Below are 72,089 nucleotides of genomic sequence, written 5' to 3'. Positions count from 1 at the left end.
AACATTTTTGTGACTACAGGCTCTTTGGATGATTATTTTGTCTTCGGTTAAATTCTAAAATTAAAAAAAAATGCAACTTGGACCTCTTTTGATAGAATTCTCATTGATTTTATTGGGGAAGAATTTTCAGAAGCCCCTGCTCTTTTCAGTTAGAGCACCTGACTGTTCAATTCACTGGCACAACCACAAACGGTTTTGAAGACAGCACCATCTCAACTTTTCATGCAGCATGAGCTGAGCTTGGACTTCTAGACATTATACTGCCTAAATGTGATATTTGTCTGCAGAAAAACTTCCATTTATGTAATATAGATCAGTCCGTGAAACTCTAATTATAAACATTAGTCTCCAATTAAAATGTGCCACAACCAAAATGATTATCTTTAGAAATAGGTTCATAAGACGTGCAGGCAATATAGTAGAAATTTACATAGTATATATATAACAACTTTTGCTATTTAAATCTTCTGAGTGCAATTTAAGATCACAATTGTTCTCTGGTAATTTTACATAGTGATAGCTCATGCTGCGGTATCAGCATGATTAATTAAATAGTGACACTGTGATATTTAAAAACGACTTTTAGGACTTGTAATAAAACAGAAATGTAATAAGTGTAATAATTGTTTAAATAATGATAACATTTAATATTTAACCCAAAAGATGTTTGTCATAAAGTTGAGGGGAGGATATTCAGATGTAGAATTACAAGCCTGTGATCTCAGCATTCAGGAACAAGAGGCAGGAAGTCTTTGATGCTAAGGCCAGCCTGTGCTGTTTAACAAGACCTTGTCTACAAAACAACAGAAATGTTTGTAAGGCTCTCACCTCTGTGATGACCGATCTGGACAAGAAAAGAACAACATAAGAATTATCACCTCCCTACCATTCTGTTCCACTCATGACATTCCTTCTCCCACCTAATATTCTTGTTTTCCTTTGTGAGTTTATTTTCTGATTCTGATTTATATAGTTCAAACTGCCACACTTGTAACGTGTTGTATACCTTTCATTGTAACTACGTTCTTTCCTACCATAGTATTGAGGCACTTCTCTGTGCTGTTGTAGAAGTCTGTGACTGGTTCATTTTTATTGTTGTACAGTATTCTATTATATAATGTAGCACAATTTGTCTTAACTGTGATGGACATTCTGGGTGTTTCTAGCGTGTGACACTTGTAGAGCAGCACTGCTGTGGATGTGCTTACACTTACCTCCTAGGGTCCAGAGCACTTGAATTCTGTATGACTTATTTAAGAAACTGTACATCAATAGTTTCCTACAGCAATGTAACTATGGATTTGGCTTGTATTCATACAATAGAAAAGAGAATTTTCCATTGGACTCCTGGCATGATGAGACTACAGGTCAGAGGATGAGAGGTAGAGAAGGCTCTTCTCTTCCCTCTACTCTGTCCACATCATAACTATACCATAGTTAACTATACCATGAGAACTAGGATTAGCCACCTCAAGTTATGAGATAACTTGTGTGTGTATGTGTGTGTACATGTGGGTGAGCACACACACGTGTGTATGTGTGTGTATGCATTCATGTGTGTGTGTGTCTGTGTGTGTGTGTGTGTGTTAGATGGTTTTTGTCTCTGTGAAAAAACAAAATAATAGAGCACGGATCTGAGCTCCTTGCTTCAGAGATTTAAATGTGTGTTCGAGTGCCCCGTCTGCTTTTAAGTCTTTGTGGTAGGCAGAAGCATTGTCACAGAAAGGCAAGGAAGACAGAACAGCTTGCCTTATAGGTAAGGAGCACAGAGTGGCAGGAAGACGCCAGAGACAAGATAATGTTCTTCAAATACATGGTCTCAGTGGCCTACTTTGTGCATTTAACTCATAGCTGGACTAATGGATTGCATCACAATGTTCTCCACTGCAAAATGAAAATGACATTATTTGTGTAAAGACAGTCGTTGAAGGGTTAGCTGAGTTGAATTTTTCATTGATGTAACAGAGTAACATACTGTTGTTAGAAGTCCTAATGAGGAGTAAACATAATTCACTGAACTGAGCATTTCAAAGAGTATTTTGAGATCTTTGATTTTGAAGTACAAGTTTTTGATTAGTTGGGAAAAGCATAGAGTGGGCTGGAGAGATGACTCAGCAGTTAAGAACGAGCTCTTCTTTCTCTCCGGAAGACAAGGGTTCAGTTCCTAACACCTGCGTGGTGACTCACCATCATTCATAACTCCGATTCCAGATGATCCAGTGACCTCTCCTGACCCCGGAGGGCAGCAGGTGTGTACCTGCTGCACAAACATACTGATGAGCAAAACCCTCGTGCACATATAACTTTAAACAATCTTTTTTTTTTAAAAAGCTTTAAAAAATAAAAGCAGAGACAAGCAACTCTCTTTAGTTGTTGGCAGGGCTCTTCAGAGTGACAAAATAAAGTCCATTTGCTTATCTGGTGGTTCAGAAACTCAGACCACACCAGCTTGTTTGTTATCCACCCAAACGGAGACATTTTAAAAAAAAAATGCTTCACATTTGTCATCTGAGATTAGAGGGGCCAAAGTAGTATCATGAATAATGTCTTGCCTCTTGGTCCTGCTCATTGGACAACATGTCTCAGTTTTCTCCCGTGTCACTGTTATTTCCATCAGGAAACTTGCACAGTGGCCCAACCCAAAAACTCTCAGGGTCTTTTCAGATCTAGTCTCAGCTTATTCTTTGTTGCATCCTATCTGTCCAACCAACCCCAGGACTAGCCTATATCAGACAGCCTCTTCTACTGGGTGTGCTGACTCATACCTTTCATCCCAGCACTTGACAGAGAGAGAGAGAGAGAGAGAGAGAGAGAGAGAGAGAGAGAGAGAGAGAGAGAGAGGCAGATGAATCTCTGTGAGTTCGAGGCCAGCCTGGTTTACAGAGTGAGTTCAAGGACAGAAAGGGTTATGCAGAGAAACCCTGGCTCCAAAAAAGTTCAAATTAAAAAAAAAAAAAAAAAAAGGAAGGAAAGGAAAGAAAGAAAATGGCCTCTTCTACGTGAGGATGGGAAAACCCCAGTCACACTAAAAATGTGACTGCAGGATATCATGTGTTGTTGTCTTCTTTTAGAAGTAATTTAGATTACTTAGATGGTGAGCCATTGGAATCAGAACCAATTTGTCTCTGTTGGAAAGCCTATGTCTCCACTGCTAGTCTCAAGTGAGGAACAAGCCAAATCTCAGGTTTGTTTGGGAAAGCGGTGTGTGGAAGAGATGAAGAAATTAGCCTTTTCTTTACAGTTCTTTTTCATTCTCCAAAGTGACACATAGAAAAAGTAAATGTAAGATTTCTTAGATCACTGGATTTTCCTCTGAGCTCTCTTCCTCTTGAGTGTCACCAAAAATCTAAAGTGAAGAAGATAAAAAAAAAAATAGGTTGGCAGTTCAATAAAGGCTTCGGCTTCTAGATAGTGTTTGTGATTCTCTGAAAATACATGAACACAGTAAAGTGTTCATGTTATTTCAGAGTGGACAAACTCAGGGGAAGGGAGAACGGGTCTATTTGAATCTTTGGCTCCTGAAGTTTTCTTGTGATTCTGCATTTTGGGGCAGCATTCCATCAAAATGTGTGGGGTTCTTGTGTCTTTAATGTCAAGTCGATTTTCTTTAGCACTGATTTTTGACTCCAAATGATCATGGATGAGACTCTGTAGGACTTAACAAAAGCTTCACATAGGTCTCCTGACCGTTTGTTCCCCTTCACATTGCTGCTTGTCCCCTTTCTCCACATTCTTCAGCGCAAGGCCCCCAGGCAAAGCAATTTTTTTTTCCTGTGCACAGGATCCTCACCGGCCTGTGATTTCTCCTTCTTGTTTCACAGATCCTGACATTCCAATACTCATTTTTTTGTTCCCTTCCCTCATACCCATATTGCCTCAGCTACCATGTCTATCTGTGTGAAGACCAATCCCCTTCCAGCCTTGCCTGCCTGACCTTCATTCTGCTATTACAGTATGTACCCGGAGAGCCGTGCTAACAGGGCTTTGGCCTGTGGCCTTCTCTAACCCTGGACCCAGTAGGGCTAACAGCTCCTGTTCATCCTTGCCTTTAAATAAGCCAGAGTGACAAATTCTTACCAAGATACACATACAAATACAAATATGCAAACTATTTTATATATTTATGGATATACGCAGTATATCTTTATGTACATACAAACATAACAAGCCACACACATATTTCCATAGACGAGCATAGGTAGATTTTAGTTGGGACTATCATCCTACTCAGTCCAAATTTCTCAGTATTCAATCTGTTATGTGCAGACACATGCACATATATGCACACATACATATCTTCATATGCAATTCAAATGTATACACACAAATAAAGACCATGCTCAGATCCAGTGGACGCAACAGCAGTCTCCAAAGGGATACATGGAAGTTATGAAGACATTGACTACTGTGACATCAGATGTTGAAAGGCCATCTAGCCCATAATACCAGCTCACAGATAATCTCACCCACTAGGGCCCTTTCACAGTCAAGAGAAATTCAGGCTTCGCCCCAGGTGCCTTGGCAAGTGTTTGACACACATCACTTTGTTTTAATCTCACAGCGACCCAGGAAAAGCAACCCTCAGCACTATCTGTCTCTCTCAGCACAACACGGATGCACAGATGGCCTTCATTCCCTTTGGTTTTGAGAATACTTTCTTTTTTGTTTTGTTTTGTTTTGTTTTTAGTTTTGTGGATTTGGGGTTTGTTTGTTTGTTTGTTTGTTTTGGGTTTTTTTTTTTTTTGAGACAGAGTTTCTCTGTGTAGCCCTGGCTGTCCTGGAACTCACTCTGTGAGACCATGCTGGCCTCAAACTCAGAAATCCATCTGCCTCTGCCTCCCAGAGTGCTGGGATTACAGGCGTGAGTCACCACCGCCCAGCTTGTTTTGTTTTTCGTTTTTCAAGACACGGTTTCTCTGTGTAGCCCTGGCTGTCCTGGAACTCACTCTGCAGAACAGGCTGGCCTCGAACTCAGAAATCTGCCTGCTTCTGTCTCCCAAGTGCTTGGATTACAGGCGTGCGCCACCACGCCAGGCTTTGAGAATACTTTCACATGCATTACTTCCCGTTGATTTTGAGTGTTGTAATCACATTGTGAAGTAGGAAAGTTTGGCATTTGGCGTCCTCGGTTTGCAGCTGAGACTCACAGAGGTTAAGGAGTTGTCTCAAGCCTGTAACAGCTTTTAAAAACCTATAAGCCAGATCCAGTTTCAGTAGTTTTGTATATTTATTCCTTTGTTAGTTCCCATGTACTTATTATGTCCTTCTAACTTTCCTGGACTGTCCTAAGTATTAAAAATCAAAAACAAAGACAAAAAAAAAAAAAAACAACTGGGTGAGACAGAGGCTTGAACTTCAAAATAGTTGTCATTTTAGAGGGGAGAAAGACCAGTAATATCATTGTATCACATGCCAGAGGCTGGGACAGAGACTTGGAAAAACTGGCTAGAGTAACTGGTTCTGCTGAGGAAGTCAGCAGAGCTGGGGGGCGGTACGCTGTTAGAAAAACTGCTTTTCTATGTAGTGTTTTTATCTGTGGAGAGGCTGGTTGGCTTCTGTAAAACTGTAAAGTTAGTCACATTCACCTTTGTGTTCCGCAAGGGCTGGAAGGCGGCGGCAATTGACGGTAGCACAGTTTGTAAGTCAGTGCAATATGAATTCTTCAATTATTTAGGAGTCAGTAGGATTTCTGCTTACCACAGCTAAATCATTATGGTCACAAAACCACATATTTTGAGTGTATCCTTTAAATAAAAAACTGGCTGGGCAGTTACCTAACTGTTTTAGAAAATGGGTTACAGGTGAAAAATTCTAACTCAAAACCGAGTTAAATGTTATCTTTTCTGTGAGGATCGTGTGGATTGTTTGGATTTGTTCTTTTCGTTTTTACCTACAGTTTCCATAGTCTCGTTCCCTCTTCCTCACTGAGTCGCACTCTTGACCTCTCACTCTGTCTCCCTCCATTTCATTCTTCATCTTACGGAGAATTCTGAGCATGCTCACACACAGGGGTTGCAGAATCACATAGTGCAGAACCACTCCTCACTTTGACATTTCACTAAGCCTTCTTTCATGCTTGCCTTCATATAGTCACATCTTTGGGCAAGAGTTGTTTTCAAACATCTAGAGCCTTTAATCTGTGAGGTAGCAAGAGAAGGAATATGGAAGGTATTGAAGAGAGCAGACATGGAAGGGGTTAAAGGAGGCAAGAGAAGGTGGAAGTGATGTGATTATATTTTAATTTTTAAATAAGTAAAAACTACGGTCCTGTTATTTACAAGGTTCTGGAGGAGTGTCAAAGCAGAATTGGAATGTATATATCTTTCCAACCGTCATCACTTTGGAGTTAGAAAGAGCCACATTCTTTAAATGAAAAAAAAAAGTTTTAATAAGATGTTGCATGTGGCATTAGTTCATCTAGCAGCATGCAGCTCACCTGGACAAGGTATTTCTGGCAGCATTCAAGCAAAATAAACAATATGTACATGTTTTTGACTGAACACCTCAGATAAGAACAAAGCACAATGCAAGAACAGCCACAGAAACATTTTCACTTTATATAAAGATATCATTGTTGTCTCTGTTCTGGGAGCACATTCTGTTTGGACTTTAGGATAGCAAATTTGTCTTTTACTGTCACTGGAACTGTGAGTTCAATTGTTTCCTTCTCCTCCATTTTCTGGAAGTCAGCCTCCTTAAGTGGGGGGTTTAAGATATCTGGGAATATACTATGCTAACTACATGCTAGTTCATAGGTGAAAAATTAGAAATCTGTAATTACAGTACAACTGTGAGCCAGTACCTTCACCAGCGTTACATATGGGCAGCTGCTTGAATTAAAGGACTTCATGACTTACTGTATTAATGTGTATGTCTGTGTGTGCACACCACATATGTGCAGGTGTCTGCAGAGGCCAGAAGAAGACAAGCAGTTCCCTGGGACTGGAGTCAGAGGCAGCTGTGAACTGCCTGATGTGGGTGCTAAGAAGCAAACTCCAGTCCTCTGGAAGAGCAGAAAGTACTCATAACTGACAAGCCGTCACTTCATCCCCTCACATGTAATTTTATTCCCGGATGTATAAGCTGTGGTAGTATTTTCATAATAGAAACAATTTAATGTAAATAAAAAGGACATTGTAATGTAAATCAGAGTTCATCTAAACAAGATGAGAGACATTATAAATGCATAACTTAGACATTGCTTATTTGTATGACATTGCATAATAAAAACAGTATACAAAATTCTATATCCAAAAATGAGCTCAACTCTATAAAAAGTGCCTGGAAATGATATTGGAATGTAACGTGCCAAGAGGTTAATACTGGTTGCTTCTGAAAAGTAGGGTTATGACTGATTCTTATTTTATTTCTTTTTTATACTTTTCTTTCTTTTTCAAATTTCCTACAGTAAGCATGTAATTACTTGCATAATCAGAAAAACATTTTTTTCTAAATAAAAAGACAAGCAAGTCTCATAATCCCAATGCCTAGAAGCAGATCAGCCAATCTGTTTTGAATGTTTCCAAGGCAGTGAACCAGGCAAAAAAGTAAGAAGGATGATTTCAGAGTCCCCAGGGGAGACTTGTATAGTTAGTTCCTAGGAAACCAGAAGTTTTAGCCACTCAAAACACATGTAAGTGTTTTTGGTGTGAATCAAAACCTTCCATTAGACATAATTTCAACAGCAGCTGTTACACAACCTGTATAAACTATTTTTGGTGTGAACCAAAATTTAAACAACATAGAAACTCTGTTAACTATTTCCTGGTCCCATAGGTGCAAGCCTCATCTACCACTAACCTGGATTAGCTGCCTTTATTCAGGGGCAATGCCTGATGTTGTAGTGGGGCTGAGAAGAAAGGCTTGGGAAGAATCAGGACAGCCGTCCCAACTGTCCCTCTGACAGCTTTGTGTACTCCTGATTTTTTTAAGGCTTTTGACTCGGCTTTAAAAATCAACATATTAAAGGAAAGTCATAAGTAGTTCACACCCATTCTCATAAGAATAACAGAACTATGTAAATAATGGCATTGCATTCTCCTTGTTTCTGGTTCCTTCCATCAGGAGTAAGCAATGTTAATCTCATGTGCATCTTTATACCTTTCCCTGTGATACATAACACACTTAAACACACATAGTGGATAAAGCACCTCTGCTACTGTCTTTTGTTTGAAAAAAGGCCAAAATCCTGCGCCCTATCCTAGGAATTTTAAAAATGAACTTTGCAAAGAACCTTACTGAGCCCTATAATAAAAGGGGGCAGGGTGGTAAATGTTCTCTCTCCATTATTTTGTAATTTGCTTTTACCTCTTATTATATCATGAGTCCTTTGAGGTTAATGTCTACGAGCAAGAGTCAGTATTTTTTGGTAGATATCAGGGAAAATAGAAGTGAATTATTTGATTTGCCAAGGGCACTTACTTTTTCTTTATTCTTGACAATTTCATACATGTATACAATGAAATGTAATCATATTTACCACCATTGCTCCTTCTAACCCCCCTAATATCACCAAAACTCTATGGATTTTTTTTTATAGCCCACCAAGTCTAATTAGTGCTTCCCATGTGTGTATGCGTTTCTGGTATTACCTAGACCACGGGGAATCTATCAGTGGATATAGCCTGGATAAAGAATGACTCTCCCTCCTCCCCTAGCAACTATCCACTGACAACAGCTTTCCAGTAAGGAGTCGGGTTTAGAGATCATCCACCCCATCTATGCTGAAAACCTGGCTAGCTTGATCTTGTGCAGGTTGTCTGTAGGTGAGCACAGCTACTTTGAGCTCATGAGTGCAAATAGACATGTCGTGACTAGATGACAGTATTTTGTGGCCTGCCTCCCCATCCTCCAGCTTACCAAAAAATATTTTAAACAATGATTAAAAATAAAGGCTAGCCATGTCTCAAAACCCCAAAAAATAAAATAAAATAATAAAATAAAATGCTAGATTAGACGATGTCTAGAATACATACAGTAACAACCCTAATGGTAAAAAGATCTTGCAAATTGAAAAGTGAAAGAAAAACAGGTACTATGGCATTAAGAAGCATTCTGAGAGACTGTTCATTACCAGGATGCAAGTTAAGAAATACTCTTTGAATCACCACCTATGAAAGAGAGAGGAAAATGTGGATGACAGAGAAGCTAATCTCTTACATAGACCCAAAGATGATGTTACCTGAACGGCCGGTTAGAGTCCCTCATCACTATCTGTCAAAGCCACCCTGAGTAATATGACTGTCATTCATTTTCAGCTTATACCTGCATATCATGACAATCCATCCACACACCAAGGTCAGGGTATTTACCTCCTTTTTCTGCTGCTTAGACATAAATCATACCTATATACCACAAGTATGTGCTTAGGAAGAGACGCTGGTAAAATCAGAGTGGATGACCTGTGTCTGGCCCATCTACTAAAACAGGTATGTGTGTCCCTTTGCTTTTCTGGTGCTGAACCACTTCTTTATAACAGCTTATTACTAGGCCCATCTGACATAGAATTTGGTGGGAATGAGCAACCCCAGGTCATGATGAACAATTGTAGTCACAAAGCATACTTGTTTTTCTATCACACTGGGGCCCAAAGCATACAGGTTCTTTGCTAAAAGCCTATAATTATCCTTTCATAAGTCCTTGAGGTCTACAGTGTGATTATCTGCATAGGCTTGCTATAAATTCCATCTAGTAGCCATTTCCCTGATGCTATAGGATAGAATAGTCATGTGCTCCAAACAGCATTGTAGTGTATAGATGCTGCAGGGTGCTTTCTTATTTTGGCCTCTGCTCATAGTATAGAGAATTTGCATCACCTAGCATATGGACAGGTCTCCAGATGGAAAACCCTACCAGATCTTTTACTTCCTGTCTTTTACCTAGGTTGTAATTGCTTAGTCCCCTACTCATGGACACCTAGAATTCTATTGATGTGGTAGGGCCTCTAATCTTCGCAGGGGTTATCTTCCACACTGTGAGTAATTGGGTATTAAAAACTCGAGCTTCTAGTGTGAAAGCAATTTCTTGTTTTGATTAAGTGGATCAATGGGATAGTCTGTGGGATAGCCAACTTTCTTAAACAGTTTTTCAGTGGAATCTTAGAGTTAACTAAACTATGTAGCACCATGACAGAGGTCTATTGTTGTATGACAGTGCGGCTCAGAAGCAGTGTGTTTGCATGACATATACAATAGCACTGGAGTCAATCTCTAGCACCAAAAAAGAAAAAAAGAAATATCCCACAAATATGTATTCATGTCTCATTTATGTGAATCTGAATCTTCTTATGTTTTCTAGACAGTATAGAAAGGAGGACTTTAACATATTAAATACCCAAAGGCCACATATCAAATACCCAAAGATATTGTCTTAGTTACATTTTTACTGCTGTGAACAAACACCATGACCAAGGCAAGTCTTATGAAGACAACATTTAGTTGGGGTTGGCTTACAGGTTCAGAGGTTCAGTCCATTATCATCAAGGTGGGAGCATGGCAGCATCCAGGCAGGCATGGTGCAGGAAGAGCTGAGAGTTCTACATCTTCATCTGAAGGCTGCTAGTGGAAGACTGGCTTCCAGGCAGCTAGGACTAGGGTATTAAAGCCCACACCCACAGTGACACACCTATCCCCACAGTGACACGCCTACTCCAACAAGGCCACACCTCCAAATAGTGCCACTCCCCAGGCCAAGCATATACAAACCATCACAGATGTGTTCATCTTCTCTAACAAATATGCCACCTTTGACACAGAAATTAGAAAATAGGACAATAATTTGATGCTATTACAACATCTGTCATCTCCTAAAATCTTCCACACTCTGGAAGTCAGAATGGAGGAATTCAGCATAGATATGATTCTTACACATACCCAAAACATAATCCACACATCAAATGAGGTACAAGAAGAATAGAGGAATGGCCCTTTGTTCTGGAAAGACTCAGTGTAGCAGTATAGGACAAAACCAGAACAGGGAAGTGGGAAGGGGTGGGTGGGAGAACAGGGGGAGGGAAGAGGGCTTATGGGACTTTCGGGGAGTGGGGGGCCATAAAAGGGGAAATCATTTGAAATGTAAATAAAAAATATATCAAATAAAAAAGAATGATACTAATTTCAACATCTTCTTAATGAAAACAATATCACCTGTGCAGTTCTCCATTTTCAAACTTTTAAAAAAATTGAAGGAACCATGCAGTGGATAAGCAAAAAAAGTACTTTTAATTTACACTGACTTTATCACTTGTTTCTGTGTTCTATTCTTCTACCAACCCGTCTAATTTTCCTATGCATTTTAAAGTTGCAGACAAAGGGCCATTCCCCTCAAAATACTGCTGCATGTATATCTTTCAAGATCAATGTTCATTCCCAGTTTTGTTGTTGTTGTTGTTGTTGTTGTTGTTGTTGTTTTGGTTTGTGGACAGTTTCTTTATTCATGGTTCCTTTCAGGTCAATTTTTCACATAATAACATAAAAAAACTTTGATATTTTTGAAAGTGCATATAGCCAGCTTATTCTACCATTTAAGTGTGTCTCCCCAAACATACCTGTTTACCTGGGACAAGCCTTCCTAGGTGAAGCAACACACGCAACACATACCTTAAATATTCCCTTGGACACCAGTTAGGCAAGTGTTTCTTCCTTTTGCATGTCATGTGACCTGAAGAAAATCTCAATTACCCAATGGAGAGTGTGCCTGTGGCCAGCTGGCACTAAGAGTCCCCAAGTGCCACAAAGACAGATTTCGCTGAACCAACAGGACACCCCTGCCTGATCTGAAACATCAGGAACTCCCTTTCCTGTCCCTTGAAATAGTTAGAACATTCCTCTGATTGTCCCTAAAGTACTCTAACACCCTGGTCATAATTTGTCACAATAAGAAAACAAAGACTCTAAGCACACATGATTCTATTCAAAGCCAATGACCAATTCCTTGGTCCCCAAATAAGTCCTTAGGGAAGTCAGGGAGTCACTTTAAATCCAAAACACAGCACAAGTGGGAGATTTCTTTGGGAAAGCCTTATTTTAACTCAGCCTTGCTTCAGTTTCATTCCAGCTGTGAAAAAGGAAGAGATGGGCCTCACTCAGGTTTAGTTAGGATGTGGAGGAAGTGGAAGAGGCGCCTTCAGCCATAAGGTCTGGCTCTGAGAAAACAAACCAGCCATGGTGACCCATGTCTGTAATTGTGGCATTCTAGCAGATGAGACTAGAACAGTAGACATTCAAGAGCATTTAGAACTGCAAACAAAGCAGAAGGAAAGTGAGAAGTAACTAACATGGACCAGCTCAGTGAGAGCACTTGCTTAGCATATGAAAAGGTTTTAATAAGACAATAAATTTAAAATTTGGGTCAAAATTAAGGAGGAAAAAAATCAAATCTCAATCTGTACACTTCTTACCCATATTAGTGCTACAATTTATACAAAAGATGAAGCAAGGATCAGAAAATATGTGTGTAGAAATTTAGCTGTGAGCCCTAGATCCCTATCATGGGAGATAAGCCTTTCCCCTGGCTTAAGGGGTCAGAATAAGGAACTTAATCACATTTAGCTCTCAGCGTGACATTTCTCATAGGAAATTCTAATTCCATTACAATTGAGCATTTTCTTATTGTCGTCACACTAGGATTGGCAGGTACAGGGAAATCTTAGGGCTCCAGCCTCTCTCCCTCAGCAAGCCTTTTCTCTAGTCATTCTAGTCTAGAGCTGACTGCAGCCCTCCTGCTATGCTGTCCCTCTAACTTTCCACACCACTAGCCCTTAGGTCTGAGCTCCAAGCCCTGATGTGCTCTCCTGGGCTTCTCACATAATTTCCTCCTGTCTCTTGTGCTTCCTCCCCAGGCTCCTGGCCAGCCCTACTGTGCCCCAGTGACCTCCTTCCCCAGGGAGGGTTCCAAGCTTAATTGTGCTCAAGTGTGCTGGCCCTTTACAGGCTTCTCTTCCTGTGTAGCTTCACTAATTTAGCTCCCTGGATCCATTTAGATCTCTAATTGAGCTGTCATTTGGAGAGAGTGTGTCTTGCCCAGCCCTGTCCTTGATTTTCTTTGTAGTCTGGTGATCTGTTTGCTTTCCCCAGGTCTTTACAAGTTGAGTTAAAATCAAATCTGTGAAACATGTCACATTAGTGGCTGTAATGAAATGGTTTTAAATCTCTGTTCAAAATGGTTGTTTGCATTATATTCCAAATGTTCTGTTTGGGATGCCAAAGCTTTTTTCCAGTAGCAACAAGCCACTGGAGAAATAAGCATTAAGTACAAATCAAGCTGCATCAGTAAAGTGGAAAGGCATTGCTTTCTAATTAGGAACTGTGGCATTAGAAACCCTCTCCATCAGTGTATTTCCATCTTCTGTAATTCCTTCTGTGTATTAAGAAAGAAGGTGCCAGAAAATGTGAAGATGGAGAAGCAAATTATAGCGTGGCATGGTGGAAGTACATGACTAACTATAGTTCTAGCTCCTGGGAGGTAGAGGCAGGGAGATCAGGAGTTCCGGGTCATCCTTGGTTGTAGAGCAAGCTGTAAGCTGTCTGGAGCTACGTGAGTTCCTGCCTCAAGTGCCTTTCCCCTCCCTCCCCCAAAACAAGCAAATTACATCCACCCTGTGCTTGTAGGATTATTTGCGCAACTAGAACCCGTGTCCAGTCTGAACTTAGACCCCATCAGAATCACATGAAGTGCTGTGGGGAGGGTCTGAGAATGTGCATTTGTGACATACTTCCCCAGGTGGTGTACGTGCTGTTAGACTAGTGTAAACATTGAGAATCTCAACTTTAGGGGCTGTGCTGAAGAGACAGGAAGGCCAAAGGACTCTGGACCCAGGGGAACTCGTGCAAGAGGCAAAGATTGCAATCACATGACCTGTAAGAGGTTCTAGCGGCCACAAGCAGGGCTCACCTGCCCGCTCCTGGGTCTCAGTAGTTGTAGAGTACAAGTTACATTCAAGGCCTCGTGGCAAAAGGCCCGCTCTGTGTGGAGTTATTCTAACTCTTGCTGTCATGTCTCATTCTTCCCACATGAGGAGGGAGTGGTGAAGGAAACTGTAGCTCCAATCTTCCCTGGAGTCAGTGGCCCATGATGAGCCCTGAGTTTCAGAGCAGTAGCAGTTGAGAACTCCCTACAGTAACTCTCAGGCTGATGGCCCCAAGTGGTGATGGCTGAGAGCACGTGTCCTTGAAAAGCCCAACCAGTGCTGACTGGTGCTTCCTTTTTTCTTTTTTCTTTTTTCTTGAGACAGGGTTTCTCTGTGTAGCCCTGGCTGTCCTGGAACTCACTCTGTAGACCAGGCTGGCCTCGAACTCAGAAATCCACCTGTCTCTGCCTCCCAGACTGCTGGGATTACAGACATGCACCACCACTGCCTGGCTGACTGGTGTTTCTTGACACAGGGGGATATAAAGTAATCTGTGTCCTTAGGGCTGAGGGGCCTGTGACAGTGAGAGACAGGCAGACCGGGAACAGTTTGAATATAAACTAGGGATTTCATTGCCATGGGTCAGATTTTCCTAGAGTTATGAGTTTGCGAGAACTCTGCCAGTTGACATATAACTGCAAACTAGTCTTCAAACCATTGTTTGGATTAGGTAGTTTGGGTTCAGAGAAGAGAGCTAAGAATGCTGAGTTCTATGAAGCTTTAGAGGTGGCATTCCTTCAATGCTACCTATTTGTTGTTTCTCCCACCAGCATGCAGTGCAGGCCCAGAATTCCATTTGTTTTCAATGAATAAATAGCTTCAGAGAGCATATGTGACTTTCCTAATATTCTATAGCTTATGACACTTGGATTCCAACTGCAATCTAGCTCCAAAGCCTTTCCTCCATGTTTACAGTTGCCTCTACTTTATTATTGAGACACCCAACCTTCAGCAACTGCAAGGCAATGCTGGCAGTCACAGTACAAAGATTATTCCTTCTCTGGGAATGGCTTTGTGTGAAGAGAGCCTAAGATGCCTAAGGTTGTACACCATCCCTGGGTGATAGCCTGTATCCAGTGACTATTCAAAGGTAGCTAGCTCATAAATATCTGGCTCCCTGTTGCAGATTCCATGGAGTGGAATCTAAGTGTCCCTGAAGCTGTTTTAATTTTCACTTCCTTCTCTGGCTAGCACTGTTATCTTTTCCCCTGTAGGTGTTTATCCCGAGAGCGTCCCTTATCCTTCTACCCAGATGCTCTGGTTCAGCCTGCTTCCTTGGGAAGAGTGTCTGTTTCTAAGAGCACAGGCCAATTCAGTGGATGAGTCAGGACAGGAGCCAGTGCCTTCCTGTGCTCAGCTTTTTTTTTTTTAATTGAATATAAACTTCATTTACATTTCAAATGCTAAAACCTTTCCTAGTTTCCCCCTCCCCCAAAACCCCCAACCCCTCCTCCCACCCCCTGCCTCCAAGTAATATGTCCCTCCCCCTGACCCACTCCCACCTCTGCCCCCCCACCCCTCCTCGATTTCCCTTTGTTGGGTCATCTATTGAGCCTTCACCTGGCCAAGGACCACTCCTCCCACTGATGCCCAACAAGGCATTCCTCTGCCACACTTGTGGCTAGAACCATGTGTGCCCCTTGGTTGATGGTTTAGTCCCTGGGAGTCCTGGGGTGTCTGGGTAGCCGACATCGTTGTTCTTCCCATGGGGCTGTAAACCCCTTCAGCTCCTCCAGTCTGCCCTCCAACTCCTCCACTGGGGATACCACGCCCAGTCCAATAGTTGGTTGCTAGCATCTGCCTCTGAACGTGTAAGGCTCTGGCGTGGGCCCTCAGGAGACAACCATGACAGGCTCCTTTCTTTCATGAACTTCTTGTCGTCCATAATAGTGTCCAGGTTTGGTGACTGTTTATAGGATAAATCCCCAGGTAGGGCAGTCTATGGGTGGCCTTTTCTTCAGTCTCTGCTCCACACTTTGTCTCCATAATTGCTCCTATGAGTATTTTGTTCCCTTTCTCAGAGGAACCAAAGTACCCCCACTTCAGGTCTCCTACCTTGATACCTTTCTGGGCTTCAGCATTTCTATCCAGGCACTTGGGGTACGTGCCCTTAAGGAATAGGTCAGAATATGACAGGAAAAACTCACACACACCCTGGATCCCACAATCTGATAATGCCCAGTAATTCTGTGTGATTCCTCCAGGGCAAGGCATTTGACCCTGTCCAAGTAAACAGAGGGCACGAAATAACAAAGATCACATAGACAATTCAGAGCTTATTATCCAAAGGTCTTAGAGCAAAGGGGATCTGGCCTTTATTTCTACACCTCTGCCCCAGGACAGAAACTCACAGGAATGATAGAGGGTTCTGGTATGTCCTGCAGAAGCATTTCCTGATTCTCTGTAACAAACCCCAGGGTTTCACAGCAGTCCAGTGCTCTGGAATTCATCTTCCTTCACTACTATGTCAGCTGCTAACAAAGGCCTTGTTTGGAGGTGACACAGTAAAACTTTATGTCCCGGGCCCTTTGATTGCCCTTTGGAGGAGCAGTAATAGAATTTGCATAGAATCATTTACTGTCTTGTTTAGTGCTGCCTAGTGGCACCAAAGCTAGAGGAGGACAAGCTCTGGACTCTTAGCAGCTCACTTGACTCTGGGGAATCACTTCCGACATAGAAAGCTGGAGAGGGTCTAAAGAATACTTAGAACCCCAGCTACCAATCATGCTAAATGCTCATGAGGCCACAACCCCCAAATCCCACAATGGTAAAAATACATTTACAATGCCCAGAAGCAAGCAGGACAGGAGGACCATACACGTGTGCACATCTTAGAAGACAGTGAGTTTGTTGAGAGATGGCCAAGGCTTGAATGTAAGAATCCAGGGAAGAATAAGGCTTTCCAAATGATGTGCTATGTTTATGGAGAAAGAAATGGCAGTGGATCATTCTGAAAGGGGCACTAAATTTGCTAGGATACATAAACATTCTTGTTAAAATATCTTTAAAATAAATCTTTTAAAAGAATTATTTATTTTATTCATGAGTATGTGTTTGTAGCTGGGTTTAATTATTTTTGTACCAAAGTAATACATGTACAGAGTTTTTTTGTCTGTACTTTTGTGTATTTTGGAAGCTTTATAAAAAGGTAAGTTTAAAAGAAAAGACAAACACAAGGAATTCAATGGAGAAATCTGGTTTAAAGATATCCTCTTAATATATATTGTTTTTATTATGTGTCTCCAGTTAGATTTTTTTTATCAATGGATTCTACATCTATACATATGCTTACATATTTTATTATATATGTATTTATTATATATGTATCATTACTTATGCATATAGACATATATTTATACTATTTAGTTAAGTTTATATAATAAATATATTTAGCCAACCCCAGATTAAAAACATTTTAAACTGAACAGGTATACTTTTTAAAGAAAAATACAGCACAACATTGATTTACATATTATTTACATTTATTACACATTAAAGTAATCTAGAGATGATTTAATGTATATGAGAGAATAAGGGTAGGTTATATGCAATTGCTACACCATTTTATGCAAGATACTAGAGAAATTACAAAATTCGGTGTCTCAGGGGTTCCAAAACCAGTCTCCTGTGGGCACTGAGCTGATTGGATGCACATTCTATATATGTATCTATGTTTGAATGCATATATGTACACACACACACACACATATGTATATATATATATATATATATATATATATATATATATATATATATATATATATATACTTGATTTCCCAATAAAATGTACCACATTACAGTGTTTCATGTTTTGTGGAGTCTCTTTTTATTTGTGCCAGGTGAAGAGAGCAAGGGCAAGTCAAAGAAATTATTTCATTCAAACTCACTTCGATGAACTAATGATGTTTTTTTCGTGGGGGTGAGGGAGGGAGTGCTTATTATGGGCCACAGGTGAGGGGCTACTTACAGGAACATGGGTAATTTAGGCAGCTGCTTTTCCAAAAAGCCTCACCTCAGCATGAGCTACTACTCACAAAAAGCTGCATTACCAGCGGACCCTGGGCAACTCACACATTTCTATACCACGAAAGAGTTGCCTCTTCCCCACCAATTGTTTCCTATCTTTATAACCCCTTACCCAGTTTGATGAGTTTGAGTTTATGGGGAAAGTTAATTTCTCAAACAATAACAACAAAAGACATACAAAAAGCCAATGCTTTATTTCAACATGCTGGTTGGGGCTTGATGACACAGGCCTGTAGCTTACTTGAGCTACTTGGAATGTTGAGAAGGATGAACACATGTTCAACCTTCTTGGGCTACAAAGTAACTCAAGGCCAGCCAAGGAACCTCAATCAGAACCTATCATAAAATAAAAGGTAAAAAGTGAGCTGGAGAGACATAGTTTGGTGGTGGCAGAGGGACAACATCCTAGTACACATGTACGCGAAATTCTCAGTATGACAGAAAGGAAAATCATAATGCCGTGACTCCTCACTCTAGTTACAATGACAAAATGACAAAGAAAACAATTGCTGGTGTGGATGTAGAGAAAAGGAAGCCTTCATAAACTGTTGCTGCGGATGCAAATTAGTGTATCCATTATGAAAACAATTGTTTCCCTCAAAACCTTTAAACATAGAATTACCTAGAATCAAGCACAGAATTATCCAGAAATTCCCAAACTGGGTACATATCCAAAGGAAATGACATCACTATAGAAAAGGAGACATCTTCACTCATGGTAGTTACAATAGCTACAACTTACATGTTTACATTGAACTTAAATGTCTAATAACGGGTTAACTGCCAAGTGGTTGAGCGAGGCAGTCATCAGTAGAAGTTGGCCAGCAGGTAAGTTGCTAGAAGGAATAAAGTCTGGCACTTCACCCATCAATAAGGGCGTCTATGGTGTCTATGGTGAACAATAAAGTATTTTAAACTTCTAAATAGCTAGAATTTTTTTTTTAAAAAAATGATAAATGTAATACTGGGCATGGAGACCCTCCCTGATGTCGCAGCACATGCTGAGTAAGGAAGAGCCAGAGCCAGGGCCTGCCTGAGCTAGGTAATGAGTGTCTCGAAAACAAAGGGGTCTGTCGAAATTGCTCAGTTAGGAAAGTGCTTGCTGTGCAAGGAAAAGGACCTAAGAACCTAAGTTCAATCCCCAGAACTCGTGTTCTTAAAAAAAAAAAAAAGCCAGGGTTAGTGTCCTTTTGTAATCCTTACCCCCAGGAGACGGGAAATAAGCAGATTGCTGGCTGGCTAATGATCCTATGCTTACTTAGTGATTTCTAGGCTGTTGAAAGACCCTGTCTCAACAAACAAGGTGACCGACCTTTGGCTTCCACGTACAAATGCACACACGGAAACCTCGCCACCCATATGATCACATATGCATATACACACACAAAAGAAGGCTGGAGAAGTGGCTTAGTTGGAAACAAAATTGCCATATAAGTCTGACAACCCGAGTTCACATCCCCAGAACCCACATAAAAGTGACTGCAACCCCAGTGTTCAGAGGGTTGGGAGTAGATCCCTGGCGAAACTGGTGAGCTCCAGATGTAAAAGATAACGGTGGTAGGGTGTTTGTGCAGTATGCCCTTCAAGGACCTGGGTTTGATGCCAACCAACACCACATGATGAATCTACAGCATGTGTAAATGTAGATTCACCTATAACAGGCATGCCCTTTAAAAGTTGAATATTGGGGCAGGGAAATGGCTCAGGGGTAAAGGTGCTTACCACCAGACCTGAGAACTTAAGTCCGAGGCCCCAAATTTACTGGAGGTGGTGGAAAGTGAGAACTTACTCCCTCAAATTGTGTGCTGGTCTCCATATGTATACACAGACACATACAAACACGCAAAATAAGTGCAATCATTTAAAAAAAACTGTTTAAAATTTAAAAATTCACGTGACTTAGGGGCTAGGGTGATAATTCACGTGACTTAGGGGCTAGGGTGAAAATTCACGTGACTCAGGGGGTAAAGCGCTTGTTGCGCATGTGTGAGCATGATAGTGTGAGTTTGTAATGGCAGTCCCCAGAGACTCCAGGCTTCAGTGTTTGGCCTTCCGATGTAAATGCTGTGTGAATGATGCGCTCCCAAGAGCACCAGCACACAAAGCTGCATATTGCTTTATGCGCATTCTATACCGTAATCAACCCACTATTTGCAGCAAGTAAATTCAGTTTCTCCTACTCTAAAGTCTCCCTGCCTATTTGAAGGATCGGTAGGCAGTTTGCCAATTGCATTCTAGAAAGTTCCTGGGGCTTCTTCCATACACTTTCGAAGCAGCTAATGGGAATAATTTCCCTTAGCTCCAGTCCACTGTCTTCCCAGATAGCAAAACTCCAGTCCTTCGAAATTGAAAGGCTTGTCTTATCCTGTCTGTTAGTCATGCAGCCTAAGTGGGACTCCAGAAATCCCATGCACGCTCTCCCTCCTCTTGCCACATTCCCGCCCCTCCCCACGCACAGCCATCCCCCCTCCCCTCGCGCTTTCCCGCTCGGCCGCCTGGCCTATGGCAAACGCCAAGAATTAATTAGGGGCGGGGATGGAGGAGCGTCTGTCAGGAGATCGCCATATTTCTGTACGGCCCAGGGGCAGCCCTGGCAGTCGGTGGGTCAGGAGAGGTGCTGACAAGGCGGGGCGGGCAGACGCTGGGTTCCTCTGGCTTCACCCCTCCCGCTGGGGACAGGTGGCTGCAGCGCGCCCCGCCTCCGCCAGCTGCGAGTGGGAACGAGAGAGGGCCAGTCCGGGACGGCCACCGCCAGCTGCGAGTCGGGGGACAGCGCGATCTAGTGCGGGGACAGCCGGCCCAGGGGTCCGGCAGCAGCAAACCGGTATCCTGGCGGCCAAAAAAATGCTCCTGTATCGAGGGGCCCCTACGGGCCCCGGAACGCAGGGAGGCGGACTGGCCCGGGCGGGCAGCGTCCCGCAGGCCTTTGGGATCCGCCTGAGCACGGTAGGTCGGGGGCCCCCCGAGGGGACGGACTCGCGCGAGCGCGCCCTGGTCCCAAGGCTGCGGGGGGCGCGCGGGGAGGGCCGGACGAGCCGAGGCCTCACGCGGGATGGGACCTTCTCTCGCCCCCAGATGAGCCCCCGCTACCTCCAGAGCAACTCCAGCAGTCACACACGACCCTTCAGTGCCATCGCGGAGCTGCTAGGTGAGTGACGAGGGCGAGCCGGGTGGTGGGTCGCAAGCCCAGGGCAGAGGTGCCAGCGTGGTGCGGTGGACGCGAGAGGAATGCACGAGGCGCGTGGGGCGGGTCCGCCCGGGGAGGGCTGGGGGCCCTCGGCCACAGCGTTCTCTTGGGGGGGAAAGGGAGGTTAGGGTCGGGTGGGGTGGGGTAGGGGGGCAACGGGACTAGATCGTGCCCAGAACGCCAAGGAAGCGAGGTGTGTACTAAGAGTTTGGTAGGGTTCCCGCGCCGTTGTTCTGTCTGGTTCGTGATGTTCCAGGCACTTTAGGATTCTTAGTTAATAATCAAAGAGCAATGCATAAAAATATCGGCCCGGAGACGCCTGGATTCGACCGAGGCTGGCGACCGACAGAGGGCCCCAGGCTGGCAAAGGAACCGTGGCAGAGGGCTGTGGAGAGTAGTTGGAAAGATCTGGAAATGACTTCTTTAACTTTAGAGACTAAAATCTAGGAATGATGGGCCATCTCTAAAGAGATGATGACACGAGTGCATTTGGCTCCCGGAGACTGCAGAGGGCTGGGTCCGTAGTCCACGAGCGCCCTCACACCGCTGGAATGAATACGGAGGCCTTAAGGACTTAACCTCTGGGTGCACCGGTGCTTGCTCAAAAAAAAAAAAAAAAAAAAAAAAAAAAAAAAAATTCACTTGATTCCTTGGAGCTGAGTGTATCGCTTCCGCACTAATGTACTGTTCAAAAGGCAAAAATGAAAAGCAGCTCTGCACAAAATGCAACAGAGCAAGCACATTATAAATATTTCAAAAACTGAAAGAAGGGAGACAGATTTATGGGGCTAGTTAGCACAGAACAAGGCTCTTGAAAATGGTTTCAGAGCTACGTGAATGGACCCCAGTGGGGACAGAAGCCACTGCTGTGGCCATGCCAGGAAACTTGTTTTCGTAAAGATGTCGGTGAACCACAGGAAGAGTCAGAAGAGTTATTTGGAAGGTGATGGAGAATTCTGATGATTAGTTTGGCTATAACCCAAAATGGTATAGAGGAGGTTGCTGATTGCTTTCTAGAAAGTTCAGGAGGAGAGTGGCATTGATGATACAGCTTGCATTTCCATACTGAAGCAACTCTATCATTTAGGTTTTTCCCTATGGTTTGGTTCTTTTTCTGTTTCTCCTTCCTTCCTTCATTCCTTCTTTCCTTTCTTCCTTCCTTCCTTCCTTCCTTTCTTTTTATTTTGAGATAGTGTCACATTATATAGTCCACCTGGCCTGAAATTTGTTGTGCAGATCAGGCTGCCTCCCAATGCTAGGATTACAGGTTCATGCCATTGCACTCGGCATATTTTTAAAGAGTTAAATTAAAAAACATAGACCTGGTCTAGGATGACTATCATGGATGGGAATGTGTGTATATTATGTACATGCATATGTGTATACACAGATTTTTTTAACCAAGTCACAAATATTAACAGGGAAAAGGAACATCAGAGTGTTGACTGATAATCCCAAACTTTCATTTTGGCTTTTTCTTCAAGTGTTTTCTCTACTTCCTCATTAATTTTTATGAAATCGCTCATTTGATAAACATTTATTAAACATCTACTATGCACAGGGTCACCGAGGTAGGTAGAAAAGTGGATATGATCAAGATCGACTTTATTAATGATGAAACATGTAAAAAGGGTTTTTACATTTCTGTAGCAACCAAGTAAAAAAAAGGACACGTGCAAAGAGATGCTCACACGTGCTGTAGGAGTACAGAGGAGGAGTGACTTAAGTTTGTCAGGTTTGTCAAGTTGACCAGAAGGGTCAGAAAGGCTTTGTGGAGGAGGGGACACTTGAGAAGGGATTCCAAGGGTTGGGACACGTGGATTTGATGGGTATAGGGACTTTCCACTCACAAGGAACCAGTGGATGAGCAAAAGCACGAAGAATATCTTCTAGGTCTTTTAATTTAATTAGAGCACCGAGTTAGCAAATAGGAAATTGTATACCTTTAAAGAGTTTACAAGGAGCTTTCGAAAATAACTTTGTAGCTTTATCCTTGGAAGTGGGTGGCATTTTTTTTTTCTTTCTAAGTTGAGCAAACAGAGGTCTGGGAAATTAGTGTACTTTTCTAAGGTTACATGTCTAGTAAGTGGCACGTTTGGGCCGCAAACACAGGTCATTTTACTTCAAATTCCAAGTAGGAAATGAGGTTAGAAAGGTGAGCTGGGACCAGGATGTGACAGGGAGGCTTGGCATTTGACCTGTTAGTCTGACAAGAAGTCCTGATTAGATCTCTGCTTCAGGATGGTTGGTCTTACAGGAGTATAGCTGGAGACAGGAGTTTTAATGACTGGTTCTGAAGCAACCGCAGTAATACAAATGAGAGGAACTAAACCTTGGCATTAAGCAAAGGACTGAGAGTAGAAAGAGCAAGGTATAACAGAGCTTGAGGGCGTATAAAATGGAAAGACAGATGGATTAAAGATGACTTTTAAAAAGGATTTCTTTTTTTTATGAGTATGACTGTTTTACCATATATTTGAGTGTACCACATGCATGAGTGCAGTACCCATAGAGGCTAGAAGTAGGTGTCAGTTCCCCTCGAACTGGAATTATAGACAGTTGTAAGCCACCATGCGGGTACTGGGAACCAAGCCCAGATTCTCTGTAAGAGCCACAGTTGATTTTAACCACTGAGCTATCTCTTCAGGCCCATAAAAAATGACTTTTTAAATAGGAATCAAACTCACAGTTTCACACATACCAGGCAAGTATTCCACTGAGCTAAAACTCTAGTCCCAAAAGTGGGTTTGGAGATTCATGCTTGCCATTTGAATGAAGAATCTCTCTCTCCCTCTCCCTCTCCCTCTCCCTCTCTCCTCTCTTTCCCTCTTTCTCCTTTTCTCTCCCTCTCTCACCTCTCTCTTCCTCTCCCTCTCTCTCCCTCTCTTCCTTTCTCTCTTTCTCTCTCTCCCTCTCTCCTCTCTTTCCCTTTTCCTCTTCTCTTTCTCTCTCCTTCTCTCTCTCACCTCTCCCTTTCCCTCTCTCTCTCCTCTCTCTCCCTCTCTCCTCTCTTTCCCTCTTTCTCCTTTCTCTCCCCTCTCTCTCTCACCTCTCTTCCTCTTCCTCTCTCTCCCTCTTTCCTTCTCTCTTTCTCTCTCCTCTCTCCCTCTCTCCTCTCTTTCTCTCTCTCCTCTCTCTCTCACCTCTCCTTCCCTCTCCCTCTCCCTTTCCCTCTCTCTCTCTCTCTCTCTCTCTCTCTCTCTCTCTCTCTCTCTCTCTGTGTGTGTGTGTGTGTGTAAAAGTAGCCTTGTGATCAAGGATGATGACCTTACTTTTATACATCTAAGTATTTGCAAGCCTGTCCCTGGAAACCGTGCAAATATCCACGAACTGGAACAGGAACAGATAGGAGGCTTGTGAAATACCATTTCAAAGCAGTCTCCCATTCGTTATCTCTCTTGTCACTGAACAACTTGCTAAACATCTCCCCACCCCCACTCCCTGCCAGGTTCTGGTGAGGTATAAGTCTTCTGTTAAACAGAACTTTTTTAGAAGACAAGGGATCCTGTGGACTGGGAGCATGTGCAACAGCTTAGGAGATTATGGATTCTCATGTTCTTACTAAAGTAATTTGGTAGTCAAAGGCAAGGTGGAGATAGAGTCCTCTCACTAAGGGATTGGCATGGACCAGGACAAGAGAGTTAAGTCTCTGCTAGTCTATGGAATTGTGAAGCCAGACTAGACAGATGAAGATAGGGCAGCTCTCACCCAGCTACTAGGCAAAGGAGAAGATTAAGAGTTCTCTCATTGTATCTGGTCATAGCCTAAATGGTCTGGGCTCAGGTAGATTATAGAGTCCCTGGGATGTGATAAGATACACTACATGTTGGCCGAGTCTCATGGAGCTGAACAGCATGGGGTAGGATTGAAAGTGCCTGCCATGTTAGTGCCTTGGAAGTTCATCCACTGAGGTGAGGCTGGTCAAGTTGTTATCACTTCATTTGTTGACGAAAGGCCACATAGAACCAGAAAGTAAGTGCAAAGCTCTGCCTGTCAGCCCATGCCTGCTCATCTCTATCCCCTTATACTCCATCAGACACTGACCTTTCTTGGGCCCCATACTTTCTATGCTTTATAAACCCTCAGCTCATGTAGGACGGCTCCAGACAGCTACCAGGTAACTCATAAACTGCCTCTGTGCAGACTCTTTGATACACTCCTATAAAACAAGCAAACAAAAAACAACCTAGTTACATTTGGCCAAAACTTTCATTAGAGACAGAGAGGGGAAAAAAAGAATTGATTTTATTGATTTTGTTAGAAACCCGCAAATTGATTCATTTCATGTCCCAGTGTAAGTGTGTAATTGGAGTCGATGTGTGTTATGTGTTTGAATTGTGAATGTTCACAAAGTATTAGGAAAAAGTCCTTGATATTCATCATTTTCCATGTATAAATGATATCCAGCCGGTTGACAGGTTATATTGGTCTCAATGGCTTTGGCTGTCGACCAGTAGGAGTGACTGATAAAAGCTTGTGTGCCAAGTAAAATTTCCGGAATGCTGACAGATATAAAATGTTAGGTCCTTCTGATGGAAAAGGAACAGAAAAACCTGTGGGGGAGCACCGTCATAGGAGCAAGGGGAGGTGGAGGGGATAGGGGCTTTGTGGAGGGGAAACCAGGAAAGGGGATAACATTTGAAATGTAAATAAATAAAAAAAAAACCCTACATTTCTGTTAATGCCACCATTACATACCAATATGTAACTTCACAAATATAGTCCCAGTACCATTGCCACATTTATATGGGGCTTAAGTATTACTTGAACCTTACAGATTGACTCTTGTAGAACTTGGTCCAGATTTTTTTTTCAGATTATAGCCAGTGACAATTTTATCAATGACTTTGACAGCACTGCACTGTTGTAGCACTTGAAATTAATCTGTGTCTCATTTTATTTGGCAGACATTCCACACATCCGAGTGGTTGTAACTGATACTGATAATTGTATTGTTTAAAAAACAAAACAAAACAACTGTATGCTTTGATTGTAAGAGATGTTGCTGATGGAGAAAATGACATGATTTCATCAATGGTATTAATACAAAAATGCAATCGGAATTCCACATGGCTATCTCAACCCAGCTATATGGTATCAGTAAAGTCATGTATAATGTCTGCAAGAGAAAGATATATAGATATAGAGAAGAGAGGTATTGCTTAGAAAACTATTAGGAATAGAAATTACTTAGGTATCTAACTGTGTAAGTCCATTTTGTGTCACTATAACAAAATTCCTAAGGATCAATGCATTGGACATAAGTTTATTTGGATCATGGTTCTGGTGCTTAGGAGGTCCAAATGGAATCATGCCAGCAGCCCTGAAAGGGTCCCCTAGCTGCATCACAAGGCATCACAATTTGCCAGAGAAGTCAAAACAGAGCTCAACATCTGCAGAAAGGAGCCAAACACACCGGGTGGCCTTGGACTAAAACAACCCATTTTAGCAGAAACTAATCTAGTCCTTTCTGATCTGACAGAATTACTCGTTCCAAGGTAGCATACTTACTGACCTAATTACCTCGTAGTAGACCTTGCTTCTTAAAGGCTCTGCCATCTCATTACTACTCCAGGACATGAGCCTTTAGGGTGCAAACCATATTCAAACAATAGTATACAACCTTTTGTATAGAATGCACTTCAAACAGGGCTAGTGAGCACTAATGGGACTAGCAATTCACATATGTTAATGACTGTGTAAACTGGTGTCTATGGCCAATAGATGCGGCCTTTCAGGTAGTGTCATTCATTCTCTGACATGGAGGACATGACAACATTTAATCTGGTTAAGTGTGATGCCTTTGGAGTCTTAAATAATTAGCTGTTTGTGAAAATGTCCGTCCTTCAGGAGGAACCAGGCAAGATTCTATGCAGTTTTCTACTTTAATTCAGTTTTTCATTTCGAGGAGGTAGACAGCCTCACATGTAATACAGAGAAAAGCACCAGAGTCCATCTTTCTCTCTAGACTCACTGCCATCACTGGGATTTAAGCAGTCAATTCCATGTTTTAATCTTAACCCCTGACTCCTTCAGATCCTTGTAACTATAAAAAGGGATCGCAAAAATATCCCCCTTCTCCTTTTTATTTATTTATTTATTTATTTTGAAGACAGGTTCTTACTATGTATATCCTGGAACTCCCAGAAATCCACCTGCCTTTGCTTTGACAGTGCTGGGATTAAAGGTGTATACCACCACACCAATACCCATGTTCTTTAACAGGGGGGATGATATTAAAAAGCAGGAGACAGTTGTTTATAAAGGAATTGTAATGTGTGTAGGATACATCCATTTTTATCCAACCTGCTGGTTCAACTTTTTCACTCTGGCCATATTTTACTGTTCCTGAGCTGTAAAGTGTCTTGAGAGGCAAGAAGTAGGAAAGCCAAACCAAAGCAAAATGCTTTGCCCATACCACTTTTTCAGTAGCCCCTGGCTTTGGTAGGGAGAAAGTCAGATTGCAGTGTCATCCATTATGTGGATGACACTGGGAATCAGCTGCATGGCTCCATCTGCCATCTTGTCTGCTGTTCCCTATAACTCAGTAAGTGGACCACAACCCCTGCCTCCTTAAGTATAGGAATAATTTGTAGAAAGAAATTAAAGACAGATTTACATATCTTGATACTGAACTGGAGATTTTGATAGACTATTGAAAGGGGAGGTCTAATATTATAGGTGTCTACCTTTTGCAGATAATGCTGTAGATCCAGATGTATCTGCCAGGACGGTCTTTATAGATGTTGAGGAAGTCAAGAAGAAACCTTGTTTGACCTTTACTGATGATGGATGTGGCATGACACCTCACAAGCTCCACCGAATGCTCAGGTAAAAATGTTCTTATTCTATTTTTTATCTTGGCTTCACAAACTCTATTTAAGGCCTGAAAACTTTCCATAATAATTTTAACTTACTTCTATCTACCCTATGAACATTTATTAAGCCTATCTTAGTGTCAAGATATGGATCGTGAAGCAGACAGTATTTCTGCCTTCATGGAACATAGAATCCAGCTGGCAATTAAGATGATGAAAGCAAGTAACCATAATAAAATCCTAAAAGCATAATAATAAGAAAGCATGAGATTCACAGGGTAAGTCCACAGAGGAACCCAATTTGAACACAGAGGTCTGTAAAAGTCTTCTAGTTAGCATGCCCTTCAAATTACCTTCTTAACCAGGTAAGAAAGGGTAGGAATCATGGAGTGACAGTTCCAGAAAAGAAGAAAATGGTCTAGGTGACAACCTGAATTTCTACATTATTCTGAGACCTTCCTTGGTTCCTCACCTAAATTCGTTCTTAAACCACAAGTGCTGGAGTTGGGATGACTCATGTGTTAGAACTGTGAAAGAGAACTAGACAGAATTCCCATACGCTGTCTTAGGTTTTACAGTACAACCGTGGAGAAATGGTATTTTCTAGCTATTGATAAGCTGAAGATAAATTCATGTCACAATACCGAGTTCATTTCATTATTTTTAAACATTCGTGGTTGAGAATGTTTGTGCTTGATTGTCTTCCCCTATCACTCTGTGCAAGATGGGTGTTTCTTCAACTCTTTCCTTCTTTAGTTTTCCTTTCTAGCAGATGTGGTTGTTAACTCTCCATGTGCTTCCTGAGCTAGAGTGTGTAAAACGTGGGTAACAATGGAGCAGTGCTGAGGAGGAGGGCAGGGGCTCAGCATCCTAAAAAATGAAAAACAAGTTCATTGTGTGGTAGTTTTATGTGAAAGTTTTATGAATTAGCTGTTTATGGGCAAATCCCTTTGATCTTTCAAAGAAACAAAAATAACATTTGGTCAAAGTAAGTGGTTATGTTTTACTACTAAGCAGTTTATATCTTTTGCCTTAGTCTCTGTTTTTTAAGAAAAAAATTTGTTTTATGTGTATGGCTATTTGCCTACATGCATATATCTCAGATTCTCCAGAGCTGGACTTAACAAACAGCTGTGCGAGCTTCCATGTAGGTACTGAGAATTGCACTTAGGGTCTTTGGAAAAGCAGCTGGTGCTGTTAACCACTGACCCATCTCTCCAGTCCTTCTTCTCTTAGTCTTTCTTAATTACAAGACTATTTGAGTGCCAGGTATGGAAGTGCATGCCTGTAAGCCCAGCAGTTGGGATCCATCTTATTCCTTAAAATTAATAGTGCATGCTAAAAGAAAGACACTTTTGGTAGGCTAGAACTATAATATTTATGTCTAATTCTGTATTACTATATTTTTCGTAAAATGGCTGGTGACCCAGCCACCTGTTTTTGTATGTGGTTACGTGTATGTGCATATTCGTGCATCTTTGTGCATATACATGTCCATGTGTAGAGGCCAGAGACTGATGTCAGATGTCTTCCTAAATTACTCTCAACTTTTTACAGTGTCTCTTATTGAACCTGAAACTTCTCTTCAGCTAGATTAGCTTGCCAGCCATACTCAGATACCCCTCTGCTTCCACGTCCTCAGTGATGGGATTATAGGCATGCTCTGTGGAGTGCAAACTTTTATGTGGGTACTGGAGACCCAAAGTCAGGACCTCTTGCTTACACAACATCACACAGTTTCCTCCCCAAGCCATCTCCATAGCTTTTATTGAAGATCACCTGACAGAGCTCCTCCCTCAGCATCTGGCCTCAGTTACCTGGGCGTCAAACAGTAGGTCCAACGAATACAAACACCTTCCACTTTTTCCTGTGCAATTAGTTATATGAAAGTTGATACAGGTATAAGATAGAAGAAAAGAAGAGGATGGTTTAAAAATAATTTCAGGGGCTTCAGAGATGGCTCAGTGTTTAAGAGCACTAGCTGCTCTTCCAGAAGACTTAGGGTTGGGTTCCAGCTTGGTGAAAATGTCTTTGCCTGCTGAAATAACTTGATGGCTCACAAAATGACATTTGAGGCAAAATATGAAGGACCAGTATCATCCCATTCAAAATAGGGATAGGGTTAGGGTTAGGGCTAGGGTTAGAGCACTTGTTCTTTATATTTAAAACTTAATTTTAGACAGTATTGTCAATGGATACTTAATGTACTGTATATATACTAGGTATACTTGTGATTGTATCTTAGAGTAAACGTGAATCAGCTAAAAGATATCATTTATTTAAAGAAGATCATTTAGTCTAATTCTAACATCTACCCCAAGATCCTACTTACCATAATTGTTTTTCTAGCCGCGCCTTGCATGTGACCAGCAGATATTGTTCTAACCAGTCTAACTCACCATGATTTTTGAGGAAAAGAAAAACCATTTTACACTTTACAGGTAGTTTTGAATATTACTGTATAAATTATTTTTTCTATTTTTCATCTTATGACATACTTACTTTGTATTTGGAAAAAAATAATAGCCATTGTGCAAAGTGTGCAAAATCATTGCGCCTGTCGCTGCAGGTTGACCTCTAACATTTATTGGTATCCTGTGCCTGTTTTCCTGACTCATTATGCTCCTCTTCCTGTTTTCTGGCTGATAAACCAGGGTGTGTAACTGAAGGAGCAGTTTCTTTCATAAACACAGAATCCCATGAAAATTTAACTCAAAAAGGAAAGTCTAGGCTGACTAGGTACTTCCCCTGGGTGACGCAGCACTTGCCTGTGCATAACCCAGCTCCTCAAGGGGGAAGAATGACATTAAATCAAAGAAGACCTTTCATTCAGTTTCTTTAAGGCCTGCTGTCCTGTTTGGCTTCTTGGATAGTATGGGAATCTGGATATGTATGTACCCTATATGGTCTTTCCCAGCAAGGTGGAAAGCCCCTTTGAAAGATCAATGATTAAAAAGGAGCACAGAACCAGGGATTGGGGGCCTTTTCTGCCTCTGTTCAGAATCACATATCACAGTAGGTCTGTTCCAAAACAGCAGCTAGAGAGTCAGTGTATGTATGCTTGTCAGTCACAGTCACTTATATTACATGTTACATCACCACAATATCTAGGAAACAAACGTGCAAATACCTGCTCATGTAGTTCCCTGGATTTTTTTTTACTAAGGTTTTTTTCCACTGGTCAGTATTCTAATTTACATCTCTCCCTAGATTCTAGATTCCTGACATCTTCAGAATAGTCAAGAGGAAGTTGCTATGTTCTTGTATTCCATCAAAAGTGCTAGGCTCCAAGTCTTGTTACAAGAGAGGGTGGAACAAGACAGACTTAGTGAAGAGCAAGCCAAGATGGCGCTTTTGACATTATCTTAGCCATATAAAGCTGTATAAACTTTACTTATACATTTCTGTCATTAAGCGTGGTATTCGGTTTGTATTGGGTGTTTGCTGTTAAACAGAATACTTAATGGTGGGACCTTTGGTGAAAATCTAAGAGAAGAAATAGAAGAGCGGCCATTCCTCTGCTCCTTGCCTTATCCCTTTCCATCTTGGTTTTGACCCTGCCTTTCCAACTTTTATCATCTGATTGTCTTAAAGTAACTAAGACAATGATTTATACACAAGCAGGAAAAAAATAGTTGACAAAGGTAGAAGAGACTAGAAAAATAAGAGATTGACAGTTTACCTGTTGTACCACTTTTCCTTGACTACCTAACTGAAAGTATTTTTGTGGTATTAGAAAAAAAAAACATTCAATCCAAATGACCACACAAATTCATTTCATGAGGCAGGTAAAAGGCCTGTTTATGAAGAGCTCTGAATTTTAGAGCTATCATTAGATGTGGAGTACAGATAAGGAACAGTACACTCCAGTCAGAATGAATCCTAGAGTCGGTTTAAAATTGAAGATTGAATATTACTTTATAATTAATATTACATAGAATATAACTTTATCTTCCTAATGACCTCATCTTTTCCAGTCATCCCTTCCACAAGAGGAATGAAAATATCAGAACCTTACCAGTTTATAAGCCTCACTTCCTGGAATCATTAAGGCCCAAATGTAATGTTAACTCAGTGTTCTCTTTTCAGAGGACCACTTCCCTGGAAACTGTTTTCATCTCCTATTAGATTTATTTGTAGGATGTACAGAGAGCTAGAGAACATCAGTACATATTACATAATATTATGTAACAGAAAATTTGAAAGCTGGTCCCCTTTATTGGGTAGTAAACACAAAAGCACAGTCTTCTGGAAATGGAAAAGTTGAACCATCTTCCCCACCGGAAGGAGTAAGAGCAGAACCAACCTGCTCAGTTGCATTATGAGGAGGCAGTGTCTCGTTCACTGCTATCAGAGAAGTAGTTAACCTGTAACACATGAAGTCCAGCAGCTATCAGTTTTGAGGACAAGAATATCAGTTTTATTAATATTTATGTCTCCAGTGCTTAGCATAATGCATAACTCATAGGAGTTCAATAAAAAAACTAGTGACAGTGTACATCAGTGTGAAATTGGGCAATCTAGAAACATACAAGCCTCAAAATCAATGTTATTTATGGTGGCAGAAGGTACAAGAGGAAGATCATTTTGTAGGTGTCACGTGTTTAAATATTCTTATACTCTGTTATTTGGATGTGTATCAGAGTATTTAAATGGAAAACATAAGAAAGGGAAGGAATCTGACTCACAGAGTAAGCTGATGACAGAGTTTACTGAGGTGACTCAGTGAGAGGCCTTTAATAGAACAAGAGAGACTTTATACTGCAGCTGTTTGCAGATATTCACAGGCAGAACTACCTATTTTTATCCCTTGGCTGTATTCCAGTGAACTGTCCCAGCAGATGGGACAGAGGCTTAAAATTGGGAGGGCTATCCTTTGGGTGGGGAGTTTGAATTGTCAAGATAAACGATCTCTTTAGATTCTTAGAGGGTGGTATGATCAGATGAAAAGGTGTTTAGTCCAAGTACTTCATTTAGTACTGTGCTTTTATGACCCTCTCCAGGTAACCTACGCTTTTCATATAGCCCTACCTAATAGGAGTCAGGGCTGATTTATTGAAACAAGAAAAGCAGCGGCACAAGACCTACTTGGCTCCTCTTGCTCTGTTAGCCAGTAGGAGGGAGCGTTGCATTTACAAAGTGTGACTGGCATATAGAACTGTTTAATATTTAAGTACAAACAAGCCACACTGGAAAATTGGTTTCATAGCCCAATGGTAATTTCCTATGTTTTGCCTGGAAGTACCAAAAAGTGTGAAAAAGAACTTGTTGCTAGTCTGCATGTGTTAGCCAAATTCTGTTAACTATTTTAGGACGCCTTTTACCTTTCTTATTTCTTTTTCTTTTCTTTTTTTTTCATCTGTAATTTCAGCTTTGGCTTTACAGATAAAGTAATAAAGAAAAGCCAGTGTCCCATCGGGGTCTTTGGTAATGGTTTCAAGTCAGGTTCCATGCGACTAGGAAAGGATGCTCTTGTCTTCACCAAGAATGGGAGTACTCTCGCCGTCGGACTCCTGTCGCAGACCTACCTGGAGTGTATCCAGGCACAAGCAGTTATTGTACCAATTGTTCCATTCAGCCAGCAAAGCAATATCCTTCCTAGAAATGGAGAGTAATTGGTTAAATCTTAGTCTGACTACTTTGGCAGAATCTCTTCTTCAGGCCAAATCCAGCTGTTACTTGATATTTCATATTTCAAATATGTTTTTTATATTTAAAGAGGTATTCAAATGTCTTAAACATAACTGAAATGTCCCTCTATTAAATATTTTTTTTAAATAGTGGACCATTAGCAGAAGTTGAAAGTTTCTTCTCTGTATTCAAATTCTTACTGTTTTAGTTTAATTTATCAAAGTATCTTTCGGCTAGCCACTGTTCCGTGGTAAAGTTCTCAGGGCCTTTGCCACTAAAGGCTCCTAGAAATGTCCTATTTACCAGCATATCTGCTAGCAGAATGGTTCATTTGTATATACCCAGATGGACTGTCATTTCTGAAGGGAGCAATATAGCCAGAAAAATTGAACTTACTGTTTGAAATTTTTAAATTTTGACTTTGAACCTTTTTTTTAAAAAAAATGAAGTACTTTTTTGTTTACATTGCATCTTTGCAGCTATATTCTGCAAGTATAACTGATTTTACTGTTTGAATAAACAGCCTTTCCAACTTCCCACTTCCTTTTTTCTGGTAGCAATAATGCCCATCCTTTGTGTGTAGATTTTGTGTCCACACGTAACCCCAAAGGCACTCTTTTGTTGATATTTATTAATTTACGTAACTGTATAATAATGTGTTTCATTATCACAGTCTCATGTATATAATGTGTCTGGATTATACTTGCCTTGCCCTCTCTCGTCCCCTCCCACTGACCCTCTTCCTCTTCACAGCTAAGCTTTTGTGTTTCATGTCCTTTTCTGTGACCCAATGAATTTCATTATAACTCTTCTTGATAGCATCCTCAGAAGATATTCATTTTCTTTGACTCATTTGTTTTTACAAAAAATGATTGTTACTGAGGATTCTTTGCCCAGCCTAGAAGCCATCTTGAACTATTCAGTTTTCAACAATGAAAAAGACCTGCTGTCTCAATTCGATGCCATTCCAGGCAAAAAAGGCACCCGTGTTCTCATTTGGAACATCCGGAGGTATAGTATTACAAGGATGCTAAATTCTCATAAGCAAATGGAGTATGATAAAGTACATTTTAATATTATTTTATTTTTTAAAGATTTATTTAGTTATTTTATGTATATGAGCACATTGTCTTCAGACACCCCAGAAGAGGGTGTCAGATCTCATCACAGATGGTTGAGAGCTACCATGTGGTTGCTGGGAATTGAACTCAGAACCTCTGGAAGAATAGTCAGTGCTCTTAACCACTGAGACATATTATTTTCTAGAGTTGAGTGGATGAACATTGAGACACATTTTTATCTTTTTGTATACCTCTCTGTAACTTTATTGATTATATTGAAATAATGGTTGTTGTTGATTAAATGCTGTGTAAATATGGTGAAAATATGCATATCCTGAGACTGTAGCTATAAATGATTATGATAATACAATGTAATATTATAGTGACATCCTCAGAATCCTTTATAATTTCTTTCATATATATTGCATTGTCTGAAGATTGGCAGGCAGATAATGGTTATTTTATACATTGGCCAGTTAAATGGATTATAAGAGAGAGATTATAGTGAAATATACATGATAGTTTAAAAATAAGAAATTCTTTTTTTCTTTTTTTATTCTTTCTTTTTTTTTTTTTTGCTTTTTTTTTTTGTTGTTTTTTTTTTGTTTGTTTGTTTTTTGTTTTTTTGAGACAGGGTTTCTGTGTGTAGCCCTGGCTATCCTGGAACTCACTTTGTAGACCAGACTGGCCTCAAACTTAGAAATCTGCCTGCCTCTGCTTCTGCCTCCCAAGTGCTGGGATTAAAGGCGTGTGCCACCACTGCCAAGCAAGAAATTCTTTACTAGTGTTCTTATAGTAGCTTAGAATAGAAAAAAATCTTTGAAGCAGATCAGTTTTAACTATAATGAATCTGAATTAAGATCATAACTTTAAAGCTAATATAACAATCAAGGGAAAGTCTATGATGCATCTTTTAATTTTGGCAAAGCACATAGAATACGTTTAGGGGGGTATTAGAGCTTAAACACAAAAAACCTTAAAAGCTTTTGATATAGCATAGAAGGATTACTTCTATGTTTAATAGAATAAACCACAAATATGCTCATCTTTTTTCCTATGGGTCAAATACTTATCTAATTTCTTGTTTTGTTTTGATTTTGGAGACAGGGTTTCTCTGTGTAGCCCTGGCTATCCTGGAACTCAGTCTATAGACCAGGTTGGCTTTGAACTCAAAGAGATCTGCCTGCCTCTGCCTCCTGAGTTCTGTGAGTTCTGTGATTAAAGGCGTGCAACTACCACCACTATATATAATGGAATACTAGTTTCTACAGACAGTGTAAATTATATTATAAAAATTATAATTAATTATAAAAATTATAAAAAATAAGCAGTAAGGAGGGCTTATATACCCCTGTTGGGAAAATCTTGATGATATAATTTGTATAACCAGGGACCATTTTTTTCTGTGGTTCCACATATTAAACAGACTCTTCTCTTTATATATTCTCAGTTATCCTTAAAAAGTTGTGTAGTTAAATAATGCTAAGAAAAGCTGCCTTAAAGCTTACTGTGTTGCTTTGTTGAAAGACTTCTCAGTCACATGCCTGTATTAATATTTATGAGAGCAATATAGTATTAATATCTCCCAATTTTAAAAATATGAGAAAAAACAAACATTTTCCCTGACTTCTTTTCTTAGCTGGGAAAGGTGAGGGGCAGGAACGATAGGGGCCTTCCTCAGAGTGTTTGTATTAGAGTGCACTAGAATAGTAAGAATCACAGTTACCCTGAAAAAATCCAGAATACACTTTTACTGTGGTGTGGGCTTTATACAGGCTGCACGCTACAGTGGTCCCTGGTCAACTGGAGCCTGGAGTATGAATAAGGTTGACATTAGAGCTTGAGGTGGCTTGCCAGGCTAAGAAGCCTTTTTCAATTTTATTTGATCATGCAACTTTTATTTCTCTTTTTCTTCTTATTTAAGAATATTTCCAGGGACTACTGTTCCATAGAGCAAATTTTGGAAACTATTGTTCTGGTATATATTGTCTTTGTAACCCATCTTTTAAAAAACAAAGTTTGCTTTTCAATAAATGTGAAAGTTTATGTTTTCCCCCTGACATTGGTTAATGAGGCTGCCCATGGTCTTGGAAGGAGCAAAGCTAAGTAGCCAAAAAAATTTAATAAATAAGAAAGGTCCATATGAAAGGGATACCAGTTGTTTTATATATATATATGATAAGTCTGTATTTTAGAGGGCAAGAAATAAATGATGTTCTTTAGCACTATAGCAGTGTATGTATTACTTTATAACCATTCAACAGCTAGTGCTAGGCCAGGAATGGTGATACATGCCTTTAATCACAGCACTTCAGAGGCAGAGGCATATATATATATATATATATATATATATATATATATATATATATATATATATATAGAGAGAGAGAGAGAGAGAGAGAGAGAGAGAGAGAGAGAGAAGAGAGACAGACAGACAGACAGAGACAGACAGACAGAGAGAGACAGAGAGTTGAGTTCTAGGTCAGTCTTGGATATACAATATGCATTGGGGTGAGAAAATACACAGGACTGGATGGATATGGGGAAATCTTGGTTTTTCTGCTGACAATGCCAGCAGAAGTTGATTTAGATTCATCTACTCACTCAGTTGGAAAAAGTGATACTAGTGACTTCTCTAGCAGTTGTTATTTAAGACCTTGGCATTGAGAATAGCTGAAATCCATTCAAGTCATCAAATCATAGATATTCCACATTCCTTTTTGTCTTTCCTGATGAGCTTGGTATCACCAAGAGTACGAAACATGGTAGACAGATTTATAATAGGACCAACTTAAATATTGTATGGTCCTCAAATTACATAGTTTGTAGTTCCTTTGGCGTGGTAGTTGGGAAAAGAAACATAGCTGAGTTTTGGCTTTTATTTCATTTCTGTTGGGTTCCTAACACAAATCCCATCTCTTTCACTCAGGAACAAAGATGGAAAGTCGGAACTGGACTTTGATACAGATCAATATGATATCCTGGTATCAGACTTTGATGCTGAAGAAAAAGTGATTGGTGGTGTTACCTCTGAGCTGCCAGAAACAGAGTATTCCTTACGGGTAAGAACAGTGAGAAGTACAGTTTCCCACAGTGTGTAAACATTATAGAGCACAATTGAAGTGCAGTTGTGTAGAGATGATTCTCTGCTGGGATTCCTTTTCACCATTTACACTAAAGCAGTTTAGTTACTGTAGCTACTTCCAATTCAAAATGATAGTTGAAATATTGTAACAAGTATAGAAACTAAGCCAAATATTTGCTTGGAAGGCTAGTGATGTCTTGAGAAGATAGCTGTAGAACTGGTAGTATGTATAACAATTTTCCTTTCACAAATCCATAGGCATTTTGTAGTATTCTATATATGAAGCCCCGGATGAAGATTTTTCTGCGACAAAAGAAGGTGACTACACAGATGATTGCTAAGAGCCTGGCCAATGTAGAATATGATATATATAAGCCTACCTCCACGGTATCCTTACGTGTAGTTGACATCTTCATTTTACGATTAAATTTCTATATTGGTACACAGCCAAAACACTGCCTTGTTCCAATTCAAAATCGTGTGCTAAAACATGCCTGCTACTGGATCCTAGAAGAAAGAATTTTTTAAGTGTCTGCACCAGTTTTATCAGAAACTATCTGTGAACTGTTAAATGAAAGTCACATGTATTTGAATATTGTAGCTCAGTAGATTTTAAAATCTAATATTTATCTATTTTTGTCTCAAGACAGGGCCTCCTGCATCATTCCATGCTGGCCTGGAACTCATTGTTTAGTATAGACTAGCTTTAAACTTGAGGTAATCCTCCTGCCTCAGCCTCCTGAATGCAAAGATGTTAAGTATATGCTTCCGTGCCTGGCTTTAAAATATTTTTATTAGGAATATTTATTTTTAAGTCTTCAGCATATACCAGTGAGCAGCCACATTTGACAATCTCATCCATAGATATCTACATTACATTTTTATTTATATTGGAATTTTGTCATATTTCTATTGATTAAAATAAAATTTTACTTGGACTCGTTAATCTTACAGTTTATGTTGTACTAGGTCCAGATTTGGACTTGGATGGAAATGAGTGAGTGGAAATTAAAGTTCTTTCTAGGAGGAGATGAGTCATTAAGAAGCTCAACATGGATTTCCTGGGAACTTCTCAGAATGACAGGCACTCAGAAGAACACTTGCTCATTTTTTGCACCTCATTGCACTGTGAGTGGATTTCAGATACTAGGGACAATCTTAAGACGAACTATGCTAATTAACCATCTTCACTGGTGGTGTTTTGAGGAGAAATTAGTCTTCAGAAGACTCAGAACTCAAGTACTAAAGAAAAAAAATTATTTTATACTGACCAAGAATACAATTCTTGGACCTAGAGACCTGTTCTCTGCATTTTAAAAATCAAAGACATTATTTTACATTGTCTTTTTTTTTTTTTACTTGTTTAAAATAAACTGTGAAGTTATTAGTCACAGTGGATTCTCTGTTGGGAAACACATACCTTCTCTGCGAGGAAATTTGCTTTTAAAGGCCCAAACAAGTCCAACTTAGAATCAGAGCTAACAAGTAAGAAAGTTATTTATAACTTCACCTCATGTAGGTTAAGATCCTAGCACTGTGTATTTAGCAGAGTCCCTCTAATGACATGCTTCCAACTCCTGTTCTTAGGATATGTACCTTTCCTGGGTCCAGCTTCTTAAGTTTGTGGGTTTCTATCAGACCAACTTAAATGCATGTACTTTATATTTATCCCTTCCCATTAATCCAGTTACCTTCTCATGTTACAATTCTAATTAAATAGACTCACTGTTGGCATGACTCAAATGAAACCCCAAACACTAGAATTGTTTTCCTGAGATGACTGCAGAACAAGGTAATTGATACTGATCTATTTATTCCTTAGTCATCAACTCAAAAGCCTCTTCACTCCTCTCTATGCTCTTTAAGTTTGATGATGCATTTCCTCCCACAATGTACCATCAGCCCATTACTTACAATTTTAAGAGTGTATAGCACAAACTATTTGACAATTACTATCTTTAAAATGTCAACTTTGTGGTATGTGAATTTTGATTAAGTTCAGAAAATTTTCTTTCTTTTTTCTTTTCTTTCTTTTTTTCTTTTCTTTCTATTTCCTTCCTTCCTTCCTTCCTTCCTTCCTTCCTTCCTTCCTTCCTTCCTTCCTTCCTTCCTTTCTTTCTTTTGGAATAGGTCTTATTTAAAGTTCCTCTTGAATTCTTTTTTTCTTTAGAGCCCAGAAAACTTTATATGTTCTGAGTCGAATATTAGTGTACTAGGTTTACAAGTTGCATCATGTTTTCGATGGTACCTGACCCACATCTTATGGTATTGATGTACACAGCTTGTCATTTACAAAGGCTGTGTAAGTTTTTTTTTTTAAGTATCTGTGGCAGATAGGAAGAGATTGACTTAAGCTTATGGTTTCAGAGGTTCAGTCCTCTGTGCAAGAAAGAGCTAGTGGAGCAGAGTAACTCACTTACTTTGTGGCAGCCAAAAAGTAGAGCCATGTGTGGTGCCACACAATTTTAATCCCAGCACAAGGGATGTAGAGACAGGTAGATCTCTGAGTGCAAGGCTAGCCTAGTCCTCAGAGTGAGTTCCAGAATAGCCAGGACTACCCAGTGATACCCCATCTCATCCCCCCCCACACAAAAAAAGAGCAGAGCAAGAGAATATATTTTTAAATTCCTTCTTTATTATGTCAATTTATATGCACTAACATTTGGTGGGGTTTTTTTCTATAATACAACAATTTTCTTTCCTCTTTAAGCCTCTGGTGTTTGTCTCCTTAATGATTTTCTTCTCAGAATAAGCAGGTGAGAATCACGTTTGGATTCTCTTGCAAATACCATAACCAGTTTGGAGTTATGATGTATCATAACAACCGCCTTATTAAAGCCTTTGAGAAGGTGGGCTGCCAGTTCAAGGTGAGTGTTTGTTTATCACGGGAGCCTGCAATGAATAGGAAGAGAAATCTTAAATCTTAATGGTTTTCAGCCCCTTCTCATGTAGTTGTTCGATTTTGATACTAAAATCCTTTAGCAGTAGGTGAGGTGTCCTATGTGGAAAAATTATTTCTTGGGTACTCATGTAGCAGCTAGATATGTGTTTATAAGTTGACTTCAGTGATAGTGCATCACCATATGTATTGGCTTGTTATTGTTTAAAATTGCTCTTATGGAGACAATAAAGCTATATTGGAAGGTTTATAAAATTTAGTGGATGAAAACCAAGATTTGGGGGTTGCCGAGATGGCCCAATGGCTAAGAGCACTGACTGCTCTTCCAGAGGTCCTGAGTTCAGTTCCCAGAAACTACATGGTGGCTCACAACCATCTGTAATGGGATCCGATGTCCTCTTTCAGTGTGCAGGTGTACATGCAGATAGAGCATACATACATAAAATAAAATTTTAAAAAACAAACAAGATTTGTGTCCGGGGCCTTCTATCTATAAGCCCTATCCCAGGGATAATCATTTCATTTCTTTGCGCTTCAATGTCTATGCTAGTAAAGTAGAAACAATGTTTTCTTTATCTCCCTTTCAGCTTAAAGGGTTGAAAGATGTTAAGTATGATAAATGATATGAAATATTTCATAAGCCAAACTACGCAAATGTTACCATTATCTTTGATGTTTTAATGATCACTTAAAGTAGTAATTTCCACAAGTGAGTCTTTTGTTCCTGTTTTGAAGAAAAGCTAAAGCTCAGGGAATGACAGACTGCTTTGTATTACAGTTTACAGTATATCAGTATTAATATTAGGACAGTTATGTAAGACCCAGGATGGATAACTGTGTGGATAGCTTGGTTTGTCTTGCTGTCGCATCTTCTTAAACAATTCCTAGTTATGTATCTTTGACTCTGGTAAAGAGTAAAGCAAGCTTTAAAACCAAGTCCCTTGCACTTCATCTTTGACTCTGGTAGTTGTGTGGTGGCCTGTGTGTGTGTGGCCATGCCTATAGTATGAGATTCACTATGGTCCTTCTATTGCACCTCAAATGTTAAAAGGAAATTTCTCTCCAGTTCTGCAGAACATTATTAGTATATCATTTTGCTTTTTGAGCAGTGTAAATTCTTTATTCCAGTGAGTCCTTTGGAAATCCTAGAATATAAAACACATGAAAACGGAGTTGTATAGATGATATATATATATATATATATATATATGCCAGAGCTGAGGGATTATAGTGAGCTGTGAATCACTGAACAATCTAAGAGACAGAAACAGGGAGAACTAAAGAATCAGGAGGAGTAAAGAAAGGGGAACCAATAATTTCGATATATTATATGAAAAAATATATTTTCAAAAATAAGGTGAAAAAAGAGAGAGAAAAGAACTTCTCAGGTTTCCATTTGTGAAAGTATATTCTAAGTTCCCCTCTAGATCTCCATGGCCTTTCCTTACCCATGAATATTGCATAATCTTGTTCATTATTTTTTTGGAATCAAAAGCAAATGCCTCCTGGATGTCAATAGTAATGTGTTGAAATTAACATTTCTTCTAAGCCAACCTGTGGAGAAGGTGTGGGAGTAATTGGAGTCATTGAGTGCAATTTCCTAAAACCTGCCTACAACAAACAAGACTTTGAGTACACCAAAGAATACCGGTGAGTCACTCCCAATCTGAGATGATGAGGATGAACTTCCCAGATACCATTCTGCTCTCCAAACCTCTAAACCATCACTAAAAAGCCAGTTGCTTAGGAGAAGTTAACTGATAATTACTTCAGAGATAGTTTCCAAGATTAGAAATGATTTTGTTCTTTTTCAGTTTACCTTTAGAAATTATGGAATATGGAAGTATTTTGGTACAATATTGCTGATGAAATGAAGGCCCTTATTTTTCATCTGGAAGCAAATGAATCTGAAGTTACTGAGCACATTTTGGGGAGAGAAATTGAAATTTGCCCTTTAAGTTTTCTTGAAGCCAGTGTGCACTTTTGGAAATGTCAGTACAACAGGAAGATATTTATGCTCTCATGGAAGCACGTAGAGAAGATAAATAGCTAAGCATCAGAAAGGAGCTTGGCTCTGAGGTTAAACCAATAAGGATATTTTAGGAATTGATGAAAGGAGCTGTTAAAATGGGGTTGAAGATAGATTTGGGGTTTAGGATACAGGGTAGATTACTTGCGTCACATCCATAAGGCCCTGGATTTGCTTCCTCTTATGTCTTAGACAAAGGACATGAAATGAGAAAGTAGAATCCTTGATTGTTATAAAAAATGTGGTATCTGAAAATATGAGTTAGAAGGGTGGTGGTGGTGCACGCCTGTAATCCCAGCACTCTGGGAGGCAGAGGCAGGTGGATTTCTGAGTCCGAGGCCAGCCTGGTCTACAGAGTGAGGTCCAGGACAGCCAGGGCTATACAGAGAAACTCTGTCTCGAAAAAAACAAATCCAAAAGAAAGAAAGAAAGAAAGAAAGAAAGAAAGAAAGAAAGAAAGAAAGAAAGAAAGAAAGAAAGAAAGAAAGAAAGAAAATATGAGTTATGTATGTCTAAAATTATTCATGTCCATATGCAAAACGGGACTTCATTTATTTATTGTTTTCTAAGCAAAATTTGTCTGTAGGGAACTTCCTTTGTAGGCCAGGCTGTCCTTGAACTCACAGAGATCAGCCTGCCTTCTGACTCCCAAGTACTGGGATCAAAGGTATACACTACCACTGCCCAGCTGAGGAGAGCCTTTAAATATGACCAAAGGAAATCAAGGAATGCTTCGCAAAACCATGTATATTTGAGCTTAAACTTAAAGGAAAATTAATGTCTTCTAGGTGAACTAATGAGAGGGGTATTTTAAACAAAAGGATAATGGATAGGTAATGGCACAAAAAGGTAAGAAAGAGAAAATATGAGACCATTTGCTATTTTTTTAATCCCAGTAATATTTTTCTAAGAGTGGGAGGAAAAATAATCTCTCAGAAATGTTTTTGGGGGCTCTAAGCTATGAAAAAATTAATAAAGCGTTCCTTCATTTATATGAGACCATAAGAACTTTAGATGCAGGATTTGACAGAGATAGCTATTTGAATGGCAACCCTAAATTAATTTTTGCACAATTGGGTTTGAGTCACTCAGGCTTATCAGCAGTTATGGCAATGGTGTGCCCTGGATCCAAATAAATTAATCATTTTCAATGTGGGTCTGACCAATAATTAAGACCTTTGACCACAACTTGTCTCCTAAATGTAAAAACTTAGAAGTGGCATTGCTTTAATGGAACCGAATATTGTTTCTTTTGAGTGAAAGTGGTGAATTTAGGATAATGACCTAAATAATATTTGTGAAATCTATTAGTTATTAAAAATGAGTTTTATGACTCTCCACATTCTCCTGTTACTAACATAAAAATCTGTACTTCTTTCCTTTGAATACATTAGGCCTTGGATTTTTGACGCCTACTTTTGGTATGTTGAATTTGACGTTTTTGTAGAAGGTCCAAATAAGGGCATTCTATAAATATGTAGGATTTCTACTTAAGTAGTTTAATAGATACTACATATTTTACTAAAAACATAATGAGAATACTAACCTACGTAGAGTTTTGTGCATAACAAATTTGCTAATTATTACCCAGTTCAGGCATCATTGGCATCTTTTTTTAATATTTATTTTTATTTTATGTGTATGAGGATTTTTTTTCTGCGTGTGTCTCTCATTAGTTCCTGTTGCTGGTAGATGACAGTAGAGGACATCAAATCCCCTGGAGCTGAAGTGACAGACAGTTGTGAGCTGTTGTATAGGTGCTGAGAACTGAATTGTGGGTCCTTCTTCAAGGGCTGCAACTACACTTAGCCATTAATTCATCTGTCTGGCTCCACTATATTTTTAAAGACAGGATCTCACATAGTTCACACTTGCCTCAAGCTCACTATGTAGCTGAAAGAGTTTTGAATTCTTGTGCTTCCTACCTGTATTTCACAAATTCTAGGATAATAAGAATGAATCCATCATGCCCTATGCCCTTATATTTTTTTGCTGGGGACTGAACCCAAGTCCTTGCTTGCATATGCAAGTGCAAGCAGTACTACTGAGCTATAATCCCAGCCCTTTATGTAAACTTCATGCAAAGTGAGAGATTTGGGATAAAAATATAGGAATTTGAAACCAGACATAGGGGTCTAGATCTCTAATCCCAACATCCAGGAACTATGGTAATGGGGTTGTGAATTCAAGACCAGACTCTTCTACATAATGAGTGCTTGGGCAGCCTCATTTCCATAGTAAGACCCACCATTCTGTTTGCCCCTATCCAAAAAGAGGAAATTGAGAAAAGGATTAGAGAACACTGTTTGCTATCACAAAATCCTGTGAGTATTAGATTCAAAAGTACAAATGATAAAAGAGATGCAAACCATCATACTACCAGAATATCTACAAATAAATCGTCTGTAATATATCACTTTGAACAATCTGTGGATATTAGACTTTAGCTGTAAATATTGTGGTTCAAGCTTAAAACATTTTAGAGTCAACTTAACCTTTAAAAATACAACAACCAGAGCATATTAACTGAGCAAGCCACTAGCACATAACACAGTGACTAGGTTTTATGTAATCTTCCAAAGAATTTCAAAATTGCTTACTTTAAGGACTTTATATTCTATTTGTGATATAGATTATCGCACATCTAAAAGCTGTTAAATAGCAGTAAATGGCTGATAGATCAATTGAAACCTTTTTGGTACTACACAGGGAAATGTGCCCTGAGGGGATAAATGCAGCAAGTGTTAGGTATGATTTAAGATAAATTTTACACAGATCTCTGAGTTTGAGGCCAGCCTGGTCTACAGAGTGAGTTCCAGGATAGCCAGGGCTACAGAGAAACCCTGTCTTGAAAAAAAAAAAGCAAGCAAGCAAACAAAAGATATTCTTTAAAAGGTACAAGATTGGAACTGGAGAGGGATGGGCTTGGTAGTTAAGAACACTGGCTGCTCTTCCAGATGACCCAGATTCAACTCTTTAGCACCCACATGATGGCTCACAAGTTTCTGCAACTCCAGCTCCTAAGGATCCAATTTCGAACTTCTGGCCTTCATGGGCAACAGGCACACATGCACGCAGAGAAAAATACCCATATGTCTAAAATGCATAATAAAAAATTTAAAAGGACACAAGATGTCCAGGGGGAAGGGAATTCCGGTGTGTAGCTGTGGCATGAGGTATGGCATTGACAAGGACTCCGAAGGGGAAATGAGATGGGGGGGGGAGGGTGTACAAGAGTGAAGAGAAGGCCTGGAGGGATGGCTCAGTGCTTAAGAGATCTGACTGCTTGTCCAGAAGTCCTGAGTTCAATTCCCAGCAGCCACATGGTGGCTCACAAACATGTAATGGGATTGGATGCCCTCTTCTGGTGTGTCTGAAGACAGCTACAGTGTACTCATGTACATAAAATAAAGAAATCTTAAAAAATTAAAAACAAAAATAAAACAATCTACTTAGAGAGAGAGAGAGAGAGAGAGGAGAGAGAGAGAGAGAGAGAGAGAGAGAGAGAGAGAGAGAGAGAGAGAGAGAGAGAGAGAGAGAGAGAATGCAATGAAATTGACAGTACTGCTGGCCAGATTTTAGAACAGAGACAGGAAAATATTTTCTTTTTTTCTCTTTAAAAAAAAAATTACGCTGTGCGGTGGTGGTGCACGCCTGTAATCCCAGCACTTGGGCACTTAGGAGGCAGAGGCAGGTGGATTTCTGAGTTCGAAGCCAGCCTGCTCTGCAGAGTGAATTCCAGGACAGCCAGAGTTACACAGAGGAACCCTGTCTCGAAAAAAAATTACATTTTTAAAAAAAAGATTTATGTATTTATTTAATGTATATGAGTACTCCATTGCTCTCTTCAGATACACCAGATGAGGGCATCACATTCCCTTACAGATGATTATGAGCCCCTATGTGGTTGCTGGGATTTGAACTCAGGACCTCTTGAAGCGCTCTTAACCACGGAGCACTTCTCCAGCCCCAAATATTTTCTGAGATGGGCAGATGTAGGATTTTGTAGCCCACCCAATCGCTTTCCCACCTTCTCAGTTCTGTCATAGTATGAAAGTGTATATATGCTGTAAGCGAAGGAGTGAGTACTGTGCGCAGTATGATTTTGTTCATGAAATAGGCAGAGTTTCCAGGCTTCAGTTTACACACTGATTTCTTAGAACCCCTATTTCTGAACTGTGTTTCAAGTTATAACTAAGGAATTCAGAGGAACCAGGTGATAATTTATATTTCATGGAAGAACAGTGATATTCCATTTCGACTTATAAACAACAGAAAGTGTCTTCAGTTGTAACAATTCGCCATAAATTCAGTGGCTTAAAACAACACTAATTGTCTGTTCTAGAGGTCTCTAGGTTAGATGTCTGACTCAGATCTTACTGGGCTAAATCAGGGTGTTGGCAGCCTATCTTCTTTTCTGGAGGCTCTAGGGGAGAATCCAATTCCTCTTTTTCTCCAACGTTAGGGGCTGCCAGCATTCCTTGGCCCAACGCCCTCTTTTCTCCAACTTCAAAGTCAGCAGTGATGAGTCGCATCCTCCTTACATTGCATCAGTCCAGTAAAGTTGCTTCCATAATCCCATTTCCCCCTCTGATTCTGACTCCTCTGCCTTACTCTTCCATACTTAAAGGTTTACATTAGGATCGTTTGGAATAATCTTCCTACTTTCAGGTCAGCTCATGAGTAACAGTAACTTTTACTGTGTAACTTAAGAGACTCAGTAGGTTTAGGGATTGGGACCTAACTTCTTTGGAAGACTATTATTTTGTCAATATGTCCTCTAGTGCTTCAAGACTTTTTTCTCATATTCAGAAGTGATTGCCCTGTCTATCCCAGTGTCGTCAAAAGCATCAGTCTAAAGTCTTAGCTAAACTTCATAAGCGCAGAAGTCTCATATTTCATATCCAAATTACATTTTCTGAGTCTGTCACACACACACACACACACACACACACACACACACACACTTTACTGCTAAAATATAATAGTGTGAGAAGCAGAGGACACCAGGACACCACTTATTTAAATATTGCACTAAGTGAAGTTGAAACTGAAAAGAACAAAAGTTCCAGGGGCCAAGCAATTTTACAAATCCAGCTAGGCAAATTCCATCCATGGAATATCTAAAGATCAGGCATAATGTTCTGGGGCTTGCAACACTGCCCTCCATCATCGAGTCTCTGCTGTTCAGGCCTTATGGCACAACTCTCAAAATTATCTGTTCATGAAGACTAGTATATTTTTACAGAAGGATAGTATCATCAACTTTTACCTGCACTAGTGTTTTGGAAGTATTTTATTTCTTGGGATGATAATATAATTACATCATTTCTCATTTCCTTTTCCTCTGCTCCTGTATCCTTCCTCCCTTTCAAATTCATTGCCTCTTTTTTCACTAATTATTGTTGCATACATCTACATATGTGTGTATACATAGATATTCCTAATTCCAACCTGCTCAGCCTTTAGAATGTTACTCCCATGCATGTTTTTAACAGTCCAATACAATTCTTTCATTATACATTCTCCCCCCCCCCATTTATTCCTAACAGTCCAAGCTGAAAAAGTTTGTGTTCCTCATCTCAAAACCCTTGTAGATTTTCCACGAATGTGATGTATAGTCATTTCATTTACGAAGAGGCTCTAGACTGGTCTTCCTTAGATAATCTTATTTCTTTTCTTGGCTTTGGCTGAGACAGCTGTGAAGGTCTATGAGTCACATGCTTAATATTGCCAAAAAGCCTTAGATGTGACTGAATATTTCCTTTCAATCTTACTAATGATTGTCGAACCCCACTCTTTATTCACAGAACTCATGTTCCTAACATGATCATTTTAACATCTTTTGTGATTTTTCACTAACTGATTTTTTTTTTGTCGAATCCTGCTTGCTTTCTGATAATTGGTTCTTCTTTAAATTATCGTTTCTTTCCTGTATTTTACATGAGCAGCCAGAGGACACAACTCCAGCAGTTTACCTGGAAATCTCAGCTAAATGTCCAAATTCATCATTTACAAGCTGTGTTTTCCATGGGACTAACTACAGGACATGTCTCTGCTAAGCTTTCTCTGACTGTGTAGCTAGGATCATATTTCAGCTTTTCCAGGAGTGTGTTGTTCATTTCACCTGAGCCTTGATTAGCCGTGTCTGCAACGTTTGTATTCCTAACTCTGCTTTTGATAGATTTGGGCATTCTTAAAGACAGTCTCTGTTTTCTCCACCATGCTTCTCCACTCCCTTCTAAACCCTCCAGTTTAATGAACACCCATCTCATATCTCTATCAGAAATCTGTTCAGTGCATGTTATACTCTTGGCATGTTTCTCAAAATTCTTTAAACTTTTACCATTTTTTGTATTTCCTTTTTTTCTTGTGTAGCCTCAAGATCACTATATAATAAAGATGACCTTGAACTCCTCATCCTCCAAAATGTCCCAGGCTGCCAAATTTCAGTTTCAAGGCAACTTCCTCATATTTAGGTGTTTTTTTTTTTAATAGTAGTACTCTGTTTCTAGGCACTACAGTTTGCCATATTTTTTATTAAATTTCTATATATTTGTGTGTGTGTGTATGTGCGTGCGTGCGTGTGTGTGTGTGTGTGTGTGTGTGTGTGTGTGTGTGTGTATGCATGCAGGCTCAGGTCATGAATCTTCATAGCAAACTTCTTTACCCACTGAACCATCTCAAAGACAGTGTATTCTTTTTGTCACATCATATACTTTTGAATTTGGGTTGAATTGGTTTACATTTAAAGCAATCATTTGCAAGGGATGCCTTCTGTCATTTGGCAATAAAATAAAATAGCTTCTTTAATTTCCTATGTTGCTGTGTTTTATGTTCAGGTGATGTTTTATAGTGGAATGTTTGAACTGTTTTCTCATTTCCTTGTATATATATTATCTCACTATTTACCCTGTAGTTATAGAGAATGCATTTCACATGTTTCTGCCTCTTTCTCTTCGTGTTAGATCTCTACGATGCCTATTTTCCTCAGGTCTATATTTTATTTTGGTTTCTGGGTTTTTTTTTTAGGTCTTCTGTCTCTTTATTGTCATTTTCATTTTGTTCAAAAGTTGATTCTTGACTTCCTTCACATCTTTCTAGGGTTATGTAAGCATTTTTAATCCAGAATTTTCTCAGAGACAGTTTCTTTGGATTTCATTTTTTAAATCATACCATATTTTTTAATATTCCTTTGTATGCATCATGACTGTCATAACATGATAATTCTGGAAATAAGATCCTCCTCACTTTCACAGGATTTGCTATGTTGTTTTTCTGTATATGATGTTGGTGGTGTGTTTTGTTTTAAGTTGTCTCTGTGCCAGGGACCAGGCAGAGTGTAAACCTAAGGTTTTCTCATTTGTGTTCTAACCTGTATCTTCCTCTGGAAATTCACTGTGGCTTTTTAATGTATATATGTGTGTGGTTATATGTATCTATGCATGCATATGTGTGCATATATGTATGTGCCTGTGATTTTGAGTATCTTCATTTTCTAACATCTGGTTCGCTAAACAGAAAAAAAAAATGAAGAAGTGAAAATAAAGTTTCATTGCTTTGAATTTTCTGGACAATATTTTATCTAGAGGAGAAACTTATAATCATGGAGAAATGTATCCAAAAAGGCCACTTGCCCATTGTGTGACCAAAAGTAGCAATGAGAGCACTGATCACTATCCTTGAAGGAGAGCATCCTTCTTTCCTGTCATGGTTCTTATAAGTGGCTTATGGGACACATGCAGGATTCTCTATCGAGAAGCTAGAGGTGGAGAATGTATAACTATTACTCTGCTAAGAATAGAAATGGACCAAAATTAACCACAATTTACCATCTCCATGTTCCAAAATATTGTAGTTAAATGTTAACTGGATTAGATTCAGACTTCTATAGCAACTGTGCAGTAAAACATCGAAGGAACATTTTTCTTATTAGTACGCTATCTCTGTGATCATGCAGATTCTTCTGGGAAGGAGATTAATTCTACATGCCTATTTATCTTCCCAGGCATTCATCGAATTTCCTTTATCAAGTACATTTTGAAGATGAAACAAAGAATAATTCTGTGTTTAGGAAATTTATAACAGAGAGATGAAGGCAATGGTAGTAGGAGAGAGGAGCGGGATAAGTTAATACAGGAGCCTCTGTATGATTATTTTAATCTCATGTATGCAGTGGGAATCTAATTTAAAAAGAGTAAAGTGGAGGTAAGGAAGAGCTATACTTAAGAAGCATTCTGCAAAAATAATGAATAATGACCCTGAGGGGGAAGAGAGGTTTGAAATTTCTCAAGTTTATAGTGTTCCAGGTACATGTACATTTACATTAAGTTGCAATCCCTGGGGATATAATTTGATAGGAATTATTCATTAGACAAGAGAGCAAACTCAAATACAGCTTCTAATAACAGTGTTGTAGAAAAATGTCGAAGAAACGTCTTTTGTATTAGTACTATGCTGTTATGATTGGTGTTTGGATGCAAGGGAACTATAAAGACAGATAAAGTTAATATTTGATTGTTGTTAATGGATAAGGTTTTGTGTATGCTCTTCTCATTTTTCTATTTGATTCTGAAAATGTAAAAATTCATCAGTGTTTATGTGTGTCCTGGTTTCGAAGTGGTGCCCTGTCATAGTCTCTAATGACAACTTACTCATTCTGTGACTCTGTAAGCCTTGAAAAAACTAGACCATTTTACTTTGGGAGGTCTTAGAACCATTTCAACTTCACAACCAAAGTGACCATCAAATATTATGATGTTAATATTGTGATTTTTTTTGTTGTGTTTTTCATTATGGTTTTATTATAGGACTTTTCAAAGGCAATTGACTCTTGTTAGTTTTTTACGTTCGAGGAATTCAAAACTATGTGGACTAGTTGAAAATGCTGGATTCTGTTAAACAGGAGCTTCTGAGAGATCAAAACTTATTCAAATGCTGAACCTTGACATACTTCTTGCATTTTCTTTCAGGTTGACAATAAATGCCCTTGCCCAGAAGCTCAATGCTTATTGGAAGGAAAAAATATCTCAAGAGAATTTTGAGACCTCACCTAATTCCAGGCTAGTACCATAAACAATAAAATAATACAAATACAAAAATAATACAAAAACATTAAGGGTGCTGTTCTTCCATCACTTGGAAGAAATGAGGATAAAATAGTGTTTTTCTCATTAGGGATGTTAGTTAACTAACAAGAAGGCACATGTACTAATTACATTGTTTCATCTCTGTGTTCTGTTTTAAAATGTATGTGGTTTGGATTATAAATGTGAAGAGTTTAATGCTGTCAGTTTAGGAGAGACTGTGTTACACTGAGGGATTATGGCCATTTAAATCAAGTACTACTGGGTGAGAAGTCTAGACCTGCTTCTTGATAACTGAGCACTCTTTTTGTTTGTTTGTTTGTTTGTCTTTGGTTTTTGAGACAGGGTTTCTCTGTGTAGCCCTGGCTGTCCTGGAACTCACTTTGTACACCAGGCTGGCCTCAAACTCAGAAATCCACCTGCCTTTGCCTCCCAAGTGCTGGGACTAAAGTTGTGCACCACCACCACCACCGCCCAGCCAGCTGAGCACTCTTTATGAGTGAGTCACTTCACCTCTCTGAATTTATTGAGTTAGACTCCATGCTATTAGAGCAGTGCATGGCGTAGAGTGGTGTTCAGACATGTTAACAAGTGTGCTACATTTTTATTGTTATTAGATATATTCTTTATTTACATTTCAAATGATTTCCCCTTTCCTGGATCCTCTCCTCCCTGAAAGTCCCATAAGCCCTCTTCCTTCCCCCCTTCCCCCATCCACCCCTTCCTGCTACCTTTTTGTTCTTGCTAAATATTGGGACTGAACTGGTATTTCAGAGAAGAAATGAGAAGAAATAGTGAACTAAGCATATTAGAGGAAACGACACATTTCTGAATCTGTGCCTTACTAAGTAAGAAGAAAAAATCAGCACAGAAAGCAGACAGCATAACAACATACATAGTTATGGCCTCAACAAGTTAAATATTAAAGTGCTGAAGATTACACTGTACCCCCTCATATGTTACTCCTACTGTTTTAAATGAAAACTGCTAGCTCAAGTTATGTTACAGAATTTTGTTTCAGAATGCAATCCTAATGCTGTGCATGTTTCTTATTCTAAGATCTCAGCTCATGTTTATCGTCTGTTTTGCCAAAAATTCAAATTCAAATGAGATGCCATTTTGCCTTTCAAAGTATCAATGATAAATGTAGTGAGACAGATGTTCGTATATTACTAGAGCATGTAAGAGCTAGCAGTAGAATTTTAATAGCGATTGTTTATTGAGTGTTTATTTAAATTCTAGACATTGTTCTTAGCCCCTTACATATAATGATTTATTAATTCACAAAACTCTGAAGTATACAGATATTATTACTTATGAGATCGAAAGCCCAGTACACTAAGAACTTTCATCATTTATACAGGATTAGACAAGTAGAACACAGTGAGCTAAGCTTCAAATTAAGCAACCATGTCACTGACGCTACAATATTCTAGCAAGAGCAATATAGCATAGCACCTTTAGCTTCCTATTTACTACCAACAGAAATTCTAAACCCCTTCTTTGTGCCTGGATTGAAGGATTCAGCATGGTCTGTCTGTAGCCCTTAGCAGCGAGTTGCTGCCCCTTAGTGTTCTTGTCATCAGAAATGATGCAGGAATCTGTCTACAAGACATTCGTCTGTGCAAATACGTCTAAAACCAAAGCTAACACGACCTTTCCTTTCTTCTTCCACTTGTGCTGAAATTGCTTTCTATGGGCTCTGGCTCTGTAGTTGTGTGGAAATATCAGACAGCAGAGGTCAGGCCTGAGCTTAGATAGATTGCAAGTCTGGAATAACCTAAAGCAATGGGGAGGTCCATGGGGAAACTTGGCTAAATAGATATTTTAAAATGAGGACATTGGTTTGAGTGTCAGAAGTGCCTCTTATTTTCTTCTTTATAAATTTCCCTGTTTGTAATTTTCTACAATACGGTTGTGTTATTTTTATAACTAGTAATAAACAGGATTTAAAACAATGAAACATCACTGCAAGGAGTCATAAAAGAACCAGGCCACTTTATTGAATAGTCCAGTGGAAGAGCAATAAAATACAACATGCAAACAACTGCACCCTGGTAGGAAGGTGGACCTGAGGTGCACTCTCCTCCTTGTGTCTTTTCATCAGTCTCTGTTCTCTCTCCAGTACAACTTTTCACATTATGTATTTGTCTGTCATATGCACACTACACCGTTACACAGGGAAGTGAATTCACTTTATAAATATTTGGGTTACACAGTTCTGGAAGTGACTAGGGCAGATGCATATTTGAAGAGTTCAACTATGGTTAGAGCCATCATTTATAGTTAGGAAGTTTAATCAAGTTCTATTGTCCTATATGATGGGCATTGGGAATATGAACCTAATAAAAGTGTGAATGAAACAATATAAACAGAAGATGGATTTTGGCCTGGAGAGATGGCTCAGTGGTTAAGAACACTGACTGCTCTTCTGAGGGTCCTGAGTTCAAATCCCAGCATCCACATGGTAGCTCACAACCATCCATAATGAGATCTGATACCCTCTTCTGGGGTATCTGAAGACAGCTACAGTGTACTTACATATAATAAATAAATACATTTTTTAAAAGTAAAAGAAGATGGTTTTTATGTGATACTGGAGTTTAAGTTTGGAGCCTTGTGCGTGCTAAGCAAGCTATATGCTGAGCTACATCCCTAAACCTAAAGGACTGTTTTTGGGAGAACAAAGAGAAATCAGAAGTGTACATGGAAGTTAGGGGAGATATTTTGATGACAGTGCTTCTGTGTCTCCTATAAATATAAAATGTGTTCAGTGATTGGACAAGGAAATAAGGCACTCTGATGGGTTTTATTTCTTTATAACAATGTATGATACATACGCTACTTTTTCAAGTTAATACATCTCAGGGGTAAAATTATTTCATTGTTTGCTTTAAAATGATTCTAGAATAAATATTATTAGCCTCTCTAAATGATGATAGATCACTGGGGTATTTTTGTATCCACATCTGGTGTAGTTATCTATGTTGCTCAAAAACCACACATTTCAAACATCAAGACTATAATATTTCTAACGTATTTCCCATGTAAAAGGTTTTTTTTTTTCATTCTTAGGACATACCTTTTAAATGCAGGACAAAGCACAGAGCTAGAATCTATGTAATAACATTTCTAGTTTTCTTCACCCAGGAGGATTCCTGACCAGACATGGGTACAATGTGATGAATGTCTTAAGTGGAGGAAGCTTCCTGGAAAGGTGGATCCATCCACATTACCCTCAAGATGGTTTTGTTATTATAATCCTCATCCAAAATACAAGTAAGTGTGTAGGATTCATTATTCTTTCAATAACTCCTGATTTGTCTTCCTCTTTTACAGAACCACTTCATATCTAATCTTCTTTCTTTAGCCTGGTATCAAGCCCCTTGTGCTGATTGGCCCCACATTAACTATCTATCTAACCTTATTTTTTCATTATACATTACAAATAATAAGGCACTATTCCACACATAGACCATGGTTGCCCTCTCCTCTATGGCTTTCATAGTGTCATGTCTGTTGACTGAAATCACTTTGTGTATCCCGTGCTCCTGCTCATATCATAATAGCCTAAGGAACTGAAGTCTTGGGTGGCAGTTTTTCATCTCAACAGCAATTTTCAATGACTTTTTTTAACCCTGGGCTCCTGCTCTTGCAGTATCTGATTCTTGACATTTGTTCATGTGCCATTTTTTATTTGGAGGTATGTTTCACGTGTGCGTTCTTTGATTCCACACGCACTTTTAAATTCCCTAAGACTGAGCTCCTTGTATTCCACGTTGAGTCAAGAGTTAGTGGATATTAACCTAGAAAACTGGAATACCCAAAACATAAACCACACATCAAATGAGGTACAAGAAGAAAGGAGGAGTGGCCCCTTGTTCTGGAAAGACTCAGTGAAGCAGTATTCGGCAAAACCAGAACGGGGAAGTGGGAAGGGGTGGGTGGGAGGACAGGGGAAGAGAAGGGGGCTTACGGGACTTTCAGGGAGTGGGGGGCTAGAAAAGGGGAAATCATTTGAAATGTAAATAAATTATATCGAATAAATTTTTTAAAAAAAAGAATAAAAAAAAAAAAAGAGTTCCCATATCGCCTCTGGAGCATCAGTGTAAATAAAATCAACCAATACTGTTGGTTTTCTTGGTTGTCTTCCTAATGTGCCATATGTTTCTTATAGCAGCTTACATCTAAACAATGCCTGGCCTAAGTCAGTAGTTAGGTATGTTCATAATAAAGCCATCTCCTTGGATCCAGCTGTGACCTTTTACATATTCTTCCTTTTCCAGACCACATGCTGGTAAAAATGAAAGTACTCCAACAGAGTTTGCTTTTATAAAAAATGTCCAAAATTGAAAGAAGTAAATGAATGAAGGCTAGGTCTGATTTTGAAGCGCCCCTTAGAGTCTCCACATGTGCCTAAGTACTTTCTATGCAGAGGAAATGAGATTGTGTGGTCAGGTTATGGGATGGACTAGTAGAAGTTCCTTGTTGAACACTTTCCTCCTTAGCTTATGTTGTCTTTTCTCTGTTTACACTATCTAGAAGAGACCCTTCTAAGCCACTTTACTCCCTTGGAAAGTGAATACAGTACAGTCCCCAATCAATATTAGTTCTCCTTGGTCATTTTCTTAGGTCTACTTGTGGCCACTGAATACACGTTTTTGCAGTTTTGACTTTTTCCCTTCTCTGTACTATACATACAGTCATTTTTTGTAGTGTGAACAGTATCCAAACTGTATAATGTTACACAATTTTTAAGCTGCTCTCTAATAGTCATAAGGGAAATAAGGAATAAAAGCTAGGACCATGTTTTAGTTCCAAAAGGTAATTTCTTTACTCTACTACAGGAGATGCTCTGTTCCAGAAGAACAAGAACGCATTGATGAAGACCTACACCAGAGCAAGGCTAAGCAACAGTTGAGTATACATGAGGCGGTGCTCTCCATCCCAGAGGGAGGGGACCACATTCCCTAAAATAAGACAAGGGGTTTGCCCTTCTCATCTGTCTGTCCTGCCAGTTCTTCCTTCTGTCACATAATCCAGAACACCTCATTCAACTTATCATTTGTCCATTCTTCTCCCTGTGACACACACACACACACACACACACACACACACACACAGAGAGAGAGAGAGAGAGAGAGAGAGACAGACAGACAGACAGACAGACAGACAGACACACATACACAGACACACAGACACACAGACACACAGACGCACAGACACACAGACACACAGACACACAGACAGAGACAAAGACAGGAGAGAATGAGAATTTGAAAATTCTCCAGTAGCATAATCCAGGAATAGAGCCCCAGGTTCTCAGTAAACTTCAGAAATGAACTAAATAGCATCTAATTTTGAGACAGAGTTTCAGTCCATAACTTAGCCTGAGCTGTCACCCACTCTAGACCAGGAATCCTCCCCCCTTGGCCTCCAGTGTCTAAAGAGCACTTTTATCTTCTAGAGTCGAGACTGTTGAGAAGAAGCAGAAGCCTATGGAAAGTGACAAGTTCCAGGTGAGAGACAGGTCCACGTCTTCTTCTTCTCACACAGTTTTCCCCAGCAGAAGATTTAGGTTGAAGAACACTGCCTAGCAATGCGGAGGGATTCTCCTCATGCTCATTTGATTCGATCGTTGGGTTTTGTGTTGATCTTCTGTTGCTGATGTTCAGATCACTTAAAACAGAAGAGTCATGTCGTTTATTTTCCAGATTTGGATTCGTATATATCGATTCTGGGCAGTGGGAATGACACATTTGGTGCCACATAACAGTTGTGTGCCATCTTCATAAGCTGCTCCTCTTGACTGTCTGGTTCTCCTGTCTCCTTTCCTTTGGGATTCAGGGATCATTCCTTCCTCTTTCCTCTTGGGAAGAAGGGTTGGTTCTTTGTGCCTCCCCGCCCCCCCTCATCCCTGCTTTCAGGCTGGCTGGCTTTATAAAGACTCTGCTGTTTTGAATTTTCAGGAGCACTGTCTCTCGGACATGGTTGCCCAGCTCCGGACGCTGAAGGGTGCAATAAGGTTGGCCGTCCTTTGAGGGACACTCCTTTCCTGGCAGCCACCATAGCACCCATATCTTTCTCCCGCCCCTCCTTGCCTTTCTGCATGATTTCCCTCTTGTCCCTATTTCCCAGAGATCTGCTAGTCGCATGTTAGATTCACTTCCTTCCCGAGTTGGGCAGGCCAGACTAGTGAGGAGAGAGGCAGTTGAACACTAATGCTCCTTCATGTCCCCTGCTCACGCTGAGGCATATGAGAAATCACATTTCATATTCTATGTCTATTCAGAGATTGGGTTTTCCAGGACTGCCCTGTCCTCATTCAGTTTGCCTTCCCTTTATTCTTCTACCCTAATTATTTATATTTTCTTCGTATGCTGGCTCTCCTACAAGATCCCAGGTGCATGTCTCTGTTGTGTGCACTGTGAACATGTAGCCTCTGGCATGCGTCTCTCTTAAACCAGCGATACTTGCTGCAGTGCTTTTCCTTTCTACCCATATTTTCAACACAGAGCTCGAAAGGATGAAGACCCAGCCTTCACCTGGGTCACAAGAGCAAAATAGACAGCGACTGGGGCTTGGGTTTGTGTCGTGGGTGGAATAGGTCTAGTAACCAATACAAGAATCGCTCGCGAGCAGTCTGTTGTATCTAGCTGATAAGGTTAGTGACTGAATGTGTTTGGGTCCAGTGTTCTAGTGTACATTACTGTGGACTGTTTGTTCTGTTTAAGAAACAGTTTCTTTTTATTTGTCCAAACATTCCTTCCTAGCATCAGAAGAATTGACACATCTTTTAGGATTTCATTCAAACTCAGGATTTTTATGAACTATTTCTTTCTTACTAGGTCTTCAGTAATTCACCAAAGATTCCTACTCCACAAGATGTGGCTGAACTAAATGACAAGACAGTTGGATATGAGCAAATCAATAGCTCCAGCCTGCTTCCATCTGTTAGAGAAGAAAGCAGATCACCCCCTCGACTTAAATCTCTGGATTCCAGTGCTTTCCAGATTTCCAGGTGACTAAAACCATCACTTGTTTTTAATAGCAAGCTTCAGAATCTGTTTTCCTGTAGAGTAATTTAATATGTCCTATATATTTTATGTATTATACATAGTATATATACATTGTATGTGTGTGTGTGTGTGTGTGTGTGTGTGTGTGTGTGTTGCCTGACCTCATACTCACAAAGCGATCCACCTCTCTTTGCCTTCCAAGTGATAATATTAAAGGCATATAGCATCATGCTAGGTAAGCTTACGTTTTCCTTTAACACATGAAGTTCACTAATAGAAATACAGTTTGGGACTGATAGAATTGTGTCTTGCATGCACCTCCCAGTTTACAAGTGCTATGTCAAGCCTATATAATTTTGAAGTGATGACTGGCTTCTGAAGTGTTCATGTCTTGTTGGGTATTGTGCAAATGAAGTGACGGGCATGCCAACTCTTTGAAAAATATAAAGTGTTATATAAATGAGGTAGTTCTATGTAGAAACCATTGTTCCTATACTTAAATTTATGAATATTAAAGTATACCAAGGATTCATAAGCCTAGGCTATGCTGGCCCTGTGTAAAATCAACTAGTAGAAATGTGTCCCATTAAGTAAAAAAATAATCATTGTTTCCTAGAAAAAAATTTATCATAGAAAGTTTGTTTCTGCTGGGCTGTGGTGGCACATGCCTTTAATCCCAACACTTGGGAGGCAGAGGCAGGTGGATTTCTGAGTTCGAGGCCATCCTGGTCTACAGAGTGAGTTCCAGGACAGCCAGGGCTATACAGAGAATCCCAGTCTCGAAACAAGCAAACAAACAAACAAACAACAACAAAAGAAAAAAGAAAAAAAAGAAAAAGAAAAAAAAAAGCAAGTTTGTTTCTGGGGAACGTGGTGGGACAAGTTTTTAATCCGATTACCCAGGAGGCCCAGGTTCCCGTGTGTTTGATACACTTGTCTACATGGTGAATTCCAGGCCAGCCAAGTTTACACAGTGAGATCCTATCTGAAAAATAAAAAAGTTGGTGTTTTTTTCTTCTCTCATTTCATCTTCTATCATGTCATCGGTGTTGTTAGTCCATATAATAGGAAGGTACATGGCTATTTTTGTAGGTATTATGTGTCTCTGAGGTACTAAAAGACATGACAGCCCTCATATTGCCACTAGAAGTGAACCCAGTACTTCTAATTGGCACACCTTGCATTTCTCTTCTCTGCTGTTTTCATTCTAGTAGGGCCAAATTGTAGAGTAGGCACAGTATTGCTCTCAAAAGTAGAAACATCTAAATTTATCATAAACACAATTCTTAGATAATAGTCATGAATTTCTCAGCACCCTTTTCTTGACATATCATAGGATAGAGGCCACAGAGTATTTCATGGGTTCCGTTAACCCCTTCCTCCAGTGACAATTGATTCTTGTTTTGTTCTTCTTAGGTAAGTCTTCAGCCTTTTATAAACAAAGACTTGTACAGGTGTGCGAATTCCCTCAACTTCAATTGTTAAAGAATTAAACTCTGTGAATAATAGAGGGATCTTTAGATCCTCCTGAACATGAGCAGATGGCCTCAAGAGAAAGTACTTTTTTAGGAGTAAAACTATTAAAACTCTTAAAAGAAGTTAATGACACTCTATGAAAGCATGTAGATCAATAAAGCAGTATTCAGAGCAGCTTAGAAAAGTGAATTTTGTAGCAAAGAGTAAAGAGCCTGTAGTCCACCCTGGTCTCTGTAGTTTGTTCCTAACTCCACCCTGTTGCTATCAATAGATTTTTAATGGCTATTGGAGGTTTAAAGGGGCGCACAGGGAATGATTTTGATTTTGAGGCACAATGTTACTTTTCCCTCCTGCTCTTCTGACTAGTCCTTACACATTTTTAAAATATTTATTTATTCATTATGAGTACATTGTCACTGTCTTCAGATGCACCAGAAGAGGGTGTAAGATCCCATTACGGATGGATGGTTGTGAGACACCATGTGATTGCTGGGATTTGAACTCAGGTCCTCTGGAAAAGCAGCCAGTGTTCTTAACTGCTGAGCCACCTCTCCAGCCTACTCCTTACACTTTAATGATCACTTTCCCTTTTCTGTCTGCATTTGTAGGGAGATGGCATACTTTGTGAGTGCAGTACCACACTACATCCATTGGGTGGCACACCTCATCAGCTTTTTATTGGAGTTTTTGTATGTGTCCTTGTGGAATATATAAGGCTTAAGCTGTGGAGGGCAAGTGAAGTGCTTTGAAAATTCATGAGTAATTCTAATTTGTTGAGAGTAAAATTCTTTCAAGAGCTAAATGATAACTGATGCTGCTAGTAATATAGGTATATAAGATTAGCAAATATTAATTCCATCATTTCAGGCTGCATGTATATGTAGTACTATTCAAATTTGTTGAGGCATTTCCAGCTACTTAGAAAGACTAAAGCCTGAAGGTCTGCTGAGTCCAAAGTTTGGAGACCAGACTGGATAACATACCAAAATGTTGTCTTTTTAAAATAATTATTAGCAGGTGTTTCATTTGGAAGTGGAAAATAGGGGTGCTCACGGGACTAATAAATAAAATATACAGTTTCTGATAAAAGAATATTGATGAAATAACTAATAGTTTAATCAAGAGTTACAAAGCTTTCCTTTGCTATCAAAACCTATAGCATAGCAAGAGTCTTTGAGTTATGTAGCCCTGCTTATTAACTGTACCAATAAAGCCTAGTGTATTCAGGAGACCATTAAGAAGTCAGACCTGGGGCAGATTAGAAGGGTTCTCCAGGAAGGTCCTTAGAGATGACTTTATGAGTCTTACTCATCTAACAAGGGGATAAAAGGAATTACTATATGATAGATTCAGGCAGGATGTAAGCTGTAAGCAAGAACCTTTTATGGGAAACAGCTTATTTCTGTTCAAGAAAGCAATTTACTGCTGTCCTTTCATTCTGCATACCTTTGGGTGCTCTATGAAAGGTATTCTTTTGGGTAATAATGGGATCCAAGATGATGAAATAGTCAGTATTAAATTCAAATATATCCGGTACATGCAAGTTCCCTTACAAATGGTACAAACTAAGGTCTAAAATAGCCATAAGTGTATCAGCAAAGGAACGAAGCAATGATTGCAGTTTATTTATATATTTTGAATAAATTATACTGAAAGCTGATGAGTTTGTATTTTAAAATAGTGCTTAAAAGGTACCTTCGTTGCCTAGCAACACTGGTTTTGTTTGGGAGGAGCATGCCTCTGACTATTCCCATCTCCCCCAGCTTTGTATTATGGAAGGTATATTTAGGTAGAACCAAAAAGATTGGCTTTCTCTTCTCCCACTCGCAGGGTGGAGGCACTCACTCGGGCACAGCCTGCTGACAAAACTAGGCTTTCATTGCACCAGCTGGAGATTGCTCATAGATCAAAGGATCATTCTAGGTGCAACAAGTCCAGAATGACTCCAGTTCTCATTCATAACGCAGAGATTATGGAAGAAATGGGCTCTTGTCTCTACTACTTTTTGCATAAGGCAGGCCTTCAGGTTGAACTCTGTGGCTCTACCTAAAGGAATTGACTTTATCTACAATAACGTATCAAGAATTTTGTGCCTGAGGACACTGCCAGAAATGAAATAGATCATGATAGATAATCATTAAGATGTTACTTATAATTCCATAATACAGCTTACAGAAATAAAATAGGTGGATGTCCAGAAATTTGTTAATGGAATCAGAAAGACAATTAAGAAGAGGTTTTTTTTTTTTTTTTTTTTTTTTTTTTTTTTTTTTTTTGAGATGGCAGTTAATTCTAGGTGTCAGCAACTCTATGCATGAGCACAAATCGGCACCCACTAAGAAACAAACAGAATAGGAATACATAAGGTGAACTGGAAACCAGTACCCAAGCCACATTCAGAGAATACAACAAGTAGCAAGCACAGTGGCATAGATTTAATACTATGACCACCAATCACTGGCCAAAAAATGTTCTTATCCATTGACAGTTCCTACGAAGTCAGGTTTTAAGATAAAATCACATACATCCCTGACAATCTGGTCTCTCTCTCTCTCTCTCTCTCTCTCTCTCTCTCTCTCTCTCTCTCTCTCTCTCTCTCTCTCTCTCTCTCTCTCTCTCTCTGTGTGTGTGTGTGTGTGTGTGTATGTGTGTGTGTATGTGTGTGTGTGTGTGTGTTCAAGTCTCTGCTCTATTGGAGTTGGCTAAATAGGGAAGATCTAAGCAATTACAAAGTGAATATGTTGCAGAAACAAACTCCTTAAATTTTGGTGGCAGCCTCCAAGCCACAAATAAATACAGTATAAAAGGATAAACACCTAACTGAAGAGGGCACTTAATCACAAACTCTGACTAGTAAGTGATGAGTGGTCTATGATAGACCAGGAGTGAGCCCTGGGTGGTCTGAGTTCAATCTAAGAGATACGCATGAAGGAAGGAGAGAGCCAACTCCCACAAGTTCGTCTCTGACTTCTACATGCATGCCATAGAATACACATGTATTCAGACATAAAAAATAAAATAAAAATGTAATAAAAGTATGCAAGGAACAACAATATAGAGCCCAAGACAGGGAGAATCATTGTTCAGAATTTTCATACTATATTTGCTGAAATGTTTAGATGTCAAGAACAAATTATAAGATATGCAAGGAAATATGAAAACATAAGCTATACATAGGAAACAAAAATGGGCTATTGAAACTGCTCTTGAAGATCCCTCGTGTTTAGTCTAGCAGATGGACTCCAAAGCAACCATTAATAATATGTTCAAAGACCTCAAGGAAATTATGGATGAAATACTAAGGCATAGATAGATAGATAGATAGATAGATAGATAGATAGATAGATAGTATTTCATCAAGCACAAAATAACAATAAAAGAACAGAAACTATTTTTAAAATAACCAAATCAAAATTCTGTATATAAAATGTACAGGCATGAAAATTTCCCTTAAAAGACCCAAAAACACAATTAAAAGGAAGAAGAATAACGAATTACCAAAATGGAACAGTCCAATTATAGATTATTCAATCAGAAGAACATAGACAGAAGTAAAAATGGAGATAAAATCACACACATCCCTGACAAAGCTTCAGAGACAAGTACACCAACTCTACATAGTATTACATGAAGAAAAGACAGAGGGGGTAGAAACAGTATTTAAAGATAATAGCTAAAATCTTCCCAGATTCTATGAATGGCATCAGCCTGTGCATTTAAGTGTAATAAACTCAAAATAGATAAACAACCAGTATAAGTGAATGGTCTTGTACTAGCAAATCACATTATGATTAATGAGTAACTTCTCATTTAAAAAATGAAGATCAGAAGGTGATGGGATGGTACTATGAATGGGATATGGTTGGTCCCCAGCAGAACTTAGGGTGACATTTAATTGCCAGTGTAATAGTATTCATCAAACCATTAAGAGACATCAGATCTCCCATTGTGAAGGTCTCTGTCCTCTGAATGCTCTTCTACCATGAGTGAGGCTGTAGTGAGACTTTCTTCAGAAGCCAACGAGATCAGCATCCAGAACTGTGAACCAAAATAATTACCTCTTTCCTTAGAAGTTACCCATCTGGGGTATTCTGTTAATAACAGTATGAAACAGATGTTAGAAAGATAAAATATTTCCAGTATTAGAAAAAAAAGAGTATCCAAAATGAAATAATTTTATTCCCAAGTATACCAAAACTATAAAAATTTACAAGTCTAACTTGCAGCTAATTACTTCTTTTGCATATATAAGTATGTGTGTACACATGCATGTGCTACAGCATAGGTATGGCAATTTGAGGAGAGTTGGTTCTCTTTCATCATGCAGATTCCAGGGATCAAACTCAGTCTGTCAGACTTGGTGTCAGGTGCCTTTACCTGCTGAATCATCTTGCTAGCCCAGACTTATGTCAACAAGACTGTCTAAGATTATGTGCTTTAAAACAAAAACATTCTAGATATAAAAGGAGATATTTAAGGATAAAAAAGTCTATTGGGGAGGCATCATGAGAAAATCACTAAGCATAATCAGACAGAAGGAAAGAAACAATTAAAGTGGAAATGAAACAGAGGCAAGCAAAACAATAGAGAAAACCAGCAAGACTACAATCCACAACGTTTAAAGAACAACAGAATTTAAGGGAAAAAAGCCAAATACAATTTTATTTATGATATCTTCAAAAATATCTAGAATAAATGTAAAAGAAGTGGTACAAACAATATCTGTACACCAGAAAACAGCAAAACGTTGAAGTAAAGGCAGTCTAAATGAATAGGAAGGCACCTGTCATTTCTGTTATCAAAGGGTTTATTACTTTAAAAAAAATTCTCAGTAGTCTCCAACTGGTGTACAGATGCAGTATAATCTCTTTTCAAAACACCAGATGTCTCTGTTGTAATATCAACAGACTCACTCTAATATTCATATGGAAATGCCAGGAACAGAAAATCAGTCCAACAGTCTTGAAAAAAGAAGAAAGTTTGCGAAGTTAGCACTCACCTTTAATAATCTCCAGTAGTCAAAACAGTGTGATAGTGGTATAAGGTTTAGACACATATTTCAGTGGAAAAGAAAATAAAGACATACTTTTACATTTATGGTTGGTAGATTTGAATGCAACAAAATATACATGGCCATCAACACAAGTCAGGCTTTTCATAATTGGTCTCTTTCTTCTTTTTCTTTTTCCTCCTCCTCCTCCTCCTCCTTTCCCTTCCAGACAGGGTTTCTCTGTATAGCCCTGGCTGTCCTGGAACTCACTCTGTAGACCAGACTGGCCTCGAACTTAGAAATCCACCTGCCTCTGCCTCCCAAGTCCTGGGATTAAAGGCATGAGCCACCACTGCCCAGTTAATTGATATCTTTTATTTAGCGTGTTTCCACGGTTTATCCAAGTTGTAGCCCACAACAGTGTATTACTGCTGCTCTAGTGCTGATATGGTTTGAGTATGCATCCCAAAAATTTACATGTAAAACCTTAATCCCTACTGTTTGATGTACAATATGGAAACTTAATTCAAATATGTTTGGAGGTTGGGTGTTGGAAGGTGATTAGGGTTAGATAAAATCATTAGGAAACCCCTCTCCCCCCCATAATTAAATGCTGGTGAGTCATCAAAAGGAGAGGGGGAAACAGAGTATCATGGGAGAGAGGGGGAGAGAGGAGGACAGTATGGAGGGAAAGAGACTGGCTGGAACTGGCAGCATAGAGAATATAGACACAGGCACAGCTGTGTGCTCCCTGTCTGGTACCATGTGATGCCTTGCACAGTCTCGGCCCTCTGTATTCAAGCAGGATGAGCAGAAATACATATATATCCCATAGCTGGGAATGCATGTTATAAAAGAATGTTAAAGTTCTTCCAAGAGGACTGGGAGAGATAGATCAGTTGATAAAGGGCTTACTACCAAGCACAAAGACCCAAGTTTCATTCATAGCATCCACAAAATAAAAGCCAGATTCAGCAGTGCATGCTTGTAATCACATCACTGGGGAGATAGAAACGGAGAAAGAATCCCCCCTCCAGCTAACCTTGCCTAATCAGGAGCTCCAGGCTCCAATGAGAGACCCTGTCTCAAAAAGCAAAGTGAGCAACTCTCAAGGAACTACACACCCAGTATTCACTGCTGGCCTCCACACCCACATGTACCTGTGCAAATGTGTGTGTGCATGAGTGTGTGCATAGGCACACAGTGTTACAAAAATTCCGAAGTGGCACTCAAGCTAGACTTTGGCATAAAATGTTAGAAAAGGGAAGCTCATTCTGGTCTTATGAAGCACAATAAGACATCACCCAGCAATTCAGTTTATCCAGTGTTTATAAAGGAACAATAGAAGATACAGTTAAGGCCAAATATGTCACTTAACATCAGCAGTTGATTATAACCTCTTCCTGATTGTTCTTTACAAGCAGTTGAGATAATATTATCTTCCAATTGAGAGACTTAGGTAAGCCTTCACACACTGTCTAGCACAGGTTTTAGGCATGGGAAGGCTTGATTGTCCAGCTAAAACATTTAAATTTTGTGTTATTGGAAGCAGCACATTAAAATTTAGAAATAGGAATGGCATAAGCTGAAGCAGTGCTTCAGGAGATTAATTTAGTGTGTGAGCTGAAGGGAAAACTGATCCCAGGAAGCCATTGCAATAATCCGGAATGGCAACAGCAGCCTCAGTTAGCAATGTTCGTAGTGTAAGTCACCATACAAAACACCATAAAAAACAGTTTGCCAACAGGTTGATGTTGACACCAATAGAAACAGGAGAGACGAAACCTGTTCAAAGGAAAAGGGGAAGAGTCAGTTTTATACACATTAAGATACCATTAGGACATCCAGAAAAAAAAATGTGCACTAAGCAGTTCAAATACAGGATTTGGGTATTAGGACTTGGGAGAATATGGGAGATTTTGCCCTCCCACAGGTTGGGGCCAACAGGTTGTCTGAGATTACAAGAAAGAAGGACCATTGTTAAAAGTGGAGCTAGGGTGCTGTGTTTCTCCACTCTGCGATCCGGACCCGCCAGTGCGGAGACGGCATCATGTCAGACAACGAGGACAATTTTGATGGTGATGACTTTGATGACATGGAGAAGGACGAAGGACTTGATGACTTGGAAAACGCTGAGGAGGAGGGTCAGGAAAATGTCGAGATTCTCCTGTCTGGTGAGCGACCGCAGGCCAACCAGAAGCAGATCACCACTCCTTACATGACCAAGTATGAGCGAGCCCAAGTGCCCGGGCTCTCCAGATCGTGATGTGTGCTCCAGTGATGGTGGAGCTGGAGGGAGAGACAGACCCTTTGCTCATCACTATGAAGGAACTCAAGGCCCAGAAGATCCCCATCATCATCCACCCACCGGTACCTGCCAGATGGGAGCTATGAAGACTGGGGCGGGGACGAGCTCATCATCAGCGACTGAGCAGGACTGTCACACTGCCAGGCACCACTTCTCTGCCTGTTTTATACATGTAAATAATAAATGTCACCCTTCCCCTCTCCAAAAAAAAAGTGGAGCTAGGAACAGAGCACGAAAAACAGGCAGACAATACAACTTTATTACCTTTCTGAAAACTTGTTCTTTTGTCTTTGTTTGTTTGTTTGTTTTGTTTTAAAGACAGGTTCAGTCTATAACCCTCCTGGGCAGACCTGTAGTCTAGGCTAGCTTCAAAGTTACATCAGTTTTCCTGTCTTGTCAAGCTTCCCAAGTGCTGAAATTACATGCAGTACTATGTCCAGCTTTTCTTTCAGTATTATACAAACCTCTCCTCCGTTCCTGCTAAAGGAATGTGTTACTGTCCTCAGCAGCAGAGTTAAACATGCCACAAATAGCATCCTTTGTACAGTCTTAAGGATGGATATGTATGTTTCTTCATATCCTCAGCATCCTTCTTCATCTCCCTGAAGGGTACCAACAGATCTGTTGAGATGGCAGACCAGTTTGAAGTCTGTAAAACTCAGAGCATTGTAAGAAGTTAAGACTCAGATGTCTCACACTCGTTCTCAGAAACCACAGACCTATGGGCAGTCCTGAGGTCCTATAAGGCCAATTACATGCCTGATTCTTTCTCACCAAAAGCTCAACATTGTTTTTTTGTTTTGTTTTGTTTTGTTTTGTTTTGTTTTGTTTTTACCATGGAATTTCTTGGTCACCTAAAGAGAGGGCAATTGCAAGAATGAAAATAGCATTCCAATCCTTCAGCCTGTAGAAAATCTCCTGTGGATCTCTCTGACTTGGGCTGTTTTGATAGATTCTTCACCCAATTAGGACTTCTAGCAGCCTGAAAGGAAAGTGACTTCAGACCATCTTCCTGGATTTCTCTGAAGAACAAAGGGAACTCTAGTTTGTGCCTGACCAAATGAAGTTGCTTGTAATAATAGGAAAATGACTTGAACTGACTGGTCTGCTTTCTTGGTTTCTAACTAGGGCCTTGTGTTTTAATTAACTTTTACAGGGGAATAATGGGCAAAAGCCATAATCCAGTTGGCTGGCAAGGAATTGTATGAGGTTCTGTTGCAATATAAAAATGTGCTAAGTCTTTGATATTGGAGGGTTTTGTGATACTTTAAATTTAATGAGCTGGCTTTATTCTCTGCATACGCTGCTAGGCTTTTGTGTGACCTTTTATTCCATTCTATGTTAAGACATTGTGTGTGTGTGTGTGTGTGTGTGTGTGTTTAGTTTTTGTTTGTCTTCTTCTGTTTGCTTTTAGGAAGCCTCATAGTCAGACTGGTTTAAACTTCATCTTTAAAATGTTTCACCAAGCTCAGCCTACTGTTCTGTTCTTATGCTGACGCTTAAAACCCATTGACTTTATTTCTCCCTTAACACTATTTACCAATTCCTCCAGTTGTATGAGTGAAGGGGCTGAGGCTTAGCGTTGTTATACTACTTTGTTAATGTAACAGAATATGCTAGACCAGGTAACTTTAAATGAAAAAAATGTTTGAGATTACAGGTCTAAAGATTCGAGGTCATGGTATGACAGTGCTGTCATCTTGGCTCTGGTGAAGGCCTTATAGGGCATGATATCGCAATGTTAGGGTTGTATGTGTGAGAAACATATCTTTTATAACATCTGGTTTTCTTAAAACAAACTCAGGGTCACATGAGTCCTGCTTTAATCCCTTCTGAAAAGAACACCTCCAGTAACCAAACAACCTCCCACAAGGGTCTTTCTCTTAAAAGATCCCATTACCTGTTAACACTGACACACTAGGGACAGTTTCTATCATACTCTTAAGGAATAAACCGTATCTCAGTCATGGTTAGTAGTCCTAACCTGAAAGAATATGTAACATAAGGAGGGACTGTGTAGAATAAGAATATACTTTACCTGTTCTGTGACAAGTTACAATTTTATATCTTCTTTTTGCAGAAAGTACAAATTGATCCTAGGCGAGGAGCCTGTGGAAAAACGAAGGAAGATCCAAAATGAGATGACGCTATCTCCTATAGATTACTCCATGTCCAGTTTTTACAGGAGGGTAGAAGCAGCTACCCCCTACCCAGAGGGAGAAGACAGCCCTGATAAATCCAGTTCTGAGAGAAGTACACCACCACACCTCATACCAGAATACCCAGAATCAAACAAGCATGCAGAAGAGAACAGGGAAGCTCCCGCTCTTTGTCCAGGGTCCCAAGACCAAGATCAGGGGTTCCTGCTTCCTGAAGAATTAGAAGATCAGATGCCAAAATTAGTAGCAGAAGAGTCTAACAGAAGTAGTGAGAACATAGACAAAGACATGAATAAAGGGCCTTTTGTAGCTGTTGTCGGTGTTGCTAAGGGAGTTGCAGATTCAGGAGCTCCCATCCAGCTAGTCCCCTTTAACAGGGAGGAGTTTGTAGGCAAAAGAAAGAGAGCAGAATCGTGGAGGAGAGCAAATCCTTATTCTTCTGGGGCTCCTGCAGCCGCTGCTGCTAAAGAAAAGGGCTGCCAGGAGAGCAGGAGTGGGAACATGCCAAAGATAAAGAACCAGAAAGAGTCGGAAGAATTGAAGAGAACCACGGAAAAATTGGAACGTGTTTTGGCTGAAAGGAATTTGTTCCAGCAAAAGGTTTGGGCAACATTTTACCACTAGGGATAAGAAGAGGTCTTTGTAAGCAAAGGACTAGGGCAGTGGTTCTTATCCTCCCTAATGCTAGGACCCTTTCATCCAGTTTCCTCATGTTGTGGTAACCCCCAACCATAAAGTTATTTTCCTTGCTACCTCATAACTAACGTTGGTACTGTTAGAAATTGTAATATAAATATCTTTGTTTTCTTATGGTCTTAGGCAACTGCTTGTAAAAGGAGTCATTTGACTCCCCAAGAGGTCATGACCTACAGGTTGTGAACCACTGGTCTAGGGTCTTGCTATTTTGGTGATTTCTTTCATACACTGAGGCTTTTAAAGAAAATCCCCATCAACTAGACTGTGGTATGTCTCAGATTGAGTGGACCCTAGTGTGCTTTCCCTCTACATTGTAGGTTTGACAAGAGCTTTGTGTAGGTACAAAAAGTATTATAAATAATGGAATCACAGGGAGATTAGGGATGATTTGGGGTATTCTAGCTTTTGGTTGTATATTGGGTTCATTGAATTCCTCTTTCTTGGGCTACAGGTAGAGGAGCTGGAACAGGAGAAAAACCACTGGCATTCTGAATTTAAGAAAGCTCAACACGAATTGGTCACCTATAGTACCCAGGAGACAGAAGGCTTATATTGGAGCAAGAAGCACATGGGTTATCGCCAAGCTGAATTCCAGATTCTGAAAGCCGAGCTAGAAAGAACCAAAGAGGAGAAGCAAGAACTAAAAGAGAAACTGAAAGAGACAGAGTCACACCTGGAAGTATTGCAGAAGGCCCAGGTCTCCTTCCGGAACCCAGAGGGAGATGACCTAGAAAGGTTAATTACTAGGGTTTAGTTATCAGCTTGTGAGTACTAATGGGAATTATCCGCTGAGACCCCCAGTTGCTGGGAGGAAGCCTTAATTCATAGACCACCATGGATTGAGTAATTATTTCGTAGAAAGCCACAGCCAGTCTCCCAGTGTTTGATAGTGTGGTGCTTTCAGACTTCTTTCTACCTAGTGGAGACAGAATTGTTAAGAAATGTAGGCCCATGTTGAAGGGACTTCATGTTATTCTGTTGGCTAATGACTTCATGTCATCTCTTCTCCTCCTGCCCCCTCACTCCACCATACAGGGCTTTGGCCAGGCTCACTCGGCTACGTGTCCACGTCAGCTATCTCCTTACTTCTGTCCTCCCTCACTTGGAGCTTCGTGAGATCGGGTATGACTCAGAACAAGTGGATGGGATCCTGTACACAGTGCTGGAGGCAAATCACATACTGGACTGAGCACCAGACTATATACCCTCTCCTGGCTTTCTTTTCTCCCGTCTGCCTGTGTATTGAATGTCCTCCCTTGTCTTGTCTTGTCTCTCCTTTCTCCCCCTCTCCCTTCCTCCCCTTCTCCCCAGACCCCAGCCTCTTTTTTTTTTTCTCTTTCACCTTTATGCCTTATATGGAGAAACTTTGAATGAGTCCTGGCTCTTAATCAGAATGCTTCACATTTATGGTGGGTGTGAAGAAAGAGGCCCATTAAACAGCCTCTTAAGAGTTCAGGAACAGAAAAGCAATAGTCACCAAGTTAGGTGACCTGAAAGCTCTAATTTTGATGATCTAGTAGATACTTGGCCTGTTTCATATTCTTGATAATGGTTTGTATTAATTTAGGTTAAATCAGTCAGCAAATGTTGGGTCCAATGTACTTGGTGGGGTAAGTAATGATTTCAGCCCTACCAAGGTTCTAACAATCTAATTGGAAGCGCAAGACACACCAAGTTAACTTTACAGAGAAGGGTATGGTGTGTATGAGTGGT

At 39.8% G+C, this 72,089-nt stretch overlaps 1 protein-coding gene and 1 pseudogene across 1 annotated transcript; both read left to right on the top strand.

Moving 5' to 3' along the window:
- The first annotated feature begins 20,494 nt into the window (after window positions 1–20,494).
- Morc4 (MORC family CW-type zinc finger 4) lies at window positions 20,495–71,662 on the top strand. Its single transcript, XM_052171419.1, has 17 exons — window positions 20,495–20,878; window positions 21,008–21,080; window positions 27,818–27,950; window positions 33,309–33,526; window positions 34,432–34,579; window positions 37,559–37,691; window positions 37,973–38,101; window positions 40,462–40,581; window positions 42,163–42,263; window positions 51,615–51,704; window positions 54,879–55,007; window positions 56,576–56,644; window positions 57,196–57,247; window positions 58,577–58,749; window positions 69,602–70,280; window positions 70,828–71,111; window positions 71,412–71,662. Exons 1-17 carry the CDS (start codon window positions 20,777–20,779, stop codon window positions 71,563–71,565), a joined length of 2,787 nt encoding a protein of 928 aa, XP_052027379.1. The 5' UTR covers window positions 20,495–20,776; the 3' UTR covers window positions 71,566–71,662.
- Window positions 67,233–67,718, top strand: LOC127675320 (DNA-directed RNA polymerases I, II, and III subunit RPABC2-like; annotated as a pseudogene).
- Window positions 71,663–72,089: the final 427 nt, after the last annotated feature.

Source organism: Apodemus sylvaticus, chromosome X, assembly GCF_947179515.1.
Source record: "Apodemus sylvaticus chromosome X, mApoSyl1.1, whole genome shotgun sequence".
NCBI lineage: Eukaryota > Metazoa > Chordata > Mammalia > Rodentia > Muridae > Apodemus > Apodemus sylvaticus.
This window is presented reverse-complemented; position numbering and strand designations above follow the sequence as displayed.

What these genes read in the sequence shown, in the direction of transcription:
- Morc4 (XM_052171419.1), top strand. Translation starts at nt 20,777, where the DNA reads ATGCTCCTGTATCGAGGGGCCCCTACGGGCCCCGGAACGCAGGGAGGC. An exon ending in CAGAGCAAGGCTAAGCAACA is followed by an intron (nt 56,645 to 57,195) that starts GTTGAGTATACA and finishes TTTATCTTCTAG; the next exon opens with AGTCGAGACTGTTGAGAAGA. An exon ending in AGTGCTTTCCAGATTTCCAG is followed by an intron (nt 58,750 to 69,601) that starts GTGACTAAAACC and finishes TTCTTTTTGCAG; the next exon opens with AAAGTACAAATTGATCCTAG.